The 72089-nt window shown below is 30.3% G+C and overlaps 4 protein-coding genes across 5 annotated transcripts; 3 read left to right on the forward strand and 1 right to left on the reverse strand.

The window, feature by feature from the left end:
• The first annotated feature begins 5011 nt into the window (after nt 1-5011).
• LOC136985945 (atrial natriuretic peptide receptor 1-like) lies at nt 5012-31762 on the forward strand. Of its 2 annotated transcripts, XM_067283362.1 has the most exons (23): nt 5012-6009; nt 8888-9040; nt 9700-9854; nt 9927-10065; nt 10133-10236; nt 10312-10444; nt 10513-10594; nt 10665-10785; nt 11362-11415; nt 16044-16115; nt 21344-21424; nt 21525-21629; nt 21704-21775; nt 23891-24053; nt 24319-24474; nt 24560-24728; nt 24798-24950; nt 27272-27395; nt 29417-29485; nt 30878-31052; nt 31129-31227; nt 31300-31391; nt 31482-31762. In XM_067283362.1, the coding sequence occupies exons 1-23, from the start codon at nt 5358-5360 to the stop codon at nt 31569-31571; spliced, it is 3213 nt and encodes a 1070-aa protein (XP_067139463.1). In that variant the 5' UTR covers nt 5012-5357; the 3' UTR covers nt 31572-31762. The 2 variants fall into 2 exon arrangements, with proteins under 2 accessions (XP_067139463.1, XP_067139464.1); XM_067283363.1 differs by lacking the exon at nt 11362-11415.
• A 6778-nt stretch (nt 31763-38540) lies between these two features.
• On the forward strand, nt 38541-40581 carry LOC136985970 (flavin-containing monooxygenase 5-like). The gene is made up of 3 exons (XM_067283389.1): nt 38541-39161; nt 39246-40139; nt 40432-40581. Exons 1-3 carry the CDS (start codon nt 38541-38543, stop codon nt 40579-40581), a joined length of 1665 nt encoding a protein of 554 aa, XP_067139490.1.
• A 298-nt stretch (nt 40582-40879) lies between these two features.
• Nucleotides 40880-54108, reverse strand: LOC136985951 (DNA-directed primase/polymerase protein-like). The gene is made up of 11 exons (XM_067283372.1): nt 54046-54108; nt 53419-53485; nt 47514-47602; nt 47377-47423; nt 47211-47302; nt 44382-44455; nt 44242-44315; nt 42197-42343; nt 41978-42131; nt 41278-41387; nt 40880-41201 (listed from the first exon to the last, which is right to left on the reverse strand). Exons 1-11 carry the CDS (start codon nt 54054-54056, stop codon nt 41047-41049), a joined length of 1020 nt encoding a protein of 339 aa, XP_067139473.1. The 5' UTR covers nt 54057-54108; the 3' UTR covers nt 40880-41046.
• A 13248-nt stretch (nt 54109-67356) lies between these two features.
• LOC136985931 (phospholipid phosphatase 1-like) lies at nt 67357-69386 on the forward strand. Its single transcript, XM_067283335.1, has 6 exons — nt 67357-67477; nt 68300-68454; nt 68527-68714; nt 68784-68901; nt 68973-69137; nt 69212-69386. Exons 1-6 carry the CDS (start codon nt 67444-67446, stop codon nt 69254-69256), a joined length of 705 nt encoding a protein of 234 aa, XP_067139436.1. The 5' UTR covers nt 67357-67443; the 3' UTR covers nt 69257-69386.
• Nucleotides 69387-72089: the final 2703 nt, after the last annotated feature.

Raw genomic sequence — 72089 nt, forward strand, 5'->3', positions numbered from 1 at the left:
TAAATGTTTATTAATATTTAATGAGAGTGAAAGACGACCGAAGCAGTTAAGGCATCAGCGTACTGTTTTAGGGATGCAGGATCTAATCCGGGCAGTAAAAAGCCTTAGGAATTTTTCATGTCTCTACAGACCTTGTTCTTCACCTCCTACAATTGTGGGCCTGGACGAACCCGCGATGGACACACACATATTAAATTTATTTAAAAATTATTATAAATGTACACATAGTTTCCTCTCTGGCCTACATTAGAGAGACCCAACAATACCAGAAGCTAGGTACGAAAGAATCCCTAAGATTTATTCTTTAATATAAAAATCATGATTGAAATTATTAAAAATAAGATGGTTTTTTTATTTATATGTTTTTGTTGTTTTTTTTTTAAGGATGAAGCCTCATATTAGTGGGCTCACCAATGGAAGAGTGGATAAATTCCCGAACACTAGTAGTTGGTTAAGGGATCATGCCCGATCAACGACCGTCCACCTGCAGTTTTCCGGGTTTAGTTCTCTATAAAAGTCCCTTAGTAAGCACTCCCCTTGGCAGATTGTCCGTGTATTGCATTGTTTTAGCCGTCAAACAAAACCAAACACAATGCCCATCCTGAATTTGACAGGCCCAAAATCGGTCCCAAGGGCGGACAGGTGAGGATGGATAGATTAAGACAGGGCTTTTCAATGAGGTCAATATTGATCCCCTTAGATTCAATGAAAGGAAGGATTTCGAAGGAGTCGAAATCCTTCCTTTCATTGATCAGTAGATTTTGAAGGAGTCGAATGTAAAAAACGATAAAAAATTTTACACAATTCGCTGTCGAATAAATGAAGGAAGAGACCTTTTAAAAATTATGTAGATAGCTGTTGCATATATATTTATATATAATAATGAAAGGGGTCGATAGAAAAAAATTGTTCTTAAAAGGGATCGATGCATAAATAACGTTGGGAACTCCTGAATTAAGGCAAAGCAACATTTGGGCAATCTATCAAAGAGGTCCTCCAATAGAAATATGGAAAACTGGTCCCTATTTAAACTCACAAAAAGTTTCCTGGGAAGTGTTACAACTATAATTTTTGTATTTCAGTAAGAAGGTAATTATATTCTTTTTCCTACCGTTAAAAAAAGTACGAATTTCTAATGAGTACAAATTGAAAAATACAGAAGAAATTAGTCAAGATTCTGTGTATTCTTAAGCATCAAATTCTCAATAAAATGTATATATTTAGATTGAAAAGATTTAGAGATATTCTACATTATAATATCGCTTTTTATGAGATTTTCGAGTGGGTTCTTCTAGCCGGAACATATCCAATGTATACAAAATATAAGGAATTTAGAAAATAATTGCCAAATTTACAAATTTACTAAAGTTTAATGACCTGGGTATATCTTTTAACTTTTTAAAATTCTTTTCATTGCTAAGATTATTACATTTTAATGTATTTGGCCTATTTATCCTTTATTTTTATCTTGTAAGTTGTTAAGAGAAACTATAAGAGAAATTGAAGGTATGTTTACTATGAATCTTATTATCAGAATGTCCATTTTTTTGCTCAATATTCTATTAGAAATTCATTATTAACTGTTTAAATTGTTGTAAATCTATTTACAGAAATACTTTTATAATTTTATCATATTTTTTTATTACAGTTGTAGTATTTTTATCTTTCCTTCCTTCTCTTCTCACTTCTTTCTGTTCCTTCTCTCTCTTCCTTCTCTCTGTTCCTTCTTTCTTATATGTAATTATATTTTAAATTAATTTAACTATTTAAATAATTTATTTTAATAAAATATTCTATAATTTATAAAAAGCTTATATGTAATTTTATTACTTATTATTTTTTAAATAATAATGTTTTTAAATCGTTTATTTATTGTAAGCTGTCTCTATCTGTAACTTCAGCATCAATCATCAGAATAATGGAAGATAACGAGGAGGAAAATCTGTAAAAACAGAAACCAGAAAGCCATAAATAAATGATAATTTAAAATAAAATTTTACAGCTGCAAGTATTAATAAAATAAGCTTTAATAAATGAATTTTAATTTATAATGTCTTAAAATTTATTTAAAATAATTTAAAATGTTCAGAATAAACTAAGAGCTCTTTAATTGAAATAAAGTATTAAGAAAACAATATTAAATTTCTCACAAAAACATAAAAGTTTAAAAAAAAATAAACATAGAAGTCGTTAACGATACGTTTGTATGTTAAACCGCAATAAAAATCTCCCAAATTTGATTACAATTAACATTAAAGTACACACCTTTCTTTTTAAAATACTTAATTACTATTTAATTAATTAACATCGTATCGAAAAATCTGACATATTTATTAAGTTCCGTTAACTTTCAATTAATTGTTTATATAGGTTAAGTGCAAAATAAACTGGTTCTGCTCGAAGGAAAATATTGTTTACATTAAGTTCGTGTTTATTTAAAATGATTAGAAATAAAAATCCAAAACATCAGAGAGATCACTCTTCTCACATCTGGGATGTAACACGATACACCCTACTGTACTGTACTGTTCTCTACAGTACGTATCTATGGTGAAGTCTGGTCCTAGGAGTTTGTTTTCAGAATTTTCGACCCTCCTGGCTTCAAAATGGCACGATTTTCATAGCCAAAATATTCGTTTTTTTTAATGTTACCAGCGTACGCAGATAATCATTATTAATTGATACGAGTCAGAAATTTGAAATTTATTCGGTGATAGTTAGGTATTATCAACAAGTAGAAATAGTATATCATGAAAAAAGAAAATAAATATTGTAGAAATTATTATATAAACAATATGATAAATGCTAAGAAAATATTTTTCAGAAGGGAAAAAGTATAAAGTTTCCAGTTTGAAAGGATAAAAATAGATAGTTACAGAAAAAGAAGGTTGACATGGGATGAGCACACACGTGGAAGAAGAGAAATTCCAAAAATACATAGATCTGATAGGTTTAAGGAAGTCAGATCTTTAAAACATGTCAGTTAATTCAAACTTATGCAATGTTTTAAAGAGAAAATTCATTTAAAAAAATGAAATTTCACTTATTATATAATTCTTTAAGTCTTACATTAATATTTATACCATAATTTAATAAAATTAATTTACTTTTTAAACTCGTATATCAGGGGATGAAGAGAGGATGAAGAGAGGAAGAGTGAAAAAGACTTCATTTTTTTAAATTAATGCATAAAAATTATTTAAAATATTTTATAATATATCAAAATTATTACGTGTATTGTATTATTTTCCCTTTTTAAAAGTATTTATTAACGTTAAATTAATTATTTAATTCATTTATAATGGAAGAATGTATACAACAGTTTAACATTTCTTAAATCAAAAATTTTAAATTTTAATTACATTTTCTTCTACTTTAATTATAATTATTTATTAAGGAAAAATTTTTATATATTATTTTGAAAGAATTAAAGTCAGTATTTTAATTTAATTAATTTTTTTTTAAAAATAATTTGTAGTAAATAACCTAAAATTAATGCAGTAAAAATCTTAATTTTACTCATATAAAAATGAAGATTTCTCTGTAAATAGCTGATAAATTAAGAAAAATAAAATAAAATTCTCAACTTGATATAGTAAGCTAAATTCTAAATTAGGATTTTCTGACAAAGTTAAGATATATTTAGATGTTTTCAGTCATATTTAATCTTTCTTCGGCGGAGTTGTTATAGTAAATTAAGGATGATGAAAGTCACACAGTTGTCAAATTCCTCCTACTTTTTTTATTATTATTATTTTTATTTTTTAATGCTTAACTTTGAACCTTTTACCGCGTACTTTCAACTGACAACAAAGCTATTTCCTATGGGATGCTTAAAATAAAATGTTATCACTCTTTTAAGAAGAATTATATCCTGAGAGATTTATTTGTAATTCGAAAAACAAAGATTTAACTTCAGAGAATAATCACTAATTTTGGATATGTTCCAAAATTAATGTTTAATTTAATTTCTTCTTTTTTTTAAATAAAATTGCGTGTTTAGATGTATAATATTTTTCAATTTTGGACTTTTCGAGGCTTCGTTTATGCTGAAAAATATAAATTCTGTGCTTAAATTTATAATTTTATATGAATTTTTACTGTTCTAAAGCTTCGTTAATACAGAAAATCGACAATTGTGTGCTTAGATTTATAAATTTTGAACAATTTTGTCTTTCTGAAGTTTCACTTATGCACAAAAGAAAATAAATAAAAAGTTTCTCAAGTAGCATCTTATAAGAATTAAGAAATTCTTGCCTAATTTAACAGAAAATTTCGTTTAATTTCTTAATTCGGAAGGCGAATATTACTGGGAGAAAAACCCTTTCGCAATCACCCACTTAAGATTTATTGAGATGTAAGCACCCTGATGCTACAACAAAAATGACTTCCCGTTCTTGTATTCATTATCAAATTTCACTCATACATTTATCATAAATTAATTCAAGAATGGTATAAATTAGTCAAAAAAACGTATTAAATAATACTAGCAATGGCAGCCCGGTTTGTACAGTGGATGCTGCTGTTACAATAAATATCCTAGTGATATCGTATAACGGCGTTATTAACGAGGCGAAACTGGGAGTATATCTAGAAATAGTGCTCTTATGGAGTCAATAAACACCCTTTGTTCGAATTAATTCGAGTAGAAACAGTAGAAATAATGAAACTAATTAACAGGTAGATAAGTGTTTTAAGCTCTAATTGCGTTACAGATGAGTTTAAAAGGCTCTTTAATTACGTTACAAACGCAATTAAAAGGTTCTTTAAATAAGAAATTACAACGGGGTTATGTTTTATAAACACTAATTAGAATTAAGTTTACAGTTTAAAAATAGTAAGTGTAATTGCAATTTATTTTTACGAATTAAATGAGAGTAAATTTAATTTCCTTTCTGTGATTTTTGTTCCTAGTTAAACAATTTATTTAATTTTTTTTAATATCATTTTTTATTTAGAAAAATTAATTAATTATAAATCTTCATCCCGAAAAGTACTCAACTTAAAAAGCTATCATGTGGGATAAAATGTTTGCAGGACAATCCACTGTTTATTTGGAAAATGCTGATAAACGGGTTATAGAGGTACTCAACAATATAGATTGCAATTTATCTATTATAACTCAGGATATGGGTGGGTTTTCTGAAGGTAAATGTAACAGGAGAATGATAACTTACTATATACTCCTAGATGTCGCTATATTGGTATACAGCCAACAGTGTCGCCTACACGACAGCATGTGAGTGACCTGTTGACTTGGCTCTAATTTTACGACAGCTACTTTCTCCAAAATAGAGTCCAACTCGGTATGAATAAGTTGTGCCAGAGGTTCAGTGCCGATAGATGTTCGCACGAGGATGGTTGGTAGGACGTTACTTCTTCTTGCGACCTTCGTTACGCTTATCAATGCTAAGATATACAATGTGGGTGTGTTAATGATGACGGAATCATTCAGGTATAGATTCGATATCCAACATATTGGTCCAGCTATTGATATAGCCGCTGAGGAGTGTAAAAACCAGTTTGATGTCAACTTAAATTTGGTTCCTGGTTACTACAAGCACAGATGCTCTCAAACCGAATCTATAGGTAAAGCTACAGACATGGATAAGATGTATAATATAACTGCATTTATAGGTCCAGCTTGTAGTGATGATCTACAGATCGTTGGTCGATTCGCTTCGTATAGGAAGATACCAATTTTGACCGGATTAGGGGACATACTAAGCAAAAGGAATGAATTTAAGACACTTATTAGAGTATCCTACGAGTTGGATGATAAAGCTAGAGCTATTTTAGAATTTCTAACCCACTTCAAATGGATGAAATTCGGATTGATTTATAGGAAAGGTGATGTTTACTACGATTCCCTAAAAACCCAGATAAAAGGCTTTGCAGAAAAGTATAAAATGAAAGTTACTTGCGAGGAAGCTTACGAAAGGACACAAAACAGAACAGTTTTGACAGATCTGAAAGGCTTGATGATAAAGATAAAGATTTGTTCTAGAGGTAAGGTGAATTTTTAAACCAATTATCTAACTTTTTAGTGTATCAAACATCGCAGCATGGTGACGAACAGATGTTGTTTTCGTTCGTGTTTAACCTTGCATTTTTATCACGCACATTTTTTATGAAAGGGGATAAACTAATATACGTTTTTCTCATGCAAACTAGCAGCAAAAACTAGCGACTTATAACGATGTATTTCCTACTGACAATCATATTACATTACATTGAATAACTACACAACGAGTATGTAACCTATTAAATATAAATTTCATTTCAAGTTTATTTTTATTATAATCCAGAATATAATATGCTCCGTTTAAAGATGAATATATCAAATTTTTTTCTCCTCATTTACCATTAAACATATGAAACGTTATTATAGAATTCCCACTCATAGACTTGACACCAATTTATGATGATAATAAGTGGGAGTTTAGGTTTGGGCGAGGTCATACGTGTGCAAATTAATTCTTTAAAAGAAATTCTAACCTTACCTTTTATGAATTTTGAAACTGTTATATTTTACATCTGTACTTTTTCAAGATTATTTAACAAGATTGTATTGTGAGCTTTAAAAAGCTTTCCAGACAAACTATAAATAACCATTCTCTTCTCATTCCTTTAGATTAATCGTATTTAGAATAAATGCATGTTCTCTTTATATATATATATATATATATATATAAAAATAATGGAGCTTACTTAATAAATTTATACTTAGAAACAGCTGATTAATTAATTCTGTCTACTAATCTGAAGTGTGATGTGCCAAATAAACAACTAAAAATTCGAATTAAAAGCGAATATGGCACGGAAAATTATCTTAAAAAATCAAAATTTTCTTAAATATTATAAAAATCTATAAGAAAAATTAAATTTTTAATTCACTCCAGTGTAAAAAAAATCATTTTAAATACAACATTTAACTAAAAGAATTAATTATTTTTACCTTTAAATAAGTGACTTATTTATTTATTATTATTTTTTTTTATTTTGTAAGTTAATTTCTATTATACAAGTCGACTTTGAATAAGCCTTTAATTATCCATCTCATAATAAAAGCAAGGCATAGTTGATTTTTTATTGAATGACTTAGGTCAAGGTTCTTGAAGTGGTGCTATTTTTTTATTTTGACCTCTTAATGATTTAAAATATATTACATTCTGAATAGTTTTTATGACTCTTGTAGTTAAACTTCTTGCTGTTGACCCCAGTTTTATGGTGTGTTTATATTCAGTATACACCTCTTTAGATACGAAGAAAAATATAATTTTTTATTAAATATTTGGGCAATTTTTCTTCTTAATTTGATAGTTCATTCGCAGACAAAATGGATAAAATAGTCGATAACATTGTAGATATTTTACATCGTAAATATTTTATGATTTATAAGGAATTAACGATAAAAATCACGAGTTGAATTCTTTGTAAATATCATGAATCAGGTGGAGTTCTTTAACTGGTGATAATTAATCACTCTGTTGGTAGTATTGATGCCAAAATCACTCCTGGAAGCGCTTCTTTTCTAAGAGTGTACTTGGCATTAAAGTATATATCCTTGGAAAGTAAGTTTACTCTATCAACATACTTGAAATTTGACAATTTGATTTCATCTAAACATCGAAAAAAAAACAGAAATAAACTAGAAACTAACGGACGAAATTAAATGATTTTATGTAAATTCTCTAGAATTATTATAGAGTAGAATTTATATCTTACTTTGAGAAAGTTTTGCTTTAAAAAATACTTTAAAAATATTATGTTTACTATGCAAGCAGTATTCAATTTTGTTCATGCTGAAGTTGACTTTTTAAAAAGATAAAATTAAGTTTTGGATATAGAAACTAATAAAGTAACTTTATCCTTTAACGTTAAGTCAAATAAAACTGTTGGTTATAAGGGAAGTTTATATATAAATATATATTTTTACAGTGATGTTGGCTCCTTACACAATCTATTTGCTAAGAGGGGAAGTCTAACTACAAGGATTTGATATTAAATTTTAAATTCTTTCCTTAGTATTCTGATATATATCAAAGGTTAGACCTATATAAAAGCCAGTGTGTGATCTTCAGTATAATTTTATGAAAGAAATTAATTATTTTTCAATTAAGTTAACTAAAATATTTTATGAATAACGTATTAAATGACTTGAAAGATAGGAATTTGTCAGAAGATTAAGAAGTTGAATGCTCTGTTTGATTGTTATGAACCACACCCTTTGGGTGTGAATACATTTCCATATCTCGAGGGAAATCTTCGAATGGAACTGTACTTATTGTCCGTTAAAATATCTACATAAACAAAGTAACAAGCTTATTTAATATATGAGCATTTACACAAAATAATTACCCGAAAAATTAGAAGTGGTTTGACGGAATTGATAAAGTTTGACAGGATAAGTATTGCTTAGTTTATACATAGCTTCGTGACCTTCGAATCTATCTATAAACGTGTCTGTAGTTGACAAGATACAATCTGTTCTCTTCTTCGTATTCTACAACACAATATGGTGTTAAAGAAGCTTAAACGAATGAAAAAATTAATTATAACTTTACCTTAAACTTCTGTACACTAATTATAGTTGTAAATATTTAAGCTTCTGTAGACACATGAATGTGCAGTGATAAAGTCTATAAAATTGTATACAAAACCCTTAGGTATATACAAAAATAAAATTTTAATGTTATTTGAATGGAAACTAATTATAATATCGATTTTTTGAGTTCTTTAGAAACATATGTCAACTCTCAAAAACTCTTTTGTTATGCATAAAAGTAGGTTTAAATATACATTATTAACTAAATTCAAAAGTTTATGAAGCTTACTTTATATTAATTAAGACAAAATTTAAATTTATTTTTATATTTCTTTATAGTGGTAGTGATCTTAGGGGGTGAAAGAGAAGTTAGACAGATGCTACTCATTGCTCAAGAATTAGGAATGACTGAAAGTGGTGAATATGCATTCATCTGTCCTGAATTGATTCAGAGTGAAGCTTATGGAAATGTTTCCTGGGCTGGAGGAAATGGTATGTGTAATTACATAAATTTTATATAGTTTAATTTATTTATCTTGCTTTCGTGACTGTAAACTTCCGTATCCATGGAACTCTCTGTTTATGTTTAGATATTGATTGAATTTGTATTATAAACACGACTTGAAAGTCATTCTATAAGCTGAAAATAATCATTTGTTGTTTTTTTTAATTTTTACATTATATAAAACATTGAATTACATTGATGTAACTTTAAACAAGAGTATCGACATGGATTGGCTAGGAGGAGAATTCTCTCCTTTTCTTTACTTTGCTACATGCCTTTATTATGTCTCTATAACGCCTTTGTTATATAGAATTATATAGAGAAGGCATTTTATAAGGATAAATTTATTTTATTAGTCTATACACTGAGTAACTAGCGATGAAAGGGATCATCTAATTCTTTATAAAGCCCTGTATTACCTGGAAGACTGATTTTAGGATTTTTCAGCTTACTCTTATTTATTATAATTATACATGGAGATAATATAAATAGAAGCAGATCTGCTTAAGGGTCGTGATTCGAGTAACCCAATTGGTTTATTAGTTGATATTAATCATGTTTTGCCCTAAGATTTGTAAGCGTTCATAGATCTGAATTATATTATTAATTTAACTTTATAATTGAAGCATTTTCTTTATTTCTGTAGAAGATTATCAAACAAAATTAAAAATTAAGAAAGCATACGAAGCATTGATGATAGTTAGCTTGAATCAACCACTTTCTCAACAATATTCAGATTTTTCGAATGAAGTTAAACGAAGAGCTTTAAAATATTATAATTATACTTATGATGAGAAAGACGTAAGGAAACTTAATCAAAATATCACGTATTCCTTTCGTATTATCTAATTTATTATTATTATTATTATTCAGGTAAATTACTTTACGTCCAGCTTTCACGATGCTGTCTGGTTATTATGTCAAGCAATTAATCGAAGTGAAAGTCATAGAAACGATTCTCAAGTTTTAGTCCCTGAAACATTAATTTCAATAATAAAAAAGCTTGCTAAAGGTTTGATTTAGGAGTAATTATATTTTAAAAAGTCATTCTTATGCTTAATAATTTAATTTTAATTCAGGTATACACGGTATGTCAGGAAACATTACAATTAATGATGAAGGGGATCGTATAGCAGATTACGCTTTATTAGATCAAACTAACACCAAAACTGGTGATTTTAAGGTAATTTATGTGATAAATCTTGTATTTTAGAGAAGTAAATAGGTTTAAAATGTGTTTAAATCAATTATTTTACAGGTCGTTTTAGAATTTTACGGTTCTACTAAGGAATATTATGAAGAAGCTCAGATACATTGGCCAGGAGGGAAACCACCTATTGATAGACCAGAATGTGGTTTCGATGGAAAAGATCCAAAATGTTTAGTCAAAAGTAAATTTTTAGAACAGTTTTTGACCTCTTAACTTTCCTAAAAGATTTAATAATGTCTACTTAAACAGAATTTTCTTATTCGGAAATCATTATGGCAGCCGTTGTGGTTTTTCTCCTGATATTCATTATCGTTGGTATAATTATTTACAGGTAAAGTAGAATTTTCTGTATAGAAATGTAACCGAATAAACTTTTCTTAAAATGAATTTATAATTTCTAGAAAATTAAAACTTGAAGCGGCTCTAGCTAATATGTCGTGGAGAATACGATGGGAAGAACTTACATTTACAAAAAATTGTCGAAGTAGTTGGATGATGAGTCGATTATCTTTAACCAGTGCTGTAAGTAAATTAACATGGCCAATTAAGTTTAAGTTAAGTCTATAAAACTATATCATTACTTACTAAAGAAAATTAACAGTTAAGTAAGTTAAGAGGAAACACTGGGAAGGTGGGGAAGAGAAAGATGGAATAGTTAAGAGAAAGCCCGGGGGAGAAGAAGGAGGAGAAAGAGGAAGGAATAGTTAAGCGGAGGCCCTTAACAACATTCCTTATGAATTACAGTTTTAATATCTTTTCATCTTTATTATATTAATAAAAATTTAATGATTTTTTAGATTCATTTATTCAATATCTTACTACATTTATAATTAATTTGCTTCAATGATAAATTTTTATGCGTATTTAATTATTTCTCTGTGTGTGTTGCAATGAAGATAATTATTATTACTTTAATTTCCTCCTTTCTTTAGTTAAATGCAATCACTATATCATTAAATTCAACATTTACATAAAATTTACATATAAACGTTTACATTATTATTATTATTTAATTCTCTGACCTAATTTTACTGTATCGTTTTATTTTTTATTTTTTTATTATTTTTATGGTTATTTATTTTATTTTATTTCATATAGATGTCTTCAAAGATGGAGAGAGGGTGGGTTTGCTGGGTGCCCAAAGTTAATGATGTATGTATGAAAATTTCTTACACCCGTTTGCAATTAATCAATGCTAAACAACTTGGGTTCTTGTACTGCTTTCAATTTCATTTTTTAATATGGAAATTTCATACTTACTTAAACATAAATCAATCAAACGAAATTTAATAATACTAATCTATAGATATACATTAACAAATGTTTCATGTAGATTTTAATATAATTTTTTTTAAAAATGCATGCTGAAGCAATATAGTAGGCCCAAATTTTATTAATTCACGAGACTACATAATTAAAATTTGTAATTTTTAGCATAGGAAACCTAAGCTCTTATTTAGGGCCTCGGATGTATGCTTTTGGTCTTGGTCTAGTACTCAAAATTCAAGACTAGACCTTGTACAATATCGTGTAAAATAGGCCATGCGTTATATAAACTTATATAAAGGGGCCTCGCAAGTTTCAAGCTGTTCTAGGGCCTCTCAGAACCTGAAATCGATACAGAAATCTGAAATCGAAACTGTAGCGATTTCGGGTCGTGAGAGACCCTAGAACAGCTAACAGATGAAAGCTTTCTCTTGAAAGCTTTTAAAACTAATAATAATATTGTATAAAAATATATGTGAAAGTATTCATGTAAATCGGTTTTTCTGTTATGTTATAGACTATAAATTTTTTCTTTTTAATAATCTGAAAAACACGTGTAGACCATTTCGTTACCAATAACCTATCTGTTTGTTGTATAAGATTTATTATGACAGTTCTCTCAAATTGCTTCTCTCAATGGATTTGACTGCAATAGAGGGCCATTATTTTAGATTAGCTCGAATGGTAGGATATAAATTATTTTTATTAAACGCTTAATTATTAAAACAGTTTTAAATTCCGTAGTTAGATGAGTAACTCATCCTATCACGTTCGATATTTGTCATTATGGGTATAAGTTTTAAATAACTTCTTTCATTTCAATCTTCCTTTACAAATAAAAGAAAGGCGAATGAGTGTGAATTGCAGGAAATTATTAAACAAATATTTACTGCAAATTTTTAGAAAATTGATTATAAGAACAAACAAGTTTGCTTTAATGAATGGATGTGACATTTGCCTACTCTAAAAATACATTCTTCTTGAAATGATATAAGAAAAATTATCAAAATTTATGTTATTTTTTTATTTATTTTTCTTCCTATGGGCACTAAAAAAAGCCTTTTTTTCAATATCCATCGTGAGGGCAGCCAGTTGGTGAATTACTGGGCGCTGCAGCGGCGTCGAGAGACGTCGCCGGCCCCGGGAGAAGAATTTAAATGGACCCCGTGCACCTAAATATAATATTTGTTTAAAATTGGAGCATTTATTATCCTTCTTCTCACCCTAATTTTCAGGACCGTCCTTCTTCGGTTAGTTAAAATATAGGTCCGTGTCCCTTGTGAATTTCGAGTCCGGGGATTTTACCCAATGGCGCGTTATCCTGTGAGGCTCCCACCAACAGAAGCCCCAAACTAATCTTTTATAAGAAAATACTTCCCTCGAAAAATTCCCTTCAAGAAAAATGTCTGAAGTCGACACTGTACATGGGGCCCCTAATTCAAATTTACCTGGGCTTCATAAAGCTATAAACCACCCTCTCGTCGGCTCTTCCAACGTACTGTAAAATAATCGGGACCTATATCCCAGTAAAATTTCTGGGAATTGCTTACGTGGATTCGATCTCGGATCTCTGTTAATTACGTTACGAAGTTAATTAACTAAAAAATTATATTTATTCATTTATAATGAAACTAATTTTAATAATTTGAAATATATTACTAACTCGTATAGTAAAACTATAGATCAGTAGTGTAATTAGAATGATATTGAGGACCCGAACGTGCAAACTTACATTCATCTCTGAACCATTGTGAATGAGACGTTAGCGCTGAGGATGAAGATTAAACTCAGATATTTATTGTATGTATTAGATATTTATTATATACATATACAGTATACGTATATAAGTGCGCTTTTACATTCAAATCTTTTTCTTAAAGTTATTTAATTACAAAAGTAAGGGCCCTATCTCTTGGTGTCTCTCTGGTTACATCACTGCTCTAGATAGAAGTAAAAGTAAAACAATTAAAATTATCATTATACGAAGATCATTTTTTCTAATTGAGTGAGCCACGAATCAGGGGTGGCAGTACATTACGGAACATGGGAAAATGCTTTAAATATGGTCACATTCTTCGTAACGTAGCAGTTATAATGTTACGACTTATAGATTTGTCTTTATAGAATTATCTTATTATTAAACTAAATTGTCATTTTATAAGTAATCCATGTTTATTTTTATAGTGTTTTCATTATTGAGTTACCATTCATATAAATGAATAGTGGACATGCGATACAGTTGATGCCGACATATTAATTTAAATTAACAGCAATTAAAGAAAAATGTATATACTTTTTTTAGCTTTTAAGGCAAGTTCTAAGTGTATAAGTAACAGTGATTAGCTTACATAATGCTTTCGGGAAGGTAATTAAGCTACTGTTGCTACTCCGTGCTAAATTCTGTTGTTAGTTTTGTATATTTTGTAATACAGTCGACTCTTCAGTAACGACCAACTGCAAACAGTAGTCATTTTTTATTCTCGTTAGTGTCCGTTGTTTAGAGGTTTTACTGTATACGCGTAACGAAAGATAACTTACTATTTTCTATAGTTCTACCGTGCATACGAAAGTTTCGGGATTTAAACCTCCCAATTTGGGAGCGGGATGATGGGATAAGGCAACATATAACAGGGATGATCAGCCGGTGCCTCTCGGGATCCGATTAAAATCCCCACAAATCAATACTCTGACGTTCAAAATACTGTCAAATAGAAATTTGACACGCTATAAAATCAATGGTGATCAAATATGTGCAAACAAATGTCTGTTTGTGTAATGTGTACAGCACTGACGAGAAGAGGGAGGAAGACGTTGCTGTGGCAACGGGGACGGAACCATTATAGAGTCCGAGAGTCTTTTTTTTTTAAGTAAATTTGTTTCTTTTCAAGAACACATCACTGTGATATTTGGAGGAGGAAATATGGAAAATCTTTCCAAATAAAATGATTTGCAGGTCGGATCTGTTTAGATCGTTGGAATAGAGCAAATAGGGGGGGGCCTCGGAAGTTTTATTTACCCTTGTCTCTCCATGGGGCTGAATAAGCCGATATCGAAACACTGTCAAAAAATTTTTCGTTAATTGTTGTTGTTTTGTTAAATTTTCTATTGAAATTATAAGAATTTCGAATTACATTTTTTTGTAGTTTGTAGCAAGTTGGGCATTAGCTTCTCTGGCTATATTCGCCCCGTGGAATGTGTAATTTCATTGGCTAGTATTAATAGTAGGTTACGTTTGTTAGGATGGATGTTACGCGCGGCGCGAGAGAATCCCTTTCGGGTGGTCTTTTAAGGGTAATTGGCCCCTATTCAGTGGAGAAAACCCGGAAAACATGTGCCAGCCCGAACTACCCAGTGTTCAGAGAATGGAACCGCTTGGCCACTGGTGGGCCACGTATTTTTTGTAACTTTCATTCTTGTGGTTTGGTTTTATTCATATACGGCAACTTGCCTTGAAGGACATTATTAAATTTTCCAAAGACTTTCTTGTTATGTAAATTTCCTTTCATCAAAATCTATCCTATGCTTTCTTCGACCTTAAACTCTAAACTTCAAATCTTAAACTTCTCTTACGAGAATTATCAAAATAAAAACTTGTAAACAATATTAGATATATTTTTCAAATTGGTTATTAAATGTTACCTGCAATGTCCTTCCTTCTAAACAAAATCTTTTGTAAGTGTTCAAGTTAATTTACTTGAAACAGAACAATGCAGTGAAGTAATTGTGTTCGCATGAAATTTAATACTAATAACTTAATTAATGTTTTCAATAACATGAAATTAATTGAGATGTACAGAAAATTACGTTTAAGGATTAGAATAAGAAAAATTTAAAACAAATAAATAGAAAGTTGTCGATTAATAATGCCTTAAAGACGTGTTGAAAGATTAAAATTAATAGAGTAAATAAATTAATTAAATAGAAAAGAGAATGAATTCAGAACAGAGAAAAAATTGGCTACAGAAATGATCGATAATGTAATTATTTTTTACTTTAAAGGCATTTCTCTAGAATTCTTTCCCAAGGAGAATGTGTTAAAACAAGATTTGTTGCTATTTAGAAAGCGTAGAAAATTATATTACTAAGAGAAATATTGTGGCATGACTTTAATAAATTGATTAGCGACGAGCCTACAGTTAAAAATTAAGAAAGATTAATTGAGGTAGAAAAAGTGTTTAACATAAATAATCACTGAGTTTTCTACATTTTACAAGTGATATTTCATACTATCATCAATTTATATTTTAGTGATAAGTTTAATATTTTCTGAAAAAAATTAATTTTCTCATAAAATGATGCTACTGTGAATATTCGTAAAAAAAATTCGAAAATATTCACGTGAAATTTATTTTTCTTCTTTTATTTATGAATAATATTTGTGTTTTTCTGTGAACGTGTCTCTATGTATGTCTATGTATATGTCTCTCCTCTCTCTCTCTCTCTCTGTGTGTGTTTATATTATTATTATATAATGAATTAACTAATAAATATTATTAATATTCTTTTATTTATAGAATACTTATCTAGAAACTTACGGACAAGCATGTGAACTTCCACAACAATATGTTTTGACTGCTGTTTATAAAGTAAGAAAATTTAATTGTTCGTTTATCTATATATTTTTAATAAAGATATTATATTTAGTAATTATAATTGTATAGTAATTTAAATATCTCGTGTTTAATAGTTTTATCAGTATTTTGTATAGAAACTTTAGTTTAATTTATTTATTATTATTTCTTTCGAAACTCAAAATTCTGCAAGAAAATTTTAATCAATTTAAATAAGTATACATTTTTTTTCAATTTTTAAATAGAAGAAGTCTTTTTTAAAGATCATATTGTATATTTTCACATAATTTTCGGAGCGAACACTAAGGTAGTCTTGAGCTTTGTTTGAAGCAGTGGCTGAGTGGGGTGAGAACTCGCAATCAACTACTCTAGTAGTTGCTAGCGGGTTCTTACCTCACTCAACCACTAATTTGAATGATTTTGAAATAATATTCCACCAACCCGATCACGTGGAGTTTTCGGGAGTTTCTTCACGTGTCTATCATATAAATAGGGCTCAATTTCGTGTAAAATGCCATTCCGGGAGGCAAAATCGATCATGTGTTACATTGCTTTATTTCATCCTTTTATTTCCTCTAATGTTTGCCTTGATCTAGAAGTTAAATTAATTTTGTTTCTAATATTTATTGATAAATATGAGTAAAAATGAGAATTAAGAGTAATAGTTTAGTTTAATAATGAACGTTAGTAATGTAGACCGCTAAGAGGATATTCGGTTTAATTTTATACCTCATACTTTAATATTTTACTATAATATATGGTACAAGAGAAACCTTTATCGTTATATCAATGATGTAATTTCTTGGCAGAAGGAGAGTGTTATTTGAAAGAAGGCGTTATACATTCTTCGTCAAAATGAGTAGGCCTTTAATTTAAACCGTTTTGCTATATATAGTTAAAAGTGAAATATGCTATAGGCGTACTGCGAAAATTATAGGGTTTTATAGCAAATAAGTCAAGGATTTTACACAAATTTTACTAGGAAAAAATTGGACATTAATGATTTTACTAGAAGATAAATTATATTGATAATTATTTGTTTGTTTCCTTTGATTTGATGAGACTAGCTCTATTAGCCTCTACGCTAAAAAATCCAGCAACGAGTTGCTCAACATTCCCGGCAACATTTAAAACTGCTTGTGACACCAACTGTTATATTTTATTAAAAATCCTTTTATATTTTTAATTATTATAAAATGGCAAAAAGCTTAATTTTGAGATTAGGGATGGGTTTATAAAAAATTGTAAATGCTAAAAACGAGTAAAATCGTCATTAACTCTGACTCTACTGGAAATACACACGACCCCGTTTATCTTCCCACCTCTTCAACCTTTAACCACTAAAATTTAATAACGTCAATCTTCCTAATACACAAACCTCCCTGCAAAATTTCAGAAATTTTCGACAGAAAGCACATGAATTATTAAGCTTCAAACAGGGTAAACAAGATCATGCCCCACATACACTAACATCAATACATACAGAAAAAAAAACCCGAAATTTTTTGCATTTTTCGACGTTTCAAGGTGTCCTGAGTCCAATAATGTAAGAATCTTGTTGAGTCATTTTTCGATCGATCAGCACACTTTCCCTCTGTTATATATAACAGACCGAGAAAGTAATAATTAAAATTAAGCCTATATTGTATTATTATTATTGAATATAATATAATGAATAAAGTTTCTCTATTAAAACTTGGCAAAAGATTGCCTTCCTGCCTGCCTCATTCTGATGATTTTGATATCCGTTTACAATTTTAAATCATTAATTTCAAATCGAATTTATATTAATATTAGTAAATTAAAGTCTTTAGCAGTGATTAAAATTGTTATTCCCCTTCATTGTTATAGAAAATATATTCAAGTAGTTCATTATCAGTTTAGTACGAAAACCAACTGTAAACTACGTTAAATAAAGGATATAGATTTTTAAAAATAATTTAATTTATCTTTAATGTTTGAAAAGAAAAGAAGGGGGAAAAAAGATTAAATTCACTTTGTCAGTCTGTTTGTCTTGGAAATTAAAAGTGCTACAACTGAAATTTTGTATTTACTTTATACATCTGTTGGGTGTTTTCCTATTAATTTTTTCTTTTTAATTTGGAAATAACGTAAAAACTAGAAAATTACTCAATAGAATAAAGTTTTTCAACAGTAAATTAATATACTTTTGAAAGTTTCGAACAATAATTTATAGACGTGTAAACTAAAAGTTTGCACAATTTTGACAGGCATATTTGGTATTTTTTTAAAAATAAATTTGAGAATGTCTTAGCGTAGATTGTTTCTCGGACTTCGTAGGTATAAATTCACGTTATCGTGACAACAATATTCCAAATTTATTAATAAATAAAGCAGAACAGCTTAATGAAGAGCAAAGAAGAATTGTATTTGACGTATTTTACAAACGTAATGAGGAAAAAGGATACGGCTTCAGGGTTAATCAATTTATGGATATGGAGATAGCAAGAAGAACATTTAACAGCATCATAGAAAGACTCAAAAATGGTAAGACTTGCTAGATGTCCAGGTAGTGGGCGAAACAGAATTGAAATGATAGATAGTGAAAGGGTGTCTTTGGAAAGAAAGGCGATCGGATAAGTTGGACAATCGCTAAGAAAACTTGGAAGAAATTTCAAATTTCATATCTCATCGCTACGTTAAAAACATTTTAGTCAAACAAAATATTGTCATGAAAATAAGAGTCATCTCCAACATACTCGTATACAAAAAGTCAGCTGAAACTGCAACATGAACTGTGCTGCACGTTGTTACGGACGATGAGACGTATTTTATGGAAATGACTGGCTAGGAACAACACGTACTGGATGAGGTTGATCCACAGGTTAAATTTAAACACTATGCAAAATTTCCCTAAAGTGTTGGCTTGGGGAGCGAATCAGTCCAAACGAAGCATCCATAGCACCCCTTTGCCTCTGCACCAACAAAGAAGTGTATAGTACATAAAGGAGTGTATTAAGAAAAAACTGCTCATCCCTAAGAAACACCACTCATCCCTAGGAAACTGCATCTTTTATGTAATGTTCAGCTGCAGGATCTAGTCAGCAGACATACGTGGCCTGCATATCTTCTGGCCAGACCTGGCTGCTGCGCATTATGCAAAAAATGCAGTTTTCATGCTAGAGGAATACGGAATTTGTTATGTCAGCGAAGAAACAACGTTACAAATGTTTCTCAGGCATCATATGAAACGATTATGACATTTTGCTGAAACCAGAAAAGTCTGAGGACTGAGGATCTGACTCAGTAGTTTAGAGACAGAAAAATTAAATTTTGTCAATTTTGTATTCCTGGATAATCAAAGAAATTCGATTTTGTGCAGACTTTTTATCTACACACTCTTGTTTTCAGAAAATTATAACTGTTATAAAATAGGTAACATGAACTCGAATGAACAGAAACAAGAGAATAATAATTAACCGGTTTGACAGGACGTTAGCATATTAACTAAATATATGTGAACTTAATTGACTGTTAGTAACAAAATTTTATTAATGTAAATTTCATAACGTTATTTGCTTGACTGTCATTAATTAAAATTTGTTTCCGTATGCGGAAAACTTTAATTATTGAGATTGATGAAGGATAATGACATTCAAATCATTATACATTTGGCATATTGACAACTTTTGATTATAGATACCAGTATCTATAATCAAAAGTTGCCAATATACAAAGTTTCATCTAATTATATATATTCTTTTTAATATTTATTTAGTCTATAATCTTAAATCGGTAACTTTGTGAATTGTTTTATAAATTTCTCGTGAGACTTTACGTTATTTTCTAACAAAACTATAGAAATCACACTGGAAATTGTCTTAAAATATAGCACATGTTTCTCTAGAAAACAATTTAAATTCTTATAATATAAGAAACTGGATTAATAAAAAAACAATAAATGAAAACTGGCCAGTTTTTTTATTTATTACATTTAAATGCGTGCTTTTTCCCCATTAAATTTAATTATACTATGACAACAACAGAATTGTTTGATCTTTTATTAAACATAATTTTGAATGAATTTATTTAAATTATTAATTTAAATAATCCAGCAACTGCGTGCGTGACACCATCTGTTATATTTTATTTAAAAAATTTTTATTTTTAATTATTATAAAATATCATAAAAACTTAATTTTGAGGTAGAAATGAGGTCTACAAATTGTAAATGCTAATCACGAGTAAAGTATTCGTTAGGTCCGATCTCACTCGAGGTATGAAATGTGACCCCTTCTATCTTCTCACTCCCTCGACCTATAAGCACCATAATTTAACAGCATAAATTCCCCTAATATATAAACCTCCTTGCAAAATTTCAGAAATTTCTGACAATAATCACTGTTATTAAGTTTCAAACACGGTAAACAAAATCGTGTCCCCCACACACACTAACATCCCTACATACAGAAAAAAACCCCAAATTTTTTTTTTGCATTTCTCGACGTTTCAAGGTTTCCTAAGTCTAAGGATGTAAAAATTTAAGATAATTTTTGACCGATTGCCATACTTTTCCTCTGTTATATATAACAGCCGAGAAAGTAAAAATGAATTTTATTAATTTAGAATTTACTTTTTTCACATTAATGTTAGCTTGATTTAACCAAATTGATGATTTAAAACAATCCAAGATGGTCATTTGAAGATAATTAAATCAAATGAGGGTAAGATTCCAAATAGGGATGTTAATTTATAGATTAAGTTAACTTGTGTTTACGTATACAAATCCTTGTGGAAATAATCGATAAAATTTAATTCTAAATAGAGTAGAAAGGACCAGAATATACATAAGTGTCCCGCCGCAGGAGTTATGTTGATTTTTCTTTATTCTTTTATAAGTAAATCATGACATTAGGCAAGGAGGAATGGATTTAAATTATTTTCATGGTGGGGTCTCAGCTTGAAATTACTGAAGAGTTTAACATCCAGACTGCTGTATGCGATTGATGGACAGTCTGGATGCAGCCTGTTAAACTTTTCAACGTTACGAAGACTGCGAGTCTACACCCGCGTTTCTCAACTGGTGGTCCGCGGTCCATCGTGGTGTAGGGGTTTTAGGGGTCCGCGACACGAGAAACATCGAGAACTACTGCCTATACCATCAAAATACCGTTAATCCATTCCTCGTTATTCACTTTCATGCTTTATCTGTAACAGAATAAACAAAGATCAACATGATTCCTGTGTGATTCCTAAAATATTATTATAAAATAATATTTCAGGGCAACACAGTAGCCGTTAAACGTTCATCCAGGCAGAAAAGAATGGAACTTACACGTTGTGTATTGATGGAATTAAAAATAGTAAGTTATTTTATAATAATTTTAATATAAATTTATATAATTTTTTACTTTATTTATTTACGTTACACATTTAAAAATAAATAAATAAATTTAATTTAAGATGCGTGAAGCTCAACATCAGAATATTGCTCGCTTTATTGGTGCGTGTATTGACCCACCTAACATGGCCATCCTTACAGAATATTGTCCAAAAGGTAGCTTACAGGTAAATTTAACATACAAGAATTTCGAATTATCTATAATTTAAATATTATTTTAAATAAAATTGTTTTATTGTAGGATGTACTGTATAACGAATCGCTTGATCTAGATTGGATGTTTCGTTACTCCCTTATTAATGACATTGTAAAGGTAAAGTCTAATTAATCACCCTTCTGTTATACTATTGATTGATTTTTATGACATCACTTTTACCACTGCTTCAATTTAACAGTACTTTTAAATACATTTCTGTAATTTATATTTTAAATAATTAAATATAATAAGAATTTTATAGTTTTTATTAATAAAAAAATTATTAAGTATAGATTTAATAAAAATTGTATTAAATTCTAATAATCACATTTATTAATTGTATAATTAGTTCAAAAAGAACATTATAACAGCAATTATATATAAAAATAATAAGTCTATATTTAAAATTAATTAAATTTTATTATATAATACAATCAAACCTGTAAACAACGGCCTTTGATAAGAACATAAAAAGTAGCCGTTGTTTGGAGGTGGTCGTCAGTTGTATAATAGAAATAATTTAATAATTATTATTTTCATGCTGCTTTAACTTTATAATTTATTTAATTTATACATCAAATTTGTATTATAAATATCAAGTAAACATGTACGAGAACTGAATTTAATAGACGATTAATTTATGTTATGTTTAATGTAATTTTACATGTTTTAGTAATTATTATATAATGTTTTATTGTATTTTTTGATTAAATAAATTTTATAATGAGTATAAAGTATTAAAATTATAGTTTTATAGTTAAAAATTTAATTTTTTTTACCATTAATGTGACGTATTTTCGGAAGCACAATTTAAAGTTAATTACGAAAGTAATTTAATCGAGTAACGTCATATAAAATAATATAGAATGAATTTAATTATTTTTTATATAAAAGTTAATTATTTTTATATAACTTTTACTGTTTTGCTTAGACAAAATGTTCATTTTCTAATTTTACATTCACTTGTCACACATTTTCTATTTTAAGAACTCTTATACCATCTTTTCTATTATTATCTTTTAACAAAGTTTGCTAAATAAACTTAAATTCCAGTAGTTAAATTAACTCCAATAAGAATCAATCCAATAAATTTCAATTGTTAAATTTATATTTGTAATGAAAATTGTCACATTTATGCATGACTTTTTATATTATAAATTCAAATTATAAGCTGTAACTTTGTATGGTTACATATGATTAATGTACAAATATTATTTAAAAATATCATTAGAAATTTTAATAAATTATTCATTATTTATTTATTTATTATTATTATTATTTTCTTACAATGTGTTAAGTTTGTTTCTTTTGCAGTTCTACTAGGACATTGACAATGAAAGGATTTTGAAGAAAATTTTAAAAATTACATCTACTAATATCGTGTGAGTCTGTTGAAAAATATTCTTTATTCGACATTATAAAAATATTTATTAAGATATTATATAATATACATTAAACTCGCTTATTTAAATGTTCTTTTTGAACTAAGCAGCATTTATCTACACAATTTGAAGGCAATATTCTTTATCAATTTTTAAATAATTAATTATTTAATGATTTAATCATTGATTATAATTATATTAGAATTAATTAATCATTCGTTCTATTTTCAGTTATATAACCATTGAAATGCCTGTAATCTGATATTTATAAGTTGCAAAACAATAATTAAAAATAGTTGCCGAAAGGTGTTTAAGTAATTAAATAAATTATTTTAAAATTTCTCAGCAGTATTTAATAATAATTATATTATCAAATGCAAATTTTGTATAATTAAAATCAGATTACTGAACATATTTATGTCAAACAGTGGATAAAACACTGAACACTGGTCGTGGGTTCGAGTCTCACCAATGAGCTGGTCACGTGGAGTTTTCCGGGTTTTATTCACGTTAGTAAAACCTAAATAGGGGCCAGTCCCCCATAGAAATACCTGAAGGATGGCATCCCCTCGGCAGATCGCCCACATGTCGCTTTGTCATAAACAAATAAACCAAACTACACTTAAACATATTTTTTAAAGATTTACTATAATAGAATTTTTAATTAATATATTTTGAAGCAGTAATAAAAGTGATTTTATTGAAGTATTCAGTATTAAAATTACAGTGTCTTACTAGTGAATCCACTAGTAATTTGTATATATGTGTTAATTTGAACTTATAATTATTTATAAAATATAATTAAATAAACTAAAAATAATTGTATAATCAAAAATAGAATTTTTTATAGGGTATGTGTTATCTTCATGGAGGCGAAATTGGTTCTCATGGTCGTCTTCGTTCGTCTAACTGTCTTGTAGATAGTCATTTTGTTCTGAAACTCACAGATTTTGGATTACCTTCTTTTCGACACGATGAAACATACATTGCAATTGAAATTGGCGATCAAAAAAGTAAGATATTTTATTCCTCTTTGATTCCTAAATACGTTAAGAGAGCCGTCGTAAATCGAAATTTATTCCCTCGGGCTCAATGCCATAAATTGATATTACGTTACTGAAAATTAACTATGTAATAGCCAATTATCTAATGATTAATCATTGATAAATAAGATATTTCCTATAATTATAATGGAAAATGTATGCCACTCGTGTAATGTAATTTTCACTTTCATAAATTTAGAATTTTTAAATAATTTACATACTTAAAATTTTTCAGAATATTTATGGAAGGCTCCAGAACTTCTTCGTCTAAATCATTGTCCTCCGGAAGGCACACAAAAAGGCGATGTTTATAGTTTCGGAATAATATTACAAGAAATTGTACTCAGAGAAGAACCTTTCTATCCTCATATCGAAAATATGGATATTTCAGGTGAGAAATATTATAAAAATATTCTTTCATATCTTTTTGTAGAAGTCAAATGATATATTGAACATGTAATTTCGTATCTACGTAGATATCATTGCTCTTGTCAGAAGTTCTGATGATCCCCCTTTTCGTCCGATTGTTAGCAAAGGTACGTGTATTAAAGAACTTCAAGATTTAATGCAAAAATGTTGGGCTAATGATCCAGATAATAGACCAGACTTTGGGCAAATTAAACAAGATATGAGAATTATAAATAGGTAAGTTATATATCACACATTTTTCCCCATAGAAAAAGAGATATGAAATTTTAATAAATTCTTTTCTAGAGGTCAACACGGAGAAGTTAATATAATGGATAATTTATTATCTCGCATGGAACAATATGCTGGAAATTTAGAACATTTAGTGGAACAAAGAACTGCAGCGTTCCTGGAAGAAAAGAGAAAATCAGAAGAATTGTTATATCAAGTTCTTCCAAAGTAAATAAATAATTAATTGATTAAAAGTAAAAAGTAGATCGATTCATTCTCGAAAGAATTGGTGTTAAAAAAGTTTACGTAATCATTTCGATTCAATTCTAATATATTTTAATTTACTTAGCCTTATTTAGCCTTAATTGTACATTACTTAGTTTACTATTTTACTTTGAATAGTCACTTTATTAAGACCATGATCTAATAGCAGGCTGCATCATTACGGCTTCAAATATTGCTTCTATGTTATGTGGTATTCATAAATGCTGCGAGGAATATTGCCCATTTCAGAAGTTATATTATCTTCAATTTCTGAGGACTTATGCAGATTTTATTCTGAAGAACATGGCTTTCCATTTATACGTAAAATTTTAGATCCAGAGATTGGCTTGGCTAGCGAATATGCTCGACATTTTCGTGTTCTTCAAATTATTTTTTGATGCATTTATGTTGATTACTTGGTTAAATTATCGTTCTGAAAGTATCCACTTTCATCGTAGCATTGCTGAATATCCTTAATCAGTAATATTGTTGAGATAAACTCCGAAAACCACTGTGTCTTCTAATGAAATCAAAGGATCAAATGTATGCCACAAAAATATATTCCATTACTCCGCCTCCATTAGTGTGTGATGACGATACACATTATTAATGAAAAGGATCATTAATAATTTGATAAAATTAGTTCTTTCTTTGCCAGGAACTGCAATTTATACAGAAAGAATATTTTCACTCGTGGATTTTTCCATGGTCAAAAGTAAAATCGAAATGAAATATTTAAGCCATAGAGCAATAATAATTTAGTTATTAAAAGGAAATTGCAATTTACAACGCGATAAGTTTTATGATAAAAGTTGCGAGTGACCAAAATTTATTAAAAAACATTTCTCCATTCTTAAATACTTGGTTGAAATTTTTTTAAAACAGTCAATTAATAAAGCGTGCATGCTTGCACACATGTGTCGTCTTTTCTGCAATATCACTGGTTAAAAGTGCTCTAGCATTTATGTCTGTATTACTATTCCGGTTGTTATATATAACAGAGAGAAAGTATGGTAATCGTTCAAAAAATGGCCCACCAAGATTCTTACATTATTGGACTCAGGACACCTTGAAACATCGAGAAATGCAAAAAAGTATCCGAATTTTCTTTTCTCTATGTATGGATGTTCGTGTGGGGGAACGATTTTGTTCACCCTCTTTGAAGCTTAATAATTCTTCTGCTTTTTGTCAAAAATGTCTGAAATTTTGCAGGGACTTTGTTTATTAATGGGATCGATACTATTAAATCTTGGTGATTAAAGGTCGAGGGATGGGGAAATACAGGGAGCTATGTGTATCTCCAGTTGGATCAGACTTAATGACGATTTTACTCTGGCGCCATCAAATTTTGCCGGGAAAGTTAAGCAACTCGTTCATAGATTTTTATATTCATTTTTTCCCCCACTTTTCTTCGAAATGAATTCAGTTATAATAATACTATGTAATATAATAAAAATCTATACCATACTGACCATTATAATTTATAATGTGTACAATTTAATTATATTTGAATGATATGTGGATTAAAGAATAATAGCGAATAAATTTATTTAAAAATTACAGGATTAACACTACTACTATTCAGTTTCATTTTCAACGAATAAAAACTGTTTTCTAAATTTATAACTAGCTTAAGTGAATTATTTCAATACATATTACACGTGTAATTTCTTAAATTTACACTCTGGATTGTGTGGAATCCTACACAAATATATTTACTTCAAGATTTCATATATGATTCAGATCCCAAGGAAGTCAAACTACTCAGTTTTTAAATTAGAAATGATCTTTTCTGACAGACATTACATCTAATTGCTATACTTCATATAGGCAATTATATTGTAATAAATAAATGTAAAAGTTAATTTTCCAAATTCCAGCTTTATATGGTGCCAGAATGACGCTACGGAGATAATGAAAGGCTGGTAATTGGTAAATAAACTAATCATTCATGAGTGCTAATTTGCAGTACCGAATGAGAGAAAAATAGGATGAAAGTAGATTTATAATATATTATAATAATACTATATAATATAATAATAAAAATCTATAATATACTGACCATTATAATTTATAATGATGTGTAAAAATATTATATATTTTAATTATATTTAAATGGTAACTGAATTAAAGAATAATAGCGAATAAATTCATTTAACAACTACAAGATTACTGTAAAACTGTTCAGTTTATATTAAAGAATAAAAACTATTTTATAAATTCTATTAAATAAAATAATAATAATTAAATAAAATTTAATAATTAATTACAATCTTTATTATTAGGTCTGTAGCAGAGCAATTGAAACAAGGAAAAGCTGTAGAACCAGAGATGTTTGATAGCGTTACCATTTACTTCAGCGATATTGTTGGATTTACATCAATGTGCTCAGTTAGTACACCAATGCAGGTATGACATCTTTTTTCTGTTATAAACGTAAATTAGGCATGTTAACTGGCAGCATGTAACAAGGGAGTTACACTGCTGCCAATTAGTAAGGGGAACAGGCCTCCTTACCTTTTCAAATAAATAAAATAAGAAAATAATTCAATAATTACAAGAAAAGCGCAGTTATACAATACAATATCCGAGAGTTTACTCTTCATCCACAGCATTAATGGCTATATCCACACTGGTACAAGGTTTACACTCTGTAATTCGGGTCACTCCAAAACTGGTCATAGTTATGCCACTGTTAAGCGGTTGCTTAAAACTCCACTACTGAGAGGTCTCCAAATTAATTTGCGAATTTTTATTTATTTTTTTATATACTAGGAACAGTTCGTAAAGGAAAAAATATATAAATATTCAATTTTATGTATCTTGCATGCAAAATACAGAGAGAAATAATATTAATATATTAAAATATTAAAATAATAATTATGTTTTCTGTTATTTATGCATACATTTTTCCAACCCAGATATAATATTGATCCAACTAATCAAAACTTATTTTAATTTGCCTTTTTTTGCAATAGCTTGATCCGTAGATAGGGCTGGATTTGCATATAATAAATAGGCTGAAGCTCAGGGTCTCGCGTTATAAATCTATAGCTTAGGCTTCATACTTTTACATGTCTCATTATTTGGCGCAGGGGAGGAGCCTGTTATATGCTACAATGTAGTACCACAACTTGTCTAGGTCCAACTCTGTCCCTAGGACGACTTCCAACATGAACAGAACAACTAAAATAATCAAATATCTTATTTTAAGATCCATAAATTAAATACAATAGATTGTCGTTAGCATCAATCCATATGGTTTGTAGATAGAAGACTGTTAACCTGAAACTTCCTGAAAATATAATCTAAAAAATACTGATATTAGATATACAAAAATCAAATAAATTTGCATATAGTTTGAAGCTTAATAATATGAATTCTGGCAGGTAAGCGGAAGAGAAAATCGATATTGTTTAGTTCATTTTACGCTTCGAACTTGAGAAAAGGTCGACGGTTACCACACTAAGTTTCCTTAAGCGGAGTGAAGCGTGTACTAAAGTATAGGGTTTCTGCTGAGACGTTAACATTACTTTGTGAATAAATTGGAAACATAATTTGAATTTTTGTTCAAAAGCTTAAAAATAATGCACTGTTATTAATAAGTCGACAGATCTTTTCTTTAGGCTGCATTTTAAATTGCTTTACGACTGTTTTACGAGAATGAATTTGATCGTAAAAACGAGTATTTTGTGTATATTTATATGTAAAATTTCATTGCAACATAGTTTTTGAAGTAAAACGTTTTAGTTGACACGAGTAAATTCGGTCATGGAAATCGAAGTTGTGACTCTTCATAACTTTATAGTGGTAGCACTAATGACGTGTTTTCAGTAGCAATGTCTTTCGTTGTTTAAAAACATGTAAAAAATGCAATTATTGAAACTATTAATTTGGGGAGACTCTTGCATATTATGGACCTAGGTGCACGAAATTCTAAATGCTTCACTAACCATTACATCGATATAATTCATATCAATTGTGAAGATAGAAGAGAATTTAAGAAAACAAAGTTTTACTGTTAATTACAACAAAGATAAACATACAGAGAGCTCGCTTGTTGATTCGAACAAGTAAACAATCCAATTTTCAGTGAGAAAACGTTAAAAAATTCATTTAGAATGGCGTGTTTGTACATATTTGTTTTATTTCTTTATGTCAACTTGTAAATATTAAACAATAAATAATTTGTTAATAAATGGCATAAAAGAGAGTTTTATTAAAAGAGAGTTTTAATGCTTCAAAAATTGTTCGAATAACTTTCATATTTTAAAATGTAATGACATTATCGATTTTTTTTTTAAATTCAATAATTAGACTAAATGTCGCTTTAAAGGAGATTCATCAATTACTGTAATATTTTATTTATAATTTGTTATTTATAGAATATTATCTTTAGAAATTGAAGATATTTTTATTGTATTTTATAGGTAGTGGATTTCTTAAATGATCTATATACTTGTTTCGATTCCATTGTTAGTGATTTTGATGTTTATAAGGTAAGTCAGCTTTTAAAATAATTACTGTTCACAAAGCAATGTTCTAGAAACCTTTAGATTTTATATTTAAAACGTAGTTTTTTAAAACTTAAAATAATGTAGAATTGTTTTACCTTTATTGAATAATAAGTTATTTAAAAATAGCATCAGTTTACTCAGAATATAGATAAATGTACAGTTAAACCTCTTTATAACGTTCTGTAACCCGTTTCCATAATGGTTCTTTTTTCCATAAATATTAAATAAAACTTTAAACCCCCCAAGTGTCAAAGGCCAAATCTGTTAACAATTAAATATACGATTTTGCGTTTCACAATTGTAATTGTAAATAAGAAGATTGTCAGATATTCCGGTTTTCCGGGATTGTCCCGAATTTTTCCTATTGCCATCTAGCGACAGGAGGATTTTATTCTAAAACCGTTCCTACAGAATAGAGATGAAGTTTCTTTTTCTTTTTCCATATTTTAAATGTATTTCTGTCACTGACAGAGTAAAAACACACATCTATAAAATTAAAGAACTCATTTTGTCCCGGAGTTTATCCCCAAGTAGGCTACCTGGTAACTCTGTAATAAAGGCATTATTAAACTAAATCACGTAATTTTCAAACCTGACTACTGTAAAGATGTCATTACTGTAGCAATTATGACTGTTCGAATTTGCTATACAGTATTTTAAATTTTTCGGCCATGCTCGACTTAGCGCCAGTTTCAGATGTGAAGAAATAGAGGCGTTAAATTGAGGTTTAATTGTACATGTGATTGTGATTAAAGAACTTTTATTCAATGCTGTCCAGAGAGATATTTAGCAGTCCAAATACTATCAAATCTAGTATGGCGGCGTTTCAGGATATAAGGAAGGAATTGTCATTAAAAAATTTAGTACCAAAACTCACCACTATAGCACTTTCTGGCATTGCAAGCAACAAAAAAAAAAAAAAAATAGTTTTATTTGTAGGGACACTTTAAATAGTGTGCTTTTTCGAGACATTTGAGAATTTGAAAGCTTTAAATACTATTACATTATATGTGAGAAGCATCACAGAGTTAATTGAACTCAAAATCCATCGCCATCAGGTTTTACATCTTTAGAATGGGGACTAAATTGAGTAGTATTCCCTGTTTTATAGCATGAATCTTGTACAAATAAAATGCTTGTTTGCCGCGCCAAAATGGCGAATTTTGATACTAATTTCCTTTTTTTTTATGGAAATGTCTTCAGAGTGTACTGAAATGTCACCAAACTTGATTTGGTCGCATTTGGACTGCTAAATATTTCTTTAGACAGCGTTGAATAGGGATATAGTACTTTAATTACGATCACTTACAATTTTTACTTTTATAAAGACCCCTTTGTACTTCAATAACAACAAAGTATGGTTTTATATTTTAGGTGGAAACGATAGGTGATGCGTATATGGTGGTTTCAGGCCTTCCAGATAGAAATGGAATCAACCATGCTTATGAAATCTCACGTCTTGCATTAACTCTTCTCCATGCCATGGAAAATTTTCATATTCGACACAGACCAGAAGAAAAATTAATGCTTCGAATCGGCATCCATACAGGTATAATGGAATGCAAATCATTTTTAATAATTTCGTAAAGGTTTTATAAATTAAATAAAATTCTTATAAATTATAGGATCTTGTTGTGCCGGAGTAGTTGGACAGAAAATGCCAAGATACTGTCTTTTTGGTGATACTGTCAATACAGCCTCAAGAATGGAATCGACTGGAGAACGTAAGTTTTATTAATTCTACTTTTAAATGACCTTATAACATAAAGGTTAATTACATAAAAAATTGTTTTTAGCATTGAAAATTCATATTAGTTCATCAACAAAGCATCTTTTAGATCGCTTTGGCAGTTTTGTAGTTGTTCCAAGAGGAGAGATCGACGTTAAAGTAAGTGTTTTTGGACCATCTCTTGTTTGTATAAAGCATAATTTTGTAGTTTAGACCTTGATATCATTTGAAATTTATGTATTTGAATAGGGTAAAGGAAAGATGGAAACGTATTGGTTATTAAGAGAGGGAGAACCCGAAGACTTTTTTCACAGAGCGCAAACTAAATATGGCTGGTGAATAGTTTCTTCGCTGAAAAAACTTTGTATAATAGAATATAATGCTGCCATGCAGTCGAAACGTGAATCAGTTCTAATATTTTGTAAATTATAAACAATCATAGTGTTTCGTAAATAGTGTGAATAGTGTATATTGTACAGCTGTGTAACAGTTCTCATTGTACATAAAATAAATGCATCATTTGTACAGTCTTTGTATGCTTGATCTATCCGAATTACTTAATTAATATAATGTAATAATAATTTGTGTAAAGTTATTTTACGCCAAATACAAACAAGGCAACCCTCACTAGGTTTACTATGGTTTAATCTTTTTACTTCTTTTTGACGTGAATTTATTAATCATATTTTTTAGTTTAGATTAGTAATAAAAGTAATTAGATTTTTAAACAATTACCAATTTACGAAATACATAACAAAAAATAATAAAGGGCCTCTTGTCCCTAAGCTTTCGATATCTTGTCTTGATTTTTATCTATCTAACTCCGTTCGCGAGATTAAGAGAGGACAGACAAACAACAGACACCAGTGGAAATTTATGTCTATAATTTTTGGAAATTGCAGCCCAAAAAGAAGGAAAGACGAGGAGATAACCTGGTTAGATAAGGAAATAAGGAGAAGTAACACAGTGCGAATAAATATCCACCGGGCAATTTAAATAAAGATACAACGAACTATAAGAAGTAGCTTCTTATTATGCGAAATACAAAGAAGTACATACATAAAACAGTAAAGTTTATTTGTCAATACATAAAATACAGTGCAGCTTTCTATACAAAATCGTATGAGGCTTAAATACTGTTTCCGATATATTTTTCAATATATATCATGTATTGTTAGGTGTCTCTGAGTATCATCGCTATTGATGTTCTTCCAACCAAATTACATAATTGTATATTCTTACTTCCATATACATCATTCACCCATTCAATGTATATCGGTCAACAATCTGTGTTTTTTGTTGGCAAGCTCTTTCGTCAAAATTTTCAGTTAAACAATGTAAATGTTCTTTTACTAGCAACACAGTCTACGTTAACCCTATTGGATTTAAATTGAAATTACAACATGACATGTTTAACATTGAGAAAACCGAAGTTTTCATCTAATTTACAAATATTTACAGATTTAAAATGTATTATTATCCACTTCGTCATAATCTCCGTGAATTTTGATTATAAAATATTGAAGATATTCTTGACAAATACGTAATAATTAATAATATGACTTACAATAAGACGTCGTTTTTTCCTGGAAGATTTCTTTAAGCTAATTGTTTATTCTGAAAGAATTGAGCGTGATAACTGTAAACAATCATCATGTACTCTACTTTCAAATAATTTGCTTAGTTATAGCTGGATTACACATTGATTAATTCAAATTATAAATTCTTTGATTATTTCATTTTCTCTCGTAAGTATTGTCGCTACATTTCATCATCTCTTTGGATTAAAAATCACTGCCATTACCATGGATTCGTTTGATGTTTAATGCCTTTAACAATCTGTAAAATTCAAACGAAAATATCACAAGTCAGGGCGTTTATTATTAATTATATTTAGTACTTTGTCCACACTAAGTAGGCTAATTCATTAGAAAAAGTCGTGTATTTTACCTTTTATGGCTCACTGTTATATTTTATTTACTTACAATAATTAAATATAATAGTTTGCTTTAAAAGGTAAAATACACGACAATAACTAAGGACAATTTAGTGAAAGTGAAAGTAAGTTATTCGAATAACTCGCTGTCACCGAAATCAAAGCGTTAAGATAAAGAAAGATAAAAACCTCCAATCGACAAATAAGGCGAACTTGCGAATTTATGTTAGTCATATGTGTTGATTAGAAATATTGTTTTCTTTTCAACTTTTAAGCTAATTTTCTTAATTAAAATTGACTAAATAGGTAAAACTACTGAATACTAGTAGGTAGTCATGGGTTGCACCCGAATAACGATCTGGACACGTGGTGTTTTCCTCAATTCTTCATGTGTTTAACATATAAATAGGAGCAGTTTCCCATAGAAAGTTCTCCCGGAAAGAAGCGATAATTAAATGCTTCTTTTCAAAATATATATAAAAAAAAATGCTCTTCGCACTTCTAATCCGAAGATCTACAACAATTATTTATGCTTGAAATTGCTTTATAAAAAAAGTAATATTGTAGGTATAAACATTTCTAGGTGCTATTTGCATAAAGATAAATTCTCTTCTCACAATCAAAACAAGTGTTTTCTTTGCAGAAGAAAATTATATACAATATAAATATTCGTTTATGATTATACCTGCCAAATATTGACGTTTCAACAATAAATATTTGTCTTTTTAATTCATTGAAAAATACGAGTAATATCAAAACAGTGATAATTCACAGATATCTACCGTAAATGGCTGAGACGGAATCGATTTTTCATACTTTAATACAGCATTCTTACAATGGAAACTCTTGAATATGGTTCATAACCAGATTAATGACAGTGACGGTACTGTGAATTTGTTTATAAATATGTTATTTAATATTTATAGACTAAACTAGTTGTATATTTTGCCTATTTTTTGATATTATTTGTCGTATTTGTATATTGTATACCTATATTATAAAATACATATAATATTATCATTATATTAATATAAGATGCCTCTGTGTGTGCGGGTTTCTATAAATTATATTACAGAAACTTTATACAACTATATGTATGGTGTATATCTTTATACTTCATTTGTAATATTAATCTAAGAAAAACATTAGATATAATTTTTTGTAATATTTATGGAATTTTATATCATTATTTTTTCTATTCACATTAAAGTAGTAAGTAGATAGACACATAAAAATTTTAATTTATGCAAACTGCGTTGGAAAAGAACACGTATCTCAGAAGTTTTATGCAATTGAACATCGTCTATAATGATATAATAATTCTTAAAGAAACTTTAAATACCGGCGATCATCATAATAGTGGATTCTAACTTCAAAAAACACAAGGCCGTCTCTTGTAACAGCAGCCAAAACGAGATTTTTCGTTGCTCCTATTGTCTTTCTCGTGTTTTTTCATGATATATTTCCGTTTCATGTTCTACCGCGTTCTTCATCTAATTGAAAAATCCTCTTCGACCAGTCGTATAGTCGTGCATATTCGTATTGTGCTCTTGTAAATTATTCTGTGTTACGTGTAATCCGGTTAACCCCCTTCAAAACTTGTGAAAGTCCATTTTGCCATTATGGCATGATAAAAAGTCAAACTCGACACTCGAATATTATTTTTACAATATTGTAAGCGTCAAAATCATAAATTCAGTGCTTACAGGTATGTAAGCCTAATATCGTTATTTTAATTTATTATTCTCAGTTGTATTATAAGTCACCTATATTACCTTACAATGTATATACACGTATAGGAATATTTGTATAGGTGTGTTTGACATATTAAAAACTTTCTCCGGTACTTTTTTAATACTTAAATTTTCCATATTTTTTCTTTATTTATCATTAACAAAAGTAAAGAGACCGGACTTAATGAGCCTCTCTCTGATTTGATTACACTACTAGCTTAGTCAAAGTCTAACTCGAGCTTCATCCCATCTCCCATCAGAAAACTATAATCAATTTTTTAAATAAATAAAAATAAAATTCCGTTATTTGTAAAAAGAAACTTTAATTTATATCAGTATCATATAATTATTAACACATCTTCCACGTTTGCTAAATTTTGAGAACTTCTCAGTCCTAGTCCACTGCTAAATAACCCTGCTGACCCATATTTTATGCTTAATTATTTATGATTTTAATATTAAATAGTAATAAGTTTTCATATATAGCATATTCCTATTAAAATACAAAGTATGAAAATCACAGGTGATTCAGATAAATTAATGTTGATTAATTTAATTTTTAATATAAGCATTATAATTATTAACTAGATTTTATTGTATTATACGACGGAATAATTAATTTAATCGTCTTAATTTTATAGTAATTGCTGTTATATGATTAATATTATCATCACAGAAAATTATTTTATATTAAATCTAACTGAATTTATGAATATTGTAAATTATATTATATTATAAAAAATTGAAAAGTTGTAAATAAAAGCATGCATATGTAATATGAGAACTTTCGTTCAGTTTTTTAAATAAAATATTTATGACTGTGTATAAAATTAAACGATCTTAGTAATTATTTTTCCACCATAAAAATGATGACCTCATATAATTTTTTGATTAAAAAAAATTATGTTCTCGTTCGACAGCAGAATGACAAAGTGGAAAATAGTACACTGACCCGATTACTGCTATTTTCCCTGATATTTTAGTAACATTAAGTGTTTTTTCCTTCAATAAATAATAATTTTTTTCTAAGTTTATCACATTTTTATGCTTACTCCTTTAGAAATAAATATAAAGATGGCTTATAAATATTTATTTCTAATACTTTAATTTTATTGAGATGAAGGAATAAGAAACAACAATGCTTGATAAACTATCTAATATATGAACAACACTAAAAAGTTGGAAATTTCTTTTTAATTCTTTGCCGTCTCCTCGAGTAAAAAACCTTTCAAAAAACACTTTTCAGTTAAAAAGTCTACTTAAAATTTACTCTAAAAATCCTCTTCATACATACTTTTTTCTACAATTTAAAAAGTTAACTATAACGCAAGCATTCATTACACAAATGCTTCCATTCCTACAGTATATTCTTAAGTCGATTTTCCTAATGCAAATCTTGTCACTGTATCTTAGGAAAATCCATAAGAAGGAGTAGATTCACAGAGAAATTCTGGAGTAGTTCAATCGCAGTAGGGCGAAATGCCTGTAAGAAATAGTTTCATAGTTTGTCAAAGAACTGTTTCGACTTTTCATGCAAGAAGTGATGGCTTGACAAGTTTCGTTTGCGTCACAATATTATGTTTTGAGCAGTTTATAACGAAAATCAGAAGTAAACGATGATGCTATCGACGAATGAAAATCAAGAGTTTCGATTATTATTGATGGCAATGCTGTACATGACACAGAAATATGGACGAAACCTTTCGTTGTTAAAGTTCTGTCTGTAATTGTTTTGTAAATAATTGCAGACAGAACTTGGAAAGCAAAGACTAATTGTTGCCTTATGTACTAAAGTGTATAGAAAATGTAACCATCGTTGGTAACCCACACAGTTCTTCAACCAAGATGCTTCAAAAATGTTAATATTATACAACTTGTGTTGTATGGTTTGCAAATAAGAAAGAGTTAGAAGATGTGTCAAATTTTTTGTTCATATCTTAATAAGTTGAATGACAAAACAAAAGTTTGAGGCCTGATAAAATATAAAATGATAAAATTATGACAACAAAATTAAACTTATTATTAGTTATAAAACTGTTTTCTGTTCTCTTTCTACATAAGGACATCCATCTATCTATGACGATTTCGTATTGTATAATAAATTTGCATACTTGCGCAATCTGCAATATATCATGAAGCATTACGAGTTACTTCTAAAATATGTGACCTTCGCATTAAATTCTTTGCCGATGATGCATACAGTATATGGTTCTTCCAGTTGGTATAGAGTTACACAAATAAAGATAATAATTGTTATTTATTATCCGTTTTATAATAAAACTGAATTATTACGTAGCGCTAATTAATGACATACTATAAGAATTTATCTGATTATTATTTATGAAATAAAATATATTTAATTCAAAAAATAAATTAACCAAATTACATTAAAGTATGAATATATATTATTACTCAAATTTATCAATTTAAGGGGCAGTCTATCAATTACGTGTACAGTTTTTGAACCACTTTTAACCCATTCTCAAGCTGCATAATAATGTATTGTACTTTTGACAAACCGTTTACCCCCTTAATTACGTGTACAATCGTTCACAAACCCCCTGAATTGAAGAAATCACTTTAAAAAGTTCTGGAAATATTTTTTAACCTGATAACTCATTGACATGACAAGTAATAAACTTATAAAATAAATTCATATGCCACTGATACAACTAAAAAAATTCCACGTAAATAATTCGTAGAGTCCTTTTTCCCTGTCGTATACTACTGTGTATTTTTGCGACCACCCCTTAATTTGTACATGCACTTTTATTTAGTTTAATGATTTATTAATACATTTTCAATATTTTAATATCAAAAAAATGTTAAAGAAAATATATTGATTTAATAATTTATTCATTTTTATAAATATAAATAAATGGTTATTGACATTTTGAAGCAATTTTTAACTCACAATCTGTCACTGAAGGTGCTATAAACACTTCATTGTTATATTACATTTTGTATTTTTTTAAAATGTATTTAATTTTGGGAACAAAAAAATTGAATATTTTTATTCGACTATAATCTTCCCTGAACTAAAAATTCTTGACAATTCTAGGAAAACTCTACGTAATTATCATGTATCAGTCAGCTGTCATACATCTATATTCAAAACATACAAACGACGAAAGTACACTCGAACCTCCACTTTCTAACTCTATACAGCGGCCATTTTTTCACAAACTTGTTTTTTAAACAAAAATGTATACAAAATAACCTCTGAACAACGGAAAACTCCAAATAACGACTATTTTTTATGTTTCGTCAGTGGCCGTTGTTCAGAGGTTTGATTGTATTAAATTAAATATTAACATAATTATACATCATATAGTATTTATATTTTGTTAAAATATTTTAAAATTTTACTTTTTTTTATAATTTATAACTCCAGAAATTAAAAAAAAAATATTTCATGAGATTTTTGTTTTTTAGATCCTTATTTTCTCCATTGAAATGAATGACTTTTGTCAAATTAAATGGGTCACTTATTCAAATTAAACTTATAAAAATAACACTTAAAATATCTGAAAATAAAATTAAGAATTAAATTCTCAATTTAAAAAAAGTTTAGGGGCAGTGACTGCTTGTAATATAAAGGATCTGCGGGAACAAAATTTACCATTACGTTGCACAAACATGAGGGTTGCAGTTATAGGTGCTGGTGCCAGTGGGTTGACAGCCATAAAAGCGTGTAAGGAGGAAGGTGTAGATGTAATTTGTTACGAGAGGAGTGATAACATTGGAGGCTTGTGGAGATATAGAGACAACGACGAAGAAGGACTAGCTTCTGTTGCCAAATCTACAATAATCAACACTAGTAAAGAGATAACAGCTTTCAGCGATTTCCCACCTCCTAAAGAGTTTCCTAATTATATGCACAATACCTTGATGTTTAAATATTTACAACTTTACGCCAAAGAATTCGAATTAATCCCTCATATCAAATTCCAGCATCGTGTCGAAGATATCACTCAAGCCGATGATTATGGTACTACAGGAAAATGGAAAATTCACGTGTTAAATCTGAAGAGTGGATTAGAACATGTTGAAGTCGTTGGAGCAGTTATGATATGCACCGGACATCATATATTTCCTTATATGCCTTCTTTTCCTGGTCAGAAGAACTTTCGGGGTGACATTATACACACTCACTCATACAAAAAGCCTGATAAGTTCGAAGATAAAAAGGTGGTAGTAGTGGGTGTCGGAAATTCTGGAGGTGATGCAGCGGTAGAAGTTAGCCATGTTGCTTCACAGGTTAGTTTCTTTAATTGGTTATAACTTAATGTAAAATGTAGGTTATAGTTTACTTATACGAAAGATTTAACTTAAATTCTGTAGGTTTATTTAAGCACAAGAAGAGGAAGCTGGGTGTTTCACAGAGTTGGAAGAAATGGACGTCCCTACGATGATAAATTGCTTAGACGTTTTCGAAATATTTTATTTCACATTCTACCCTTTGATTACACGTGTACGACTATTGAAAATGGACTTAATTCGAGATTCGATCATAAAAAGTACCAGCTACAACCGAAGCATCGTATACTTCAACAGCATCCTATGATTAACGATTCACTTCCGAATAGAATTCTAAGTGGAAGGGTTATAGTAAAAGGAAATATCCAACGTTTCGTAGAGAGAGGGGTGATCTTTGAAGGAGAAGATAAAGTAACTGAAGTTGATAAAGTTATCTTTGCTACAGGATATGAAATAAAATTTCCTTTTGTGAGCAAGGATATCATAAAAACAATTGAAAATCAAATAGAGTTGTACAAATTTGTATATCCTCCTCATTTACAGCATCCCACACTTGCTGTAATTGGATTGATTCAAATTGTTGGAGGATTGTTTCCTATTTCTGAAATGCAAAGCAGATGGTTTGTGAGAGTTATTAAGAAGAATGTTATTTTACCAAGCGAAAAAGATATGAAAGAGGATATTAAATTAACATTAGATCAGTTAAAACAACGTTATTATAGTTCCAAGAGGCATACAATTCAGGTCGATTATATCGATTATCTAGACGAGATCTCTTCGTATATTAATGCTAAGCCAAATTTTCTTAGGATGCTCTTCACTGATTTCGATTTGTTTCGAGCATTAATGATGGGTCCTAGTCTTCCTTATCAGTATAGATTACAAGGACCAAATTCATGGCATAGAGCTAGAGAAACAATTCTGAGTTACGAAGAAAGATTTAATGCACCTTTACAGTCCCGTTTTAAAAATAAAAAAGTAAAAGATGTAGTTTTATACAAATTTAATTGGAAACTTTTTGCTTATATTCTTCTGACTTTGTCTATATTTGTAATTTTTAAGTTGAAATTAATGAGAATTTTTTCATAGAATTTCAATAAAATCAGCTTGGTAACTAAATGAATAAAATGCTTCAGCAGAAAATCAGCAAGTTTGAAAAATTTAATTAAAATTTTGTCATTAACATTTATATATATAATTTTTTTAAGGTTAATAATCAATAAATACTTGGTTAAGGCAATTAAATATATGTTTAATATTTTATCCATAGTTAAATAAGAAATATGAAGGTACTAATCTGCGTAAACTGATTAAATATGCAGAATTCAAACAGAGAATAAAACTCCCCAGGATAAAAAAATCAAATACAACCTTATCCCCGTCGTACGCTATCATAGACTACTTGCATCACTCTTCGTAATGGAAGTTCTTTGTAATTTTATAATTTCCCATGCAAATTATCTCTTAGATCATGAGTAACAAAAAGAACAAACGAGAAAATTATAGAAGGCCATAATTTCGAAATGAAGAAGATTTCTATGTCTCAAACATTTTATTATTTAATTATATTTTACTTCTTTAATATTAATAATAATGTTTTAAAAAATTTAATGTAAATTTTTAAACTCTATAACGTAATGAAAAATAATTTTAATAAGAATTATTCGTATTTAGATAATTCTATGCGTAATATAATGTGTATAAAGATATATCTTCTATAGTTAACATTTCTCAACAAATATCGTATACATTTTTCATTCTTTCTGATTCACCTCATCTGTTCAGTACCCTACTGGAATCATTTTTCCTCTTTCTCTTCACCTTACTCTCCTCCTTTCCTCAGCTGAACAGGCTCTAATAATAGTTTATATATATTTAATCTTATTTATTGTTTTAACTTCTTTTTATTGTAAAATGATTCCGAATGAAATTGTATTTCCATCTGTAAACACATTTCCAAAATATATTTTTCTTCTTCTTCCGTCAAACTGTCATTTAATATTTTTTGATATTCATCAACGATAATTTCTTCTGCACTTGCTAAAACAGGGTAATATTTATGTCAATTTTTATCAAATAATTTATATCAATTTTATAAAAATAAAAATGTAAATACATTTACTATTTCCTTCTACAATTGTTTTCTTTTTGGATTTCTTAGTTTTCTTTTTAGGCTTCGGTTTATAAGTATCTTCGAATCTTAAAAAGTTCTTTATAGTGATCTTCCTGTAATTAATTAAAACGTTTTATATTCTTTATCTAAAAACTATATTTTCTGTCATTTAAAGAAAGCAGACATGTAATAATATTGTTTATTTACTGTTTTTTTAATTTAAATTTAGATACTTAATACGTTTAAAACGGTATGTAGAAGAGAGTCACCAACAACCACGTGGTCTTGCTGATCCCCTTCTACTTGGATTTAGATGTTATAGTATGTTCGACTTTTTGGGGGTTCTTTTCAATCCTGAGTGTAGGTGTGATTAAAAAGATATGATTGACCACAACAGGTGGGTACAGCAGGTCCACAATTGGACGGTGAGGGATAAGCCATTCTCCTTGGACCCCATGATTTTAACCATCAAAATAAACATTTACAATGTAATAAATGTGCAACTTTTCTTTTCTGAACAATTTATTCCAGGTAAACTCTTTTAAATCAAAGTATCAAAACAATTTACAGTATTACGATTTTGTATAAAACCTCTTTGAAAAAATGTGTATATACTCGTAAATAAACATTATTTAGACAGGAATATTAATATTTTGATTAGTTATAAACTAAGAATGATATTAATTATATAAAATAAATTTACTCGAGAAGTGTCACTAGAGATGTTAAAAAAATTTCTTTATCGTCAACAGATGAGAAGAAATAATATTCATTTTTTCTGGACAATTGCATAGGTCTAATTGTACCAAATTTACTTGATGAATAAAGTCTGAAGTTGTTATTCTTCCTGTAAACAGCTACAAATTAAAAATATTAATGTTATAATTTATAAAATTAGTTTAATATAATTATAATTTCTCACCTAAATCACAGAATATCTCTTCTTTATCTCTATTTTTAATTATGAGTGTTTTTAATTCTTCTTTTGATGGTTTCTCGAAATTATCAATTATTTCTTCTTCTTCTGAAGGATTATTAATTTCGTAGCAAAGATAATGTACAAAATGTCCTATTTAAAAATAAAGTTTAAACATTTTTAGTATATTTTCAACAGGTAATTGTAATAGCAAATTAAAAAAAAAGGTTCAGAATCATTCTAACAAATCTTAATTAACAGATTATGATTCGAAATAGAAAAAAAATCAATACATTTTTTTCTGTAATTCGTTAAATATTTTACAGGATGTCAAAAGTCACTTGTACCCTTTTTATTTCAAAAGTACTGTAGATGGATTAATTTTGTTTAATGCAATGCAGGGCATGCCACACAAGAAATGACGTATGGAGAATAGAATTGAACTTTTTTGTTAACCTTAAAAACCGTTTTCAGGTGCTTGAAACAAAATTATATTTTACTCCTCGCGAATTTAAAGTTCATTTTTGAAAAGGAATTATTACCTTAAACATATGTTTACACAGTGATTAATTAAACGGCGCTTCTTAACCTTGCTAGTCTCGCGTTACCCTGTCTCGTTAAAAATTTTGACACCGGTGACCTTGAAAATTATCTTCAAGGTCAACGAAAAATGTCCCATCCGATTCGCCACCATGATTTTCTATCCTATATAACTACATTAACAAAATTAATATATCATCAGTATTTTTGGAATGAAAAAGGCTTTTGACTAACCCTATATAGCAGTGGTTTCCAAAGTGGGCGCTACCGCCCTCTTTGGGCGGTGATCAAATCTAGGGGGCAAAAAGAAGTAAGTGGGAAGCAAGGGAGCGCTGGAGGCAGGGTACTAAACGGTGACCATAAGCAAATGTTGGGTCACTGACAGCCTTTCCTTTTCCTCTGTTAAACGGATAAGAAGAAACATTGAGTTTAATGGTTTCCAGATGTTGAGAACAATGTACGGTTAAGACAGTGATTATAGAAAAGTTTTCCTAAGAATATTTCCAAGCCTTACTCAAACAAGGGAAAATGAGTTAAGGGGCATTGGAACATGGTTGGGAAGAGTTGGGATTAACTGTATAGAACAAAGGGGGCAGTGGATTGAAAAAGTTTGGGAACCACTGCTGTATCTGTATGGGCTATAATGATACAAAAAACAAGAATTTAAAATGTAATTGGTAACAGAAAGTTTTTTGTCTGAGCCAAGAGCGACCGAAATACTGTATATAAGACTAACTAACTTGTAAGCAAACAATTCTCTAAAATTATAACTCTAAAATAAGTTTGTTTCTAATTGTAACATCTTCATCTATCTTCAAAAATCTGAATAATAAATATATATAAAAAACAAGAAAAAGCCTGATGGCTTCCAAATAGTACAGCTCTGCAAGACTCTTAATCGTAATGACTATATAAAAAAATGTATTCTTACGAAAACACTTTTGCTTTATAAAATTACATAGGGGCGCCTTATTCTACGGTCAAAAGGGCAATTGTCTGGGGGTTTCCACCAACAGAGGACTCCACACCGATCTTTTATAAGAAAATATTTCCCCCAAAAAATTCCCTCCGAAGAACAATGTCTGAAGGAGCATCGCACTCAGGAGTCTAGTTGAACGGATAAATACCTTTTAATGCGAATTCAATGAAATTTCTACCTTATGTGACCGCTAATTCATGAGTAGTATAGAAATAGAAGACACGACACAATATAAATAAAAGAATGAATTTTAATTAGGGAAAGACTTTTGGAGAATTCTCCAAAGAAACATCCCTTTACTTCGGAGTGTGCTAGGTCCCTTGGCTCTCCCCTCTGAGTGCGACACTGGTCTGAAGTCAAGACTGTACACGGAACACCGTAATTCAGATTGACCTGGGTCCTATGAAGCTATAACTCGCCATTGAAATTACATATGCTGTAGTATACGAAAATAATATAAAACTAATTCAGTAAAATGAAATTGTTGAACAGCTCTAAAGTATAATATATGGTATAATATAAGGTATAATACCTGCATCAATATTGGTGGCAAAGGCAACCTTATCTATCTGGAAAATAAGATGGCTACTGTATTTTTCCTGTGAACTGAAAATTATGAAATGAGAATGTATTATGCAATAATAATTTTAAAAAAATTTATAATTTTATTACCTGGCAGTGAGCCATAATACATTGTTCATATCACAACATAAATCAAACTTTTTTCTTAAACCCCAGCATACAAGCTACAAACAGTGAAAAATGTTTAATGTAGCAATCAGAAACATTATATAATTAGTAAAAATGTGAAAATTATATTATAATATAAAATTTTAGTTAGATATAATGCATTAACATTTTTATAACATACCCATTAAAACAGATATCATAGGAGTAAGCTCTTCAGATTATTTTCTCATACTTGGATATTATTATTTAGTTATGCAAAATTCGATTTTATAGAAATTCACAATAAAAGAAAGTAATTAAACTGTTGAAATATGAGTTTGAAAATTTAGAATTACAAATTTTAAATTAAGAATATTTTCTGCAAAATTAATTATTATATTTCTCGACAGATGGCGCTGCAAACATAACTTACTATTTATATTATCAATACAAAAAAGTACTTAACTACTTTGACTAACGAACAGGCTTAATACACACCCAGCCTATTTAATTAACTTAACCAAAATGCATTTCTGCCTTACTGGCCCTTATCACTTGGATGACAGAAGAAACAATATATGGTGACAATTGCCAGCATTATAATATACATTAATAGTACAATTATTAAAAAATTATAACGTACTGTACAGTACATCTTATTAATAGAATTCTAAATTATTAATAAGATGTATTTTATAATTTATTAATAATTGTACTGTACTATTAATGTATATTGTAATGCTGGCAATTGTCATTATATATTGTTTCTTGTATGTCATCCAAGTGATAAGGGCCACTAAGGCAGAAATGCATTTTGGTTAAGTTAATTAAATAGGCTGGGTGTGTAATAAGCCAGTTCATTAGTCAAAGTAATTAAGTAGTTTTGTGTAATTAAATAATACAGGCAAGAAGCTTTTTAACATACTCCGATTTATAATTTTCATTTTTATTAGTGTTCTATTATAACATATGTTTATTATGTTACGTCTCGTTACCGCATAGCATTTCCTAATATTATAACATATCAGAAATTTTTCCATAAATATATCGTGTTTGCTTCATTGCTACTATGTAATAGTACTAAAACGCAGGCCAGCCAATGAACAGGATGCCATAGGATGGCGTCCTATTCACATCAGTAACACGAACAAAGATGTTTTCGTTACAAAAGCATGAAATACTCGGACTGGTGTCGATTAGAGGCTTTACTTAATCGCAAACGACCTCCTGAGTGTAGTTAGGTAGAGCCGGCTTAAGCTGGTAACAGTTCAGGAACAACCTAGCAATTATGCCTCCCTGGGCAAAATAGTTATTTGCGCCTCTTTCAAATATAGACCTAGGGTAATTTTTAGCACTAACTTCGTCACGTAAGAAAAGCGCACACCCTGGCCTGTCTTTCTCGTTGGCCTCGCCTCTTATGATTCAATAATGCAAAACATGCCCTTTTAAACCAGGTGAGATCGATGCAAATCTCTTTCTCTCTCTCAAAGATAAAAATGTTCAAACCTATATATAGGCCTACATGTCGCAATGGATTGTCTAAGTAAATAGAAATGTAGCACACGTGATCTAAACAACAACGTAATCTTAAAAAGAAATACGGTATGTACTACGTATCTTCTGTAAATACAAATCTGCTTTTCAGACAGAATTTTCTCTGCCAACAAAACGACCAGCCGAAGATACATTAGCAAGAGACAAAGTTTACTGTTAATGGATGTTTGTTGTTTTGTATTTTTCATGCTTGTATATCGCACTCAACACTTTATTTAGGTCAAAACCATTTTTTGACTTCAATGAAGTAAATGGATAAAAATAATTTGAGGAACTTTCTAATTAATTAACTGCTGTGATTTCTTTACAATACATACAGTATTTAATTTTATTCTGTTTTTTAGTACCGTAATAATGTGATTTTTAAATTTGTAAATTATAGTACAATATCTTTCTAAATTTGTGTGTTTGGAAACATCACAACACATAGCAAGTATCAGGTAACAGCTTTTCCTAGTCTTTCTTGACTTCTTCCCTCTCTTGGCTCAATTCTGTCAGGTGTACGCAGCAAAAGGAAGTTTTCATTCCTTACTTTAAAGAAAAATATTTTTGTAATAAGAAAAGTGTAATTGGACTTTTATTTCAGTGAACGAGAAGCAGAAAGAAATGAGAAGACCAAAAGAAGACACCAACAGAACAATTTTTGAGTGGTTCAATCGCAGTCAGGCCACAGGCCTGTTTGTCTTAGGGCCGATGCTTCAAAAAATGGTCTTGAAGTTTGCCACAGAACTTGGCGTTTCAACTTTTAATGCCGGAAGTATGTTCGTAATTAGTACATTGCTCTTAAAATTCATGGTGTCTTGTACAATACAGGGAAAGTGGAAACCATATCATTTCATAACGCAATAAATTGAAAGCCAATGTTAGATCTTTGCTTGCTTATAATTTAAGTGTGTAGTGTCTCATCGCACACTTTATCTGAATTACTCAGAAAAGTAAGTTTTATGCGTTCTGCTTGAGTACGTGAACTTTGACTTAAGGGTGGCTCGAACTATCGAGACTCAACTGTACATATTCGTTTATTATATAGAAAATTTTAATGGTAAGGGTAAAGAAATTAATCTTTCGATATAATTTGTGCCTTAAAGTACAGTATATTATACCTTTTAAGCAAAATGATTTTCATAACTTAAAATTCAAAATAAATGTATTTAAAAAAGCAAAAAATTTGGATTAAAAAATATGTATATATTTTTTAAAACTCATAAATATTTAAATTTATAATGGTTATATTTATTCTTTATTTTAAATAAAAATTAATGCATAATTTTGTCAAACCTTAACAAATATCTTGACCAATTCATCTCCATTACAACAGGGATTAACATCATATTTGAACTCGAGATCAAAGTATAGTTTACATGGTACTCCTAGACAATATTTAAGAGACAATTTATAATAATTTTGATGTTTAATAAAATGTAGTCAATATTATATTGTATACCTTCAGGAATTACTTCATGAAAATTCCTTTCTTCGAGAGGGTAAGAACTTGATTAATATAAAAATTAAAGAAAATAAAATGATATATATCTTATATTAAATTCAATTAACGTAATTTAGACATGTAAATATAATTACTTAATTATATTCCACATGGTAAACGCGTCAGTTACGATATAAAATCGTTTTCCATCATTAGAAACTTCTTTGGAAAATACAAGAAAATCCTACAAAACGTTTAATATTAAAAATTTGATTCTGACATTCATTAAATTGGACATTTATCATATTTTTGAATTAAATAAAAATTATATTTATTTCATAAACAGAAACGACTCTAAATGCAAGAGAAATAGGGATCTCATTGAAAACTTGCCAAAAATATAATATAAACATAAGAATAGTTATAATTTACATTAATTTTTAATACATCATATTTTTTAAAATTATTTTCAAACTGTTATAATTTATAAATAATGAATATCTATATATATAAATATAGATGTTTGTTTGCTTGTTTGTTCGCTATACACTCATAGGAATTTCAACCAATTGCTATGAAACTCGGCAGTTACATTCAAATACTTCTAACTTATATTATGTCATACATCCCATCCCAAAATATCTAAGGAATTTCTGTAAATCAATTGATTTCTATCTACATTCGGTTTACTGATTTACACGTAGCCCCATCTATTGGCAAAAAGTTAACAAAATAATTAACCAAATATAATTCTTACAAAAAAGGATATAATTTTAAAATATATATATTGTATTCACTGAATTACTGCGACAATGATATAGCGCGAAATAGATGTGCCATTACGCCATTACTGCGACAGTAGCACATAGCACTTGCCTGCGTAGAGTGTAGTAGTGTTTGGCCCCGTACATCATACTTTTCCTGTTAGCAATACATCATGCTGGTTATGTATCTAACTCCGTTCGGGGAAAATTTTTGAATTGAAATAACATGAGTTGCGGTACAAATCGAAAGTTAATACGAGGTATATAGTTAATCTAGTCTTCTTTCTCTTACGATTTTCATGTCTGATCTCGACTTTTTATCTATCTAATTCCGTTTTCAAGATTAACGAAAGACGGGGACGGACAGACGACAGTGGGAATTTACAGATCTACATTTTTTCCAAATTGCACACTTAAGTATCTTTCAGTAATCGAGTGGATAAAACCACCAAACACCGATAGCCAGCCGTGGGTTCGCGTATAGCCAACTCTGCCCTCCTAGCCACGTTTTCAGTTCAGGAAAGAGGTGGAAGTCTTCACACATTAAAAGTGTGAAGACTTCCACCCAGCTTGGAACTTTTTAAACATCCAGCGTATAGCGCCGAGCGACTTCTACCTATTCCCTGAACGTGGCTAGGAGGGCAGAGGTTTGAGACTAATGACGATCTTCAAAACAACGTTAGGGACCTTCTCGAGTCACTGGCGGCAAAATTCCATGAAGAGGGGATTTCAAAACTCGTTCACAGATAGACAAATGCCTCAATCTTCACGGTGATTATGTCGGAAAGTAACCATGTTTGTACCTAACTTTTGGTAATAAACTCATTTCGTTATTTACACTTGTCTTTGTTTTATGGATCATCGAAAGTTGAAAAAAAATCTGCCTTCGTATATAAGATTAAAAAATACTTATATTTTTAAATTTACAGTCCTTGGCCATTTTAATTAATTTTTGTATTAATTAAAATATTTTTTAAATTATGTATATATTTTAATTATTATTAAAATCATAATAATAATCTTTTGATTAATAAATTTTTAAAATTATCACCAAGAATATTGCAGATAGATATACAGTACTCGTTCAAACGAAACATGAATAAAAATGAAACCTGTCTAAACGGAGAAAATTCTTCGGAATAGAATGATTTTCTACGTTAAAAAGAACCTGTTCAAAACGGAAACCTTCCAAACCGGGAAAAATATTCGGTACCGGCGATTCAGGTTTACACAGGTTTTACTGTATACGCGTATTTTAAGTTTATTCAACTTTAATTAGCTTAATCAAATTATTATTATTATGTGGGTTAAGTGAGATATACTCGGTTAACACCGGTGGCTGTGTACTATGCCGGACCAAAGTCAAGGCATAGTAACCAAAACAGAAATTAAAGAAGTGTATCAGTGTGTGTGTCTGTATTCAGGAATTTTCTCACAATATGACATGTATTCAATATAGTGGCCTTCTGTAGTGTGATGTATGTGTTTCTATTCAATTGTAATGTGCCCAGGCTTTTGTGTAGTGTGTGTGGTATGACACCTGTAGAGGAGAGAACAACAGGTACAATAAGCACCCTATCCATCCTCCACAGATGCCTTATTTCCTGGGCGAGTTCTGTGTACTTGCTAATTTTTTCAGTGCATGCGTTTTGTATATTGTGAGTGTTTGGAATGGATATGTCTATAATGTATGTGATTTTATTGTGTTTGTCAATGAGTGTGATGTCTGGTCTGTTGTGGTAAATTGTTTTATCTGTGATTATGGCTCTGTCGTAGTACATTTTGTGCGTGTTGTTTTCCAATACTGTCTGTGGAATGTATTTGTAGTATGGTTCGTGGATGTCTGCTAATTTGTGTTTCTTTGCAAGCTCTTGGTGTATTATATTTGCTACTTGGTTATGTCTGTGTAAATAATCTGTCTGTGCCAAGAGCTTGCAACCAGAGGTGATGTGTTGTATAGTTTCTGACATGATGTGACATTTTCTGCATGTGTCATTTGTGAGTGTTGTATCTTTGAGTATGTGTTTTCTGTAGTTTTTAGTATTTATGACCTGATCCTGTATGGCAATCATGAATCCTTCCGTCTCCCCAAAGAGGCATCCCCGAGCTAACCAGCTGTTTGACGCAGTTTTGTCAACAAAATCCTGGGCCAGATCGTAAGGATGCCTGCCATGGAGTGCCTTTCGAGCCCACGATTGCTTAATGGTGTCTATGCTTTTTATATGTTGCGTTGTGTCCATATGATGTGAGTGTAAGTTTAATGGTGTGTTATTTGAGTCTGCTAGAGTTACTGCTTTATGTAATTGTGATGTTTCTTGTTTTTTGTAGAAAAACTCTCGCAGTGACTGTATTTGTTTGTAGTGAAGGTTAACTATGTCAATCAGGCCACGTCCGCCATCTTTACGTGGAAGGGTTAATCTTTCTGTGGCAGATTTAGGATGATGATGTTTATGCTTAGTAAGTGTTGTTCTTGTTTTCCTTTGGAGTTGCTCGAGATCTGTGTGAGTCCAATGTATAACTCCAAAAGAATATGTGAGTACTGGGATGACATATGTGTTTATTGCTTTAACTGTGTGTTTTGCATTTAACTGTGTTCTGAGAATAGCATTTAACCTACTTTGGTATTCTTTAATTAATCTTTGCTTTATTTGTGCATGTTCTGTTAGTTTGGCCTGTTGGAATCCTAAATACTTGTAGAACTCGCCCTCTTCCATGGATTCAATAATGTCTCCATTTCCAAGTGCAAAATCTTCTTTCTTCAGGATTCCTTTTTCTATGTGAAGTGTTTTGCATTTATCTAGGCCAAATTCCATTTGTATGTCCTTGGTGTATGAATGTGTGATTTGTAGGAGTTGATGAAGTTGTTTTTGTGTGGATGCATAAAGTTTTATGTCATCCATGTACATGAGATGTGACAGTGTATACTGTGTTGTTTTTTCATGTCTGATATTGTAACCATATTGCGTGTTGTTTAACATGTTGGATAATGGATTCAGGGCTAGGCAGAACCAGAGAGGACTCAAGGAATCTCCTTGAAAAATTCCTCGCCTAATAAAAATTTGGTTTGTTTGTATGGAAGTGTTACTAACCCTGAGATGTAGTGTTGTTCTCCAGTGCTGCATAGTGTTTTGAAAGAATGCAATGAGTGATGGATGTATTTTGTACATGTGTAGAATATGTAGCAGCCAACTGTGTGGAACACTGTCGAATGCTTTTCTGTAGTCTATATATGCCATGTGTATGTTTCTGTGTTGTTTGTGTGCTTGCCGTAGAATGACTGAATCTATGAGTAACTGTTCTTTGCATCCCCTGTGATTTCTACGGCAACCTTTTTGTTGTTCTGTTAGAATGTCGTGTTCTTCAACATGTTTGTATATTTTGTTTGCGATACAGGATGTCAATAATTTGTAGAGTGTTGGAAGACATGTAATTGGTCTGTATTGTGTGGGGTCTGTGGTATTGTTGTTTTTGGGTTTCATGTAGGTGATGCTCTGAGTAAGAAAATTTGGCATGTCTTGTGGATTGATGATGATGTGTGTTAGATGTTTAGCTAGTTCCTGGTGCAGTGATGTAAACTTTTTGTACCAGAAATTGTGAATGTTGTCTACACCAGGTGTCTTCCAGTTGTGTGTTCTGTTAACAGTGTATTGGAAATCATGTATGTTTATTTCAGCACAGGGCATAGTTGGTATGTTGTGCAAGTTTCTGTTCTCCTCCTCGATCCAGCCTGCATCAGCATTGTGCGTGACAGCACTGGACCAAAGAGAAGACCAATATGTTGTGAGTTCTTCTTCTGTTGGTGTGCCACTGTGCTGTGTATCAGTGTTTGCTTTGTTATTAATTTGTCTGTAAAAGAGTTTTTCATTGTTTGTAAATAATTTATTTTGTTGTTTTCGTAGTGTACATGTTTTGTATCGTTTGAGTCTACGTGCTTTGGCAGCAAGTTTTTGTTTTAGTGTATCAATGTATTCTGTAATGCGTGTGTTGTGATGTTCGTGTTTTGTGTGTGTTTTTATTTTCTTGAAAATGTTTTTGAGCTGTTTCCTTAATTTGGGTGTTATGTTGTTTTTAGTGTATTGTGTCAGCCTGCCTAATTGCTGTCTAATGTCATTTATTTGTGTTTCTATTCTTCTCTGCCAGGCAGGCTTGTGATAGAATTGTGTTTTCTGTGTATTTGTCTGTGATTGTACTTTCAGTCCATGGTGTGTCACTACTGTGACTGCCCCAGCATAAACTAATGTATGAATGTCTGCGAGTGTAGAAATTGAATGAATGTAGTGTGGTAGTAAGTGAGTGTTTACATAATTTAGTGTTTTTCCTACTTCCTTCGACGTGTTGATTTTTGGTATTCGTGGTCGTTGTGTGGGATCTGTGCCTGTATATTTAGTGAGTGTTTCCTGAAATATAAGTGAGAGCGTATTAACTAAATCCATGTCTATGTTATCAGTGATGGATGAGGAAGTGTCTGTAGTATCATTAGTGGTAATTGTTGTATGTGTGTTATTATCAATGCTTGTTGCTGGATTATCCTGACAGGTTACATGATCTTCATTAATGTTAGATGTTTCTGTCTGTTGATGTATTTGATCAGCAACCTGTTGTTTGATAAGTTCAAGTGTTGTTTGTGGAATAAGGTTGTTGTGTATAATTGTTCTTTTTTGATCAACAACCCTTTGTTCGGTGACAGTGAGATGAGGATACTGTTGTGTGAATCTATGGTGTAGTTGTTGTCTGTATGCTGTCATGTTTGTTTCGAGTTTTGTGATGGTGTAATAAGTACGGATGATAAACTCGTTCATTTCTACTGTCCATTTCATCCGTTGGCGTGGTTTTCCAGCCTTTGTGGTCTGTGGATGCATTGCCACAGAAACACCAAGGCTGGGTTGGTTCCTCACATCTGTTGAGGGCATTGCAGTAGCCATGCTTGGGCCGGTGCTGCTTTCGCCACCGGTAACCAAGGGAGACTGTGACCTATTTTTCGAACGTGAGCCTCTGCCTAACCCACGAACGCGGACCTTGTTAACCCGGGCGACGTCCGAGCCGGTATCACACTTTGATCTAGTTATTACCATGATAATATCTCCACAGAATGTGGGTGTGTGGTCACTCTTAGCTTCATTTCTCCCCATAGACCTTACTGGCATGGGTGTCCCTACCAGGAGCTTATGCTCCAGCCTGCATTGCCCTATGGATCAGTAAAATTACTGGGCTCTCCCACCACGACCAGGTGGTGACCACGGGAGAGTATTAACATATATAATATTTATATGTGAAAAAATAATATTTGAAATCTTACAGCATTCTCTCTTGCAAACTGAATAGCTTCATTCTGTTTCCAAAATGTTGAACCATTTTTTAAGTGTCTGGAATAAAATTTTAATATTATTTATTTTATTTTTAAAGTAAAATAATACAGTATAATATACAATATTTAATTATAGTAACTTCTTAAGCATTTTGTCTTTAACAATAATACAAGCAATGCATATATGTAAATTATAATAAAAAGTTATATTAGCATAATTTTATTTTATTTGTTATTAAATATTATAAATAAAAATTATATTATTTTACATTTAAAATGATTATTTTTTATATTTTTAACAATCTTAATTTATACCCGATATAGTAACTTCAGCCTAAAACATATGGAGTAGATAATATACAGTGGAACCTTCAATAACGGCCACCTGTAAGCACTGATCAGTTTCTACGAACTTGTTTGAACAAAAATGCATACAAACTAACCCCCGAACAACGGCCTTTTTTAATGTTCCCTTCAGTGGTCGTTGTTCACAAGTTCTACTGTATATAGATAGGCCTAGACACATTTAATCTGTATATTGATATAAATTAAAACGTGTAGACAGTTTAAATTAATGTTAAAGTAATTAATAAATAACTTCTTTAGCCTGAAACTTACGGCACATTCATTCACAAGGCCTGTTAATATAGAACTGTATTGATAATTCGATGGCAAATTTAAGTTAGTTAAATGAATGCGTATAAAAATTTACATATAATTTATTCATTCAAATGATAAAAATTCTCGTAATCACTTGTTTTACTTTTAAACAAGTAAATGAGTTTTACTTTTGTAATTACTCATTTATATATTTAAAAGTAAAACAAGTGGTTACAAAAATAGAGAATTGAGTTCGAATGCATTTTTTTATTTTAAGTTTTTAGTCTGAATTAGTAAGCAAAATACAATAACAAACTTCGGTTCTAACCATTTTTAAAAATTGGTTTGTATACCGATTTTGATCTTCAGTCCACCCCTGACCTTTTATTAAAAACTAATTATAAAGTATTAGCTTCTGAACCACATCTGGAGAAGGAAAATAGGAGAAAAGTAGATTTTATGTCTCCTGTCAGCAAAATATGATTCACTAAAGCGTGAACAAAATGTTTGCTTACGCTTGAACCTGAATGACGTAAAAATGTTTCTTGATTAACTTGTAATAACTGCGGCTATCTGTTGTTATAAAAAACCTTTATCATAAACGTCCTACGTTTGATTCTCAGTTCTACATTTCTTTCTCTGTAAGCGAGTTGTTATCTGCACTGTTAAATATTAGTTTAATTGCCACAATATATTTTGTTTAGCATACATTATTATAATTTCTGAAAGGTTATCAATCAATGTATTTGTAATTTGAATTTACGGGTCATTAAATTTCATCACAGTACAGGAGAAACAAGTCTGAAAATCTTTTCAGTGAACAATGAGGGACAATGGAAAATATAGTTCATTAGTTTCTTTTATATTTGAAAAATAGTCTAAAAGTAAAGAATTTTTTATTGTTTATTGATAATGGAATTCGGGACCTCCTTGGGAATTAGGAAAAAGGCAACCTAGGCGAAAAGGGGAAAGGCCACGTGTTTCAAGTGCCCCAATGTATGGGCTCTTCTGATGCCTATTTAGAAATCCGGTCCTGCCGAACCCCTATTCAGATAATGCACAGCTCTCGGCAGAGATTCGTGAAACGATCTGTAAGAGATTTCCATTCGGAAAATATCTCAATATATCATCAGTCCGATTAAAGCCTGCTTGCCATAGTCGAGAAAGTGGAACCGCCTGTTTTCCACGTCGCAAAGAGTGATCGTGAAACAGGTTTAAGAGTAAAAATTCTTAAAGTTTTGTGGAAATGAATATTATGATGAGCGTGATAATAAGGCTTTAGAAACTCTAGGCAGAAGTGAAAGTATTGACATCAAAAATACTCAAGCAAAAGGCCATTTCTGATGGTAACAGTAAAAACAAAATGATTACTCTCATCGAAATCATAGTTATTCGTGGAATTTAACTTCCATTTATGGTTCCGCCAATGTATTCAGCTTATCATTGCGCTGCTCTTACTTGGAATAGATAAAATTTTGTAATGTTGAAAATAATTACTTTCGTTTTGCATATTTGCTAACGTGCAAAGTTATTCATACGTCTGTAGATCTTTTTACTTTAAATTTAAGTCTGTAATTAGTATAAATGAAGAGTCAATTTAAAACAATCATTTTTATTTGATTTTTTTAAAATAAAATCTATATCCTGATACATGAGGATGTGATTTACATTCACAACTTATACATGCTTATCACAATATTAAAATTACTGATTTTCATTGTATATTAATTCACTATAACTCAAGACGAATTTTATTCGGATTTATTTAAATAATGCATTTATAGGATAATATCAGATAGTAGAAAATAAAATTAATCACATAAATGTAAATATATATAATTTTAGTTGAGTAATTAATTTACTTTATATATTTTAAAACTTAATTTAAAATTTATTAGTAGGCTACTTTGTTACTATATTATAAATGTTTATATTTTTATATTAACAATATTGATATTTTAATTTTTTCTTGGAATTAATTTTGTATTATTTTAACGTATTTCGATTTTAGGCCTAGCCCCTCCACACTCATAATAATAATAATAAAGGTGGCCGTGGCCTGACTAATACTGTATAGTTAACCTGCACTACAAACAAATTCTGGCAGTGCTTTACTTTTCCTAACCGTAAGACGCATTAGAATTCGACATCCTTGTATGTTATTATGACGTTACCATTAAATTATGTGTTAGAATACCTTAAATGAGAAGAATTAGGCAAAATATATTAATGGCAGATATGAAACGTTATTAGAAAGAAATTTACCCATTATCAAGTTTAATAATACTTGATAATTTTAGTGAATCGTATACATCTATAAAATTGTATTTTTCCTCCAATCAGTTGAAATAGAAATATTTCTTAAATAATTCATAAATATGTTCTAATGAGGTGATGCTTGGTATTGCATATCTCCAACCCATAATTTCCGAACCAACAGAACCAAACACCAAATGTTTGCAGTAAACAGATTTACGAATCTCAGGCATTTCAGAAGTCAAATTCCATGGTTCTAAAATATTTACATCCATGACCTTACGTGTTGAATTGTTCATAGATGGGAACAAAATACAAATTTAATATTCAATGCAATAAAGAATGATAATAAAATTAACAAAATTATAATTTAATCAAGCTTCTAGAATTGTTAGTTCATTTCCTTAAAACTGTTTTTATCTAGCAAGAAGAAAAAGATATATGAAAACTGTACAAATGCTTTTCTACGTAGTCATTGTTATGTGAGGGGCTAGCCGGGGGTACGGAGTTGGCAAAACTCATGTATCACTTAATCGGCTTCCAGTCGAATAAATTGGCCCGCGGAGTCGAAGGATAGCTTCCTAAGACTTTAATGATAACAGGAATTCGTAAGAACCCCTGCAAGTTTGTTTTTCCTGACACCAACCTAATAGAGCGTTAGGCAAGCTGACATTCGTTCACGAGGAATTTTAAATGGGAGGGTCGCAAGTAAGTGAATGGCTGTTTCGCTCGGATTCGAGTCATGAATAAGACTATGTTAAAACAATAAAAAAATTTAATAAAAACATAATTAAATGAATTACAAAAAATTATATACTAAGACCTATTTCGCAGAGAGAGAGAGAGTTTCATAAATTCGTACTCTCTTGCTACCTTATCAAGTTCAGATGAGGTGAAATAAGTTCTTTAGGATCGGGAGTGACGAAAATTCGGTCTAATTCTTCAGATATTCGGCGGTTATCTTCAACGGCGGACGGGAGTCTTCCAGGTTTTGTATCTGGATCGGCGACGAACTCTTTGGCTCTTCTTTCGAAGACCGATGATGAACTACACTGGCTTTGAATATTGGCATCTTTATTCGAAGAACTACCCGGAATGGCGGAAAAATGCCCCTTTTTTATAGGGACAGCTGGTTAACTGACTCCCTCTCGGACGGCCCAGTAGCGTGTGCAAAAGCCGCATCTGATTCATCACGCAAGTCGGCCGTCTAAAGGAAGTTCAACTTTTAGTCAACCACTAAAGGACGTTCGTTCCCTTTCTCTCTCAAAAACGAAAGAATTGTACATCCTTTTGTGGAAATTTATCAAGATAGAAAATAAAATGTTATTTTATTCGAAATTAAAATGTTCTTTTAACGATAATTTCTTTAAAATAATTAATCTCCTCATTTTGGATCTCACACTTACAATTGTTCTTGCGATGTGCTATTTTCATAGCATGATGTTTAGAATTACTTTTTAATATATTAAAAATTAGTTTTTAATGATAGATACACACACAAAAAACTAAGTATTTTGATCTGTTCGTGAATATTTGTAATTAATTATGTTTAATTTACATAAAAACATTCACACAATTAACATTACAAATTTATTAATATATAAAAAATATTTACATAAATGACGACTAATTTTTTAAAATATTTGTCATCACTCCAAATAGGTGATAAATTCACAATGCCGGGCTACAATTTTTAATCATATTATTAAGTTATTTAACTTAAAATATAGGCTCTCCACCTCAAATTAATAGTGGCTTGCCCCTGTACAATATACTTTTCCTATAACAATAGAGTCGTGCTGATCATTTGTTTAACACCTTTCAGAGGAAGTTTTGAATTAAAATAATGTGACTTCCTGTTTGCACACTTAATCCCTGCCTCCTGCGCATACGATTTCCATTTCTTGTTTCGTCGTTTACTTTTCTAACTCCGTTCTCAACATTAAGGAAAGACGGACAGACACCGGACGACAGTGAGAATTTATATATACAATTTTTTTTTCAAATTGCAGCTCAGTTACAAAAATAATCACAGCAATCACATTATGTTTACAAGAAGTATTTTGATATAATAATTGTATTAATGAATAAATAATAAAGACCAACAACTGCCGAATTATCGGGCTAGCAAAATGGCTATAGTAATATTAATAATTTAAGTTAATTTGGAACTAGAGTTAGGCGTTAGGCGCCATCTCTTGCTAAATTTAATAATTAGAATTTTAATTAAATAATTTAAATAAATTTAGGCTTAACTGGAAGAAAAGAATCGGCCCGAAGCGGGATTCGAACCCGCAACTTCTGCTATCCGTGCAGACACGTTACCAGTTACGCTACCCGGACCTTCGGTCCGATCCTCCCCTTCCAGTTGATATAAGATTACCGTACGACCATCGACGGCTATTACAATGCCGGCTGGGTACACATTAATTGCCCACGTCCTCCCAAAGGCACTCAACCGGCCATCGCAAACACCGGCAAGGCGTATACATATAAATAAACAACAACTAACCCGTTATATATAAAGACCAACAAAAGAATCGGCCCGTTGCGGGTTCGAATCCCGCTTCGGGCCGATTCTTTTCTTCCAGTTAAACCTAAATTTATTTAAATTATTTAATTAAAATTCTAATTATTAAATTTAGCAAGAGATGGCGCCTAACGCCTAACTCTAGTACCAAATTAACTTAAATTATTAATATTACTATAGCCATTTTGCTAGCCCGATAATTCGGCAGTTGTTGGTCTTTATATATAACGGGTTAGTTGTTGTTTATTTATATGAATAAATAATAATAATTTATTGATAAATAAGACAAGCATTTTACAATGAAGAGTTAAATAAATATATACATTACAGTGTTCTGATTGCAAATTCAATAAATACATAAATTTTACTTTTATATTAATAGAACAATTATAACTAAAGATTACATTAATATCAAACATTTGCATCTCCAAAGCTGACAGCATTGTGCAGCACTTGAGCCAATGAGTAACTAAACCCCTTCTATTTCATCTCACAAAATTGACACAGAGACATTCTAAATATCGTAATGTAACATTTATTACATAAAAATCTGTAATTATTCAAACGTAGTTGAATAACTACGTAATCTTTCTTTGTGATAAAATTGTTTTTATCTATATTCCACATATTATTTGTAAAATCATGTGGAATATCCCTTAGAATCTCCTTTATCAACAACAAATTTTTGGAGGAAAAATTAAACGAAAATAATAATTTCCAGGTATATTGACTTGCGATTCCTTAAAATAAAAATATTGGATTTTTCCTTTCACCAGCCTTTTTAGGTATAGATATAGTGACATTTTAATCGATAGTAAAAAATATTGATCAATTTATAATTATACACCAGCAAGCAATTAATTTGAATTGAAGACGACAACGAAAAGCCCTTCTGAAAAAATATTTTTTCATAATTCTATTCTATTCTAGAAAACATAAGATTCGATAGTTGACTAAATTTACTCGATATACCAAACAATGAACATTTATACCAAAGACAATTAATAACAACTGAACTAAAGGTTTTGTATAAATCCACAAAATATATATAGTTTACCCCTATCCTACGAAGAACTAGTTGTATTATTTCACTTAACAATGAAAATATATTCCGTTCCTCTACCTTAGTAAAAAAAAAGTCCCCTGATATCGCGACAAAATATACGAGTAATTTACAATCCATTGTTAACGCCTTTTCTGTAGATTTGTCGAAAACATTTTCCTAATTACAATTAATGGATAAATAATGTAAATATACGTCGTAGTCCACGTTGTTTTAACTGCCAAACAGAACAGCCGGAAAGTAAAACTTCCTGAAAGAATTCTGCCATCAAAAATAAATAAATTATTGTCTAATTACTGACTACTTTCTAATTGATAATCAATGATAGTATAAGTTAAAGCTACACTGACAATCGCCAAAATAAGACTACAATCAACATAAAATATTTTACACGCAGTTAATATGGGAAATTCTTGTGAACATTTAACAGAAAACCTGAATGCGATATCCTGAACTAATCTATCATCGCAAGAAAGAGAAAAATGGTAAATCAGAAATGAAATTTGCTTTGCTGCTTGCATCATTGCAGTCGATGAACGACTTACATTGATAAATAAGCAAAAAGGAAGTAGAGATAGCGTGAAGAATCCAACAAGTCTCTCAAATATGTAAGACGAAGGACTTATCAATACGTAAGACAGGGTGAGAGTGATACTACCTCCACAGAATATAGTCCATATAAATAATATTGGAGAATATATCTCTTCGATTCCGTTTACTATTTTTAATATATTCATATACGTAAGTGAAATGATGTGAATATCATTTACACAAGTTTTACATTTGTTTATTCTGTTTGATAACTGATCAAACGCAGATTTCGCTTCTGACAAGACTAAAACAAGCAAAAGTAAAAGAAAACACTGAGGAACGAGAAGAAAAACAGAAAACATAAAGGCAATTGTACTGAATATAATATGTGACGTAGCTCCAGGAAGAACCTGTTGAAAAACATGAAGTTTCACCAATATTTCAGGAATATTCTTATTATATCCGAAGAAAACTAAGATGTAATGCATAATACTATATCCAAAGGAACTAAAGAAAATTAAGATTACCTTAAATAGAAACAAATTCTTACGGATAGTGTTAGCATAGTTTCGTTTAATTTCTATTAACCTTCGTAAATAAAATAGAAGAAGTTTTTTTTTACAATGAAAATGATAAATTGAGATTAATGGTACTATTGTATAAAATAGAAAAAATATATTTTTCAAACAATCAAGAAAAAAACCGCAGTTATAAATGGAATGTATATCAACAGAAACTTTATAGATTGTTGTCATTATTGTAATTAACAATATTGTCATGTCGTAAAGTGAAAAGCGTTTTTCCAGTTTCAATCCCCAAAATGACATACTTTTCAGCAATGGATTCCACGATTCTTCCAGATTCACACCAAGTTCATCCAATCCTCTTGCAAATTCTGAACTCATTTCTCCAAATTTTCCGATGATGCAAGTAATTTTAATCCTATAAATTATAGCATATATTTATATATATTAATGCATTAATAAAAAATAAATAGCTTACTATATAAAATAATACCTTCTTACGATAATTTTCTGTACTTATAAACAGTATGTCTATCCAAATCGAGATATCAAATATCTACCTGTTGTACAAATGGAAATGAGTAAATAATTTCTTCGATTAATCTATTGGTATATTGTTAAATATTTAAAAGATATAGTGACATTTTAATCGATAGTAAAAAATATTGATCAATTTATAATTATACACCAACAAGTTTCGTTGTATTATAATAATATATAATTGTGTTCGTGTTGACAGTCAGATGGCTATCAACACAAATATTGTCAACATCAGGACCGTCTTTACGCATGGGCCTGATGGGCACTTGCCCCTGGCCCCCGCAAGCATAGGGGCCCCATACTAATCTGTGTATGTTTAATGCACCTTGTATCGTATATGACATACCGATCAAAGGCGTAAATTTTACGATTTCTTTTAATAAGAGATTAAAAAATCTGTATTTAATTTCGCAAATAATTTTATTTATATATTTTTATAGCTTTCGGAGAGGGAATGATATATTATTAATGGATATATTACAGAAGTAGGCATTGTAGGTGTTGACAAAAAAATGTTGGGTTTTCAGATTTTCAAAAGTCAAATGTAGGGGAAATGAACGTCCTCGTGTTATATTTCATAATTGATAACTTTATAACATTTTAATAACTATGTGTATATTTATTTTAGATTTAGTGAAGAAAGTAAGTAGCTAACATGAAATGTCTCTGAAATCACAGCTTTTGATATTTGTCTCTGCTGTCGTTTGCATCGACATAGTGTATGCATCGATTGACGAAAGATTTAATTGAAAGAGGTGTAGTTTGAGTAAACAGTGGGGCTAAAAACATGTTTCAGGTATCAAATTAATGCTCTTATCCAAAGTTACCACGGATTAAATAAAGTTAACATCCCTGTTAACTTTACAAAATTACTTTGAAATTCGCCAAAAAATCATAAACTTCATAGGTTATAAAATTATGTTGAATAATCCTATTATTCAACATAATTTTATGTTGAATAATAGGATTATTCAACATAAAATGATAAGTGATTTCCAATCTCAGAAAACATCCTCAAGCTGTAAAATTAAAAAAAAATTAAAATCATATTAACAGAATTTATATTGTGATTAAAGTTAACATTAATTTCGTCTTAAAAGCATAGTGAATTAAATGTTCTATTTATTGTACAATGTAATTAAATATAGTTATTTTATATAATGTATGTATTTAAATATTGATTAATGTAATATGAAATAAACCATGTTTATTTTCATGTTATATTAAGTTTTAAATCTTTTTTTTCCAGGCTTGATTTTCTCGTTGGCTTCGGGAAGACTATCAGTGATGTGACTCCGTCGAACTCCGGGTTTTTCTTTAGGAGACGTTGGGCGAAGACTCCGTTTACCATTAAAACCCGTTTATTTCTTACAAAACTTTAGATCTTTTTGTAAAACAGTTCGATGGAATACAAGTCTGGACAATGGTGATGACAGCCCCGGCTAATTTCTCTTCGTCGACAGACTCTGTGTTGCACAGATAAGGCTATTACGGGACAATGCACTTACTATTAGTAACGTAAGGCGAGAAGCTTGGGCACAAAACTGTCTTGATTGAGTGGTACTGTTGGAGAAGTCTTTTCTATGAAAGGCTTACCAAGAGTACTGTCTTGGTGGAAAAAAGACTTTTATGTCCTTGAGTTTCGGGCTTTTTAAAGGGTTAGTATCCCCAATCGGGTATTGCGATTAATATCAGTCCACCTCTTCCCCTTTTTCAATCATTCCCTTGCTTGTTTCGAGGACTATTCGTAACTCAAAGTGAAGGGTTTTGAAAACCCTGTCATAAATATCGAGAGATGCATTCACGTGACGAGTTGTAAAAATCCGTTTATTTGTATGGCCGTCGGAATGAGAGGTCGAATTCCATGTTTGACACTCCTTTCTTTTCTTTTCTTTTCTTTACAAAGCATTTTTAAAAATAACTTTTAGTGAGGGATTTTTCCTCAAAACAATTCACGATCGAGCGTATTTGATTATTACGTATAGTTTTTATTTCATATAAACTTTACCCAACCTTGAAATACGTTTAAAATTAGTAATTTCCTTGCCTTTCCTTGTCAGTCAAGATAAATGAAACTTTAATTAATAAAAGTAAAAATATCAATAAGTAATTTTAAAAGCAGAAGATATTTTACTATAGCCTATATACGAAACAGTTCGCAAATGAAAGAATTATAAACATTTAAAATAATCAAGCAATGTTGTATTTATTTATGGTGTGGTTTGTAGAAATACACCATTGAAAATACCCCAGGCGCGATAACAATGTAAGGAATGTAAATACGCGTAAACACTTTAATCTAGGTCAGTGATGGCGAACAGTGACCCGCACGACGATTTCAAGATACCCGCATTGAATGCTAAAAGTACTGTACAATAAACCCTCTATTTAACGAATTAATTAGGGGAAAGAGGTGCAACTATCGCCGAAACTATTCTGTTAAATCGAATGCACCTTAAAAGTATGTACTGTATTGTATTAAAAACGAACTTAAAATGTGCAAGACGTGTTAAAATATTATTATTTTATTCATATTTATACTTTATAATGATGCCTAGGATTATTCTCCTTCTCATTCAACATCTCAGAAGTCATAACAAGCCAGATCCACATATACAAGTTACCACTTCAAGAAGCTGGTGGTTTTTAACAATGTCACATCATTTAAGTGAAACGGGAGATGTAATAAGACGTGTTATGACATAGTCATTAACTCTTTCTGTTCCTTCAGATTTACTATAGGTCTACTATTAATATTTGAAAAGTTATCCGTGTTCGAATTGGTTATAATGCCCCGCACGTGATCGAAGCTGCTAACCGTGGAAAAAAATCTTGTGAAAGTGTAGAATAATTCCTTTTATGTGATAATACAGTGTTTACATTTTGGCAACAGATTATATAAACTAGTTAAGTAACGCTACATCAGCGTGTAGTCGGAACGAAACTGCTCGCACCTTTATTTTCTAGATTATGAGGAAAAACGAAACAAAGAATCATTCGTTCTCAACAATATATATGATTTCTATTGGATCATTTAAATGTACAAATATAAGGTCAGAATAAGCCATTAATTAATTGCTATGCCAATGTCTCATGAAATTCTGTCTATCACTATAGGCCTTGGACTTACAGATTGACTCGTTGCGATCTTTATTTAACTCTTTAAAAATCCTATGTCAGTTATTTTTTCACTGTACTCAATGTAACATAGATAAGACCGATAGCTGTTCCTTTTTTCCCTATATCTATTTTGATTTTTGGAAGAGTTAATCCCTGTGATTTATGTATAGTCATCGAGTATGCTAAGGTAAGGGGAAACTATCTACGAGATGGCAATATACTGCCATCGTTCGAAGAGCGTGTTATGGGGATTATTGGAAACAGATTATCATAGATGAAAGGTCCCTGATAGCTATCGAATTCCATTAAAATAAACAGAGGAAGAGCCGGAGGGCGAGCATTAGGAACATATATAATGTAGCGTATAGTTCCTAGTGAACCATTGACGAGACCTCCTTGCACCCATAAGTTGACTCTCAGAATGATTCTGGCATTAACTGAGAGATTCAAATACTTGGAGGGACCGAGAGACCAAGAGCTTGAGTCATCTTTGGACGAAGGCAGGGAAATATCTGGAGTGTTTTCAGATGATATATAACAGGCATGGGCAAGTGGCTCTTTTTGAGTTACATGCGGCTCTTGCTGAAAGTGCTATCCTTTCCAGCCTTACAATACCATCCACCGCGATAGTACAGAACTGCGGCTCCCATGCATTTTGCAAAACCTACATTTCGGCTCCCACTGAACTCTTGCTTGCCCACCCCTGCTATATAAGCAAAAGGGCATCCAGTTGACTGCAAGAAGTTTTCGTTGCTTTGTTTAACTTGCTCGTTTGTTGGATATAGCTCTACTGCCGTTTGGAACTGATCGAGTTCATCTCTGGATAAATAGGCTCGATTTCTTGTCGTCAGAATGTTCAGATCTGTATCAGAGAAATCACCCGAAGCTAGATGTTGTAAGACATCTGTGAAGAAACTATCTGCGCTATTTTGTCTATGAGAATTACTAAGTTCAATGAACTTCACAAAAGAATCAAATGCGAATGTAATGTAATGTCCCAACAAGTTCCCTATATTGTTGGGACATTACATTGTAAAAACACTCGAGTAGAGAATGTAGTATATATATATATTTAAAATTATATTCTTTTTTTATAAGAATTATATTTAGTTTATTATTTTGTTAAATCTTTTGCCAATAGATAGGGCTAGGTGTAAATCAGGAAATCGAATGTGGATAGAAATTAATTAACTTACAGAAATCTAATAGATATTTTGTGGTGAGATGTACGACATTATTTAAGTTAGAAGTATATAAGCTGTCGAGTTCCGTAGCAATTGATCGAACGACCTACGAGTATATAGCGAACAAACATCCAAACAAACATTCTCATTTATGTATATGTTACAGTCAAAACCCGTTTTTAGTTAGAACGCGTTTTAACTAGTTGAAACTAGTTTATACTGGATGTCTTTGTTAAAACCCGTTTTGTCTAGTTAAAACTAGTTTTAACTCAAATTCATTTTTGATTAGTAGTAAATTCTAGTTATAACAAAGACATCCAGTATAAACTAGTTTCAACTAGTTAAAACGCGTTCTAACTAAAAACGGGTTTTGACTGTAACATATATAGATAAACGTACACATAATGTAATAAAAAAAAATATATATAGGCCTATATTCATAAGAAAAACCGAGTTATTTCTTAAACTTTTCCTTAAATCAAAAATGTATCTATAATTGTCAGTATTTAGTTCAAATTATTTTAACTTAGAAATAGCAGGACATTGGGCATGTTTCTAAAGGCAATTATCACGTCAGTTTTAAATGCAATCTAAGAATTAATGTTAATTGCTTTTCTTATGTAAATGAAAATTATTAATTTAAATAACTATTGTTGTAACTTGTTGCTATTTAAAAAAAAAATAACAATACTGTTTTATTTAATTCACAAAAATATAGACAAGAATTAGGTTAAGTGGCAAGTAATGTGAAGATAGAATGTTTTACAAACACAACTTTAAATCACGCGATTTTTTTCCGCGAAAATTTAATTATAGGTTCATGTCTTGAGATAAGAAAAGCAGTTGAAAAACACTGCCTTAGACCCGTAGTTTTCAATCCGTGGTCCGTGAAACACGAGTGCTCCGTAAAGCCACTTCAAGTTGAAAAAATCAAATATACAATTAAAAATTGTTGCAAAAGAAAAATCAATACAATGTAAAATAATTTTTGTATGGGAATGTAATCAGCAAATGCCAATGACGTCATATACTAGACCGAGTGCGCTCTTGATTTTAAAAAGGCTTACCACCCCTACTTTAAAGCTGATGTATTTTGAGTGTTCCGCGGAAACAATGTCAAAGTTCAGTACTCCCCGACTTCAAAAATATTGAGAACCACGGCCTTAGACTATCGCCTCTGGGTTCTCGAGACGAATCGAAGACCTGCTCTAATCCTCATAGTAATATGGGGCACTCCAAGTAGATTTGATGAAGGTACCTGCTTCGATATCCATCTTATGATATGAATATATATATATACATATAGTAGCGCGACAACGGGCTGGCCACGTGTAGTTTTCCAGGTTTCTTCACGTTTGTAACATCTGAATAGGAGCCAGTTTCTCATAAAAGTCCTCCCGAGAGGCATTCCCCTCGGCAGATCGGTCACCTGTCGCGTTGCCATAAATAAATAAACCAAACCAATCGTTGACAAACAGTCACCAATAAATTTTAATTTACAGTAAACACGCTTATTATATAATCAATTGAGTTGATTTCCTTGAATGTTTTTAAAACAGAAAGCAGACAAAACACGCTTGTCACATAATACTGGTTGCACTTTAGAACTTCAGTTATTCTCTACTCTGCTAAAGTAACCGTCGTACTTAACATTTTTAAAACGAATCGATGAAGAATTTTAAAATATTTTTTAATATTTCAGGTAAACTTTTATAATTTAATAGCTTATTTTTTTATTTTATGATAATTCTACCTTAATCCTTTATTGTTATTGCTTACTGTACTTTATCTTTCTTATCATTATTATTTTTTATCCTCCCGGATAAAGGGGAATCGCTGATTGTCCAATAAAGTTAAATTGAATTATTGTTTACTACAGTAATGAATATAATTAATTACATATATTGTTAATATATAGATATATCTAATATGCTTTTACCGTTACGTAAAGCAGAGACGGATCTGCACATAAGCTAAACAAGCTGCAACTTAGGGCCTCGCATTATATGAGTCTATAGCTTAGAGATGGCAAAACTTTTTCTAAAGATGGGTCAAAATTTAATACATGTAAATCGCGATTCAAATACATTTTTCTATACTTAATGGCGTTTAAAACTACACTTTACACTTTAGTTTATACTTAGTGGACTCTGCTTTCACACAATATATGCAAGGTTTTATATTTGATATATTTCAAAACTTTACATATATTATAGCTAATACTTTCTAAATATATATCTAAATACTTTAAATATTCAATGCGAACACCCTAAAATTATCGCCCGAGTCACTGAACTACCCACGAGTCAAGGGTTTGCTAATACTGGCTTAGGGCCTCACATTTTTACATGTATGTGTTGAGGAGAAGGACCACTATTTATTGTAGATTATTGCCACTACAAATCTAAGTCCAGTCCTGTCGTCAAAGCTTTCTTATTTCGATTCTTCTTGCATTTTCAATGTTTTAATCAAATTAATTATTTAAATTTAAATATTTTTAATCTAATGAAGTGTTTATTTATAGTTGCAAGTTTTCTCCTCTTATCAATAAGTGGAGTGATACCAAAATCGAAGAAAGGTTTCTCGTGTAACGATGATTCCATTCGATATCCTTATCTAGGAGATACTATAACACCCATCCAATTATTCACTATTTTACTATTTTTTCCTACAACAGTAGTATGTGTTATATATTTTAATTTTAGTTCACTTTAAATTTCATCAAGTAATAAGTTTTTTCTTACACTTTAGATTATTTTAAACGAGTTAAATTATCCTTCAACACAGAGAGTTATCAAATCCAGCATCAAATATTATCTGATAGGATTCCTGTACGTATATGCTATAACAGAGGTGCTGAAACACTATGTTACCGGACTTCGTCCCCATTTTTTACACACGTGTATGCCAGAATGGTCAAAAATAAATTGCTCGATAAGGTAAAATATTCCTAATTATATCTCAGCAATGATGTCTTTGGCTTTATGTATTTCATACTTTATTTTTAGCAACACCATTTCTCAATTCATCTGCACTGGATCCTCTCATCTAGTTCATTCGGATATATATAAATCGTTTCCCTCCGGACATTCCTCACTTTCTTGTTTTGCTCTGGTTTTTCTTAAAGTATGTTAAAATAAAATGATTTTATATGTGAGTATCATTTTTTGCATTAATTTTTAAATAATTTTTTTCAGAAATATTGCAAACGGATAAAGATAAATCACTTGTATTGGTTAATTTTTCTATCGTTTCTCCTATGGACTCTGGGTTGTTGTATAACTCGTATTTATGACCATCGTCATCATTGGTGGGATGTTGTTGGAGGGATGTCACTAGGAATAATAACTGGATGGTTTATGGTAAATAAATTCAATAGTTTAATATTTTAGTCTATAAAATTTTTCATTAAATTAATAGAAGTTATCATTTTCAGGATAAAATAAAGGAAAACACATCTGAAAAATCATTAAAATTTTAATTATCAATAAAAAAAATCTTAATTATATATTAGTGTTGTTTCACTTTCAATTTATTCACTCTCAATGAATAACTTAATATAATTTCCTGTTATTTATCCTTGTAAATTTATAATAGTATTATCTTATTAAACCAGATATTCGAGATTACATATAAAAAGCATAAAATAAGAATTATAAATATTATATTAATCGATATAATAACGATTAAATATTTTTATATAGGCCTATATAATTTATGAATAGCAACTGAAATATTTTAATTATTCACTTTCTTTTATGCATAAAAAGTAACTCGCCTGTATAAGAATTTTGTAAATAAACAAATTACTAATGTAATTTTTATAGAAGAATTTGTTTTATCCTTGGTTAATCCCAGTTTAATTGAAGGAGATCAAGATTTGTTTTTAAAATCAGTAAAATTTACCTTTACATATGCAAATCGTATTTAAATGAGATAAACATAACGCGCTTATTTTATAATTTACTACCTTCACATATAAAATTACTCTGCTTATCGAATGGCTTGCGTCTTTTTTTTTCTTTTTTCTTTATTTGTATGACCTATATTTTAACGTTTGTTCTACTTTCTCTTTCTGGATCCACTCGGCTATTGGTAGTCATATCTCGTTTTACATAATAAATTCAATGCTATTTCGCTAATCTCGATTAATTATTGAACGGGTTTCTTTTTCATTTTTGGTTCTTTCCACTCCGTGGACATTTAAGACCTGTTTTTTCCCCTTAGTCATTGAGTTTTAGCTGGAATATCTAACAGAAAAACGACATAAGCTAGTTCAGATTAGGAGAATGTATTGTGTTTTCAAGGCAAAGAAAAAAAATCCGAACATTGAAATATGCAAGCCGATATCTATCGCGTTTTCATCGTTTTTAAGTTGTTCTGTCTTCACAGAATAGCTAAGTTATCCGGGTTCCCTGTTATATTAAACGTAAAATAAATCCTGTTTTACTATCTGATATATGCTAACTGTTGGCAGGACGTGCTATTTAATGTGAAATTGTATAAAGAACCTGACAAGACGGGAAAAAAACAAACTAAGCAGATACAATACATTACTTTAAAATTTACTGTTATGCGACAATAAAATTTAAATACATTTAATGCTTGTTGATTTTTTATTCAATCTTACCTGGATATGTGGAATGTAACTTTTCGTAATAAACAAAGAAATTATATTAAATAAATAACCAACTAACTAATACTGGCAGTAATTAAATATAACACGTGAAGTATTGTAACTATTACCGCGATTATAACCCCTAGTTTCAATGGAGATCGCGAATAAACAAATGTAGAATTTGTATAAATGATATTCACATCATTTCACTTACGTATATGAATATATTAAAAATAGTAAACGGAATCGGAGATATATTCTCCACTATTATTTAGGCCTATATGGACTATATTCTGTGGAAGTAGTATCACTCTCACCCTGTCTTATGTATTGATAAGTCTTTCGTTTCACATATCAGAGTGACTTGTTGGATTCTTCACGCTATCTCTACTTCCTTTCTTGCTTATTTATCAATGTTTGTTTGTTTAGTTATGGCAACGCAACACTTAGGCGATCTGCCTAGAGGGGATGCCTTCCGGGAGAGCTTTTTAAGGGAAACTGACCCCTATTTAGGCGCTACAGACGTGGAGAAAACCCGACAAACTCCACGTAGCCAGCCCGTCCGGTCGAAGCGTGAACTCACGACCGAGAGAACGAAGACCGCTTGGCCACTGGTGTGACCAACCAATGTGTGTCGTTCATTGACAGCAATAATACGAGCGGCAAAGCGTTTCCCCCTCCGTCATTTGCCATTTTTCTTATTCTTAGTGACTCGTAACACTCGTCTGACATGAGTGTCTCATCACCATTATCATAGTATGACAAGCGTCTAGACACAGTGACGATTAGTTCGAAATTATGCCGCTGCGGCAAACGGCGCCAATAGCTGGAATTTGTTTTGTGGTATTTTCTGGTGATAATTACAAATGATGAATGCTTTATTCGTAAATACTATTAATTAAAAATGAAATTAAGTTAAATTTTTAGATAGACACCTTACTTACAAATGAATGTTTTCTCCATTAAAAAAAAAAAATGATAATAATAAAATACGATAACGTTTAGAACGGAATGCTCTAATCTCGTAAGAATATAAGGTGGAATTATGAATAAAATAAAGTATAAGGCGACATAAAAGTTGATATTTTTTCACTCTAAAAATACTTCTGGAAATCTTTCTGGCTACCAACTTCTATAATTCCAAAGTTATGTCAGATCTGTAAGGAAATCATAATACAGAGAAAACTTCCCTTAACAGACACTGCCGAATAGTGGACACCTCTACTTAACGGGCATTTTTATAATCCCCAAATCCTTCAAATAGGACATCTATTATGTTTACTTCTAAATAACGGATGCCGTCGTCCATAACGAATCTTACGAAAACGTAAAGTCCCGCCTTCAATATTCTGAAAGAATTGATTACGTACGAAATATTTTACAGCTAAAAGAATCGGTTCAAATACTCTTTTGGAAGACGAATTTTGACCGTAGGCGTCGAATAAAGATGCTGAAAATAGAAGTGGAGAGGAGGCAGGTAGAAAAACGCCGAAGAATACTCTTTATCTGTTAGAAAACACTAATCTGGTAAAGTTGTCAATCATCACTTATCGTCATTCATATTAATGTTATTAAACTCCTGTCTTATTGTTAGAATTAAGCTTACGGTACCAAGAAACCATAACTTTTTCTGAGTTGTTCATTCATTCGACAAGAACCATAGTACATAGCAGCGTTTATTTGGTGAAAGTTCGAA

The sequence above is a fragment of the Centruroides vittatus genome, unplaced genomic scaffold, assembly GCF_030686945.1.
Source record: "Centruroides vittatus isolate TY-2023 unplaced genomic scaffold, ASM3068694v2 contig_983, whole genome shotgun sequence".
Lineage (NCBI taxonomy): Eukaryota > Metazoa > Arthropoda > Arachnida > Scorpiones > Buthidae > Centruroides > Centruroides vittatus.

Bases quoted from the DNA above. Each gene is read 5' to 3' on its own strand.
- LOC136985945 (XM_067283362.1), top strand. From the start codon at position 5,358: ATGGTTGGTAGGACGTTACTTCTTCTTGCGACCTTCGTTACGCTTATC. The intron at 11,416-16,043 runs GTATGTATGAAA...TTTTATTTATAG, and splicing joins GGGTGCCCAAAGTTAATGAT to AATACTTATCTAGAAACTTA. The intron at 21,776-23,890 runs GTAAAGTCTAAT...AATTTTTTATAG, and splicing joins TTATTAATGACATTGTAAAG to GGTATGTGTTATCTTCATGG.
- LOC136985970 (XM_067283389.1), top strand. From the start codon at position 38,541: ATGAGGGTTGCAGTTATAGGTGCTGGTGCCAGTGGGTTGACAGCCATA. The intron at 39,162-39,245 runs GTTAGTTTCTTT...TAAATTCTGTAG, and splicing joins TTAGCCATGTTGCTTCACAG to GTTTATTTAAGCACAAGAAG. The intron at 40,140-40,431 runs GTAAAAGATGTA...TTTTATCCATAG, and splicing joins CCCGTTTTAAAAATAAAAAA to TTAAATAAGAAATATGAAGG.
- LOC136985951 (XM_067283372.1), bottom strand. The intron at 47,424-47,513 runs GTAATTATATTT...ATATTAATCAAG, and splicing joins ACCATGTGGAATATAATTAA to TTCTTACCCTCTCGAAGAAA. The intron at 47,303-47,376 runs GTATACAATATA...AATATTGTCTAG, and splicing joins TCATGAAGTAATTCCTGAAG to GAGTACCATGTAAACTATAC.
- LOC136985931 (XM_067283335.1), top strand. From the start codon at position 67,444: ATGAAGAATTTTAAAATATTTTTTAATATTTCAG. The intron at 67,478-68,299 runs GTAAACTTTTAT...GTTTATTTATAG, and splicing joins AATATTTTTTAATATTTCAG to TTGCAAGTTTTCTCCTCTTA. The intron at 69,138-69,211 runs GTAAATAAATTC...TATCATTTTCAG, and splicing joins TAATAACTGGATGGTTTATG to GATAAAATAAAGGAAAACAC.